At 47.6% G+C, this 71,009-nt stretch overlaps 1 protein-coding gene across 1 annotated transcript; it reads left to right on the top strand.

The window, feature by feature from the left end:
• Positions 1 to 20,107: 20,107 nt before the first annotated feature.
• Positions 20,108 to 40,635, top strand: LOC136138199 (myosin-3). Its single transcript, XM_065896816.1, has 39 exons — positions 20,108 to 20,311; positions 22,049 to 22,192; positions 22,633 to 22,789; positions 23,837 to 23,864; positions 24,223 to 24,331; positions 24,923 to 25,015; positions 25,737 to 25,800; positions 25,883 to 25,981; positions 26,827 to 26,930; positions 27,032 to 27,170; positions 27,817 to 27,935; positions 28,019 to 28,168; positions 28,883 to 29,053; positions 29,149 to 29,455; positions 29,573 to 29,643; positions 30,216 to 30,303; positions 30,388 to 30,505; positions 30,892 to 31,015; positions 31,104 to 31,240; positions 31,326 to 31,581; positions 31,776 to 32,018; positions 32,111 to 32,287; positions 32,397 to 32,542; positions 32,622 to 32,712; positions 33,104 to 33,493; positions 33,592 to 33,718; positions 34,792 to 34,910; positions 35,082 to 35,278; positions 35,649 to 35,832; positions 36,444 to 36,609; positions 36,897 to 37,021; positions 37,529 to 37,837; positions 37,953 to 38,156; positions 38,233 to 38,358; positions 39,231 to 39,401; positions 39,494 to 39,598; positions 39,763 to 39,858; positions 39,958 to 40,095; positions 40,609 to 40,635. The coding sequence occupies exons 1-39, from the start codon at positions 20,108 to 20,110 to the stop codon at positions 40,633 to 40,635; spliced, it is 5,823 nt and encodes a 1,940-aa protein (XP_065752888.1).
• Positions 40,636 to 71,009: the final 30,374 nt, after the last annotated feature.

The following is a 71,009-nucleotide window of genomic DNA, read 5'->3' as shown; positions in this document are numbered from 1 at the left end:
GTGCCACCAGGGAAGCCCTCTGCCTGTTTTTTGATTGGGTGGGTTGTTTGTGTGGTTTTTTATTTTTGGCTGTGTTGGGTCTTCGTTGCTCCACGCAGGCTTTCTCGAGTTGCAGGGAGTGGAGGCTGCTCTTCGTTGTGGTGCACGGGCTTCTCATTGCAGTGGCTTCTCTCATCGAGCAGCATGGGCTTTAGGCACGTGGGCTTAGTAGTTGTGGCACACGGGCTCAGTAGTTGTGGCTCACAGGCTCTAGAGCGCAGGCTCAGTAGTTGTGGCGCATGGGCTTAGTTGCTCCGCGGCATGTGGGATCTTCCCGGACCAGGGATCGAACTGGTGTCCCTTGCATTGGCAGGCAGATTCTTAACCACTGCCCTCCAAGGAAGTCCCCAGTTGTTTGTTTTCTTGATATTGAGCTGTATGAGCTGTTTGTATATTTTGGAAATTAAGCTCTTGTCAGTTGCATTGTTTGCAAATATTTTCTTCCATTCTGTAGGTTGTATTTTTGTTTATGGTTTCCTTTGCTGTGCAAAAGCTTATAAGTTTGATTAGGTCCCACTTCTTTATTTTTGCTTTTATTTCCTTTGCCTTGGGAGACTGACCTAAGAAAACATTGCTACAGTTTATGTCAGAATGTTTTGCCTATGTTCTCTTCTAGGAATTTTACAGTGTCATGTCTTATATTTAAGTCTTTAAGCCATTCTGAGTTTATTTTTGTATATGGTGTGAGGCAGTGTTCTAACTTCATTGATTTATATGTGGCTGTCCAGCTTTCCCAGTATCACTTGCTGAAGAGACTGTCTTTTCTCCATTATGTATTCTTGCATCCTTTGTCGAAGATTAATCGACTCTAGGTATGTGGGTTTATTTCTGGGCTCTCTGTTCTGTTCTATTGATCCAAATATCTGTTTTTGTGCCAATATCACACTACTTTGATTACTGTAGCTTTGTAGTATTGTCTGAAGTCTGAGAGGGTTATGCCTCTAGCTTTGTTTTTTTTTTTCCTCAGGATTTCCTTGGCAATTCTGGATCTTTTGTGGTTCCATATAAACTAGGATTATTTGTTCTACTTCTGTGAAAAATGTCATGGGTAATTAGATAGGGATCACAATAAATCCATAGATTGCTTTGGGTAGTATGGCCATTTTAACAATGTTAATTCTTCCAATCCAAGAGCATGGGGTAGCTTTCCATTTCTTTGAATCATCTTTAGTTTCCTTTATTTATTTTATTTTATTTTTTTGGCGGTATGCGGGCCTCTCACTGTTGTGGCCTCTCCCACTGTGGAGCACAGGCTCCAGACGCGCAGCCTCACGGGCCATGGCTCACGGGCCTTGCCGCTCTGCGGCACATGGAATCTTCCCAGACCAGGGCACGAACCCGTGTCCCCTGCATCGGCAGGCAGACCCTCAACCACTGCGCCACCAGGGAAGCCCTCGTTTCCTTTATTAATGCTTTATAGTTCTCAGCGTATAAGTCTTTCACCTCCTTGGTCAGGTTTATTCCCAGGTATTTTTTTTTTGGATGAAATTTTAAAAGGGATACTTTTTTCACATTGTCTTTTTTTTTTTTTAACATCTTTATTGGGGTATAATTGCTTTACAATGGTGTGTTAGTTTCTGCTTTGTAACAAAGTGAATCAGTTATACATACACATATGTTCCCATATCTCTTCCCTCTTGCATCTCCCTCCCTCCCACCCTCCCCATCCCACCCCTCCAGGCGGTCACAAAGCACCGAGCTGATCTCCCTGTGCTATGTGGCTGCTTCCCACTAGATATCTACCTTACGTTTGGTAGTGTATATATGTCCGTGCCTCTTTCTTGTTTTGTCACAGCTCACCCTTCCCCCTCCCCATATCCTCAAGTCCATTCTCTAGTAGGTATGTGTCTTTATTCCTGTCTTACCCCTAGGTTCTTCATAACATTTTTTTTCTTAAATTCCATATATATGTGTTAGCATACGGTATTGGTCTTTCTCATTCTGACTTACTTCACTCTGTATGACAGACTCTAGGTATACCCACCTCATTACAAATAACTCAATTTCGTTTCTTTTTATGGCTGAGTAATATTCCATTGTATATATGTGCCACATCTTCTTTATCCATTCATCCGATGATGGGCACTTAGGTTGTTTCCATCTCCGGGCTATCGTAAATAGAGCTGCAATGAACATTTTGGTACATGAATCTCTTTGAATTATGGTTTTCTCAGGGTATATGCCCAGGAGTGGGATTGCTGGCTCATATGGTAGTTCTATTTGTAGATTTTTAAGGAATCTCCATACTGTTCTCCATAGTGGCTGTACCAATTCACATTCCCACCAGCAGTGCAAGAGTGTTCCCTTTTCTCCACACCCTCTCCAGCATTTATTGTTTCTATATTTTTTGCTGATGGCCATTCTGACTGGTGTGAGATGATATCTCATTGTAGTTTTGGTTTGCATTTCTCTAATGATTAACGATGTTGAGCATTCTTTCATGTGTTTGTTGGCAGTCTGTATATCTTCCTTGGAGATATGTCTATTTAGGTCTTCTGCCCATTTTTGGATTGGGTTGTTTGTTTTTTTGTTATTGAGCTCCATGAGCTGCTTGTAAATTTTGGAGATTAATCCTTTGTCAGTTGCTTCATTTGCAAATATCTTCTCCCATTCTGAGGGTTGTCTTTTGGTCTTATTTATGGTTTCCTTTGCTGTGCAAAAGCTCTGAAGTTTCATTAGGTTCCATTTGTTTATCTTTGTTTTTATTTCCATTTCTCTAGGAGGTGGGTCAAAAAGTATCTTGCTGTGATTTATGTCATAGAGTGTTCTGCCTATGTTTTCCTCTAAGAGTTTGATAGTTTCTGGCCTTACGTTTAGGTCTTTAATCCATTTTGAGCTTATTTTTGTGTATGGTGTTAGGGAGTGATCTAATCTCATACTTTTACATGTACCTGTCCAGTTTTCCCAGCACCATTTATTGAAGAGGCTGTCCTTTCTCCACTGTACATTCCTGCCTCCTTTATCAAAGATAAGGTGTCCATATGTGCGTGGGTTTATCTCTGGGCTTTCTATCCTGTTCCACTGATCTATCTTTCTGTTTTTGTGCCAGTACCATACTGTCTTGATTACTGTTGCTTTGTAATATAGTCTGAAGTCAGGGAGCCTGATTCCTCCAGCTCCTTTTTTCGTTCTCAAGATTGCTTTGGCTATTCGGGGTCTTTTGTGTTTCCATACAAATTGCGAAATTTTTTGTTCTAGTTCTGTGAAAAATGCCAGTGGTAGTTTGATACGGATTGCATTGAATCTGTAGATTGCTTTGGGTAGTAGAGTCATTTTCACAATGTTGATTCTTCCCATCCAAGAACATGGTATATCTCTCCATCTATTTGTATCATCTTTAATTTCTTTCATCAGTGTCTTATAATTTTCTGCATACAGGTCTTTCGTCTCCTTAGGTAGGTTTATTCCTAGATATTTTATTCTTTTTGTTGCAATGGTAAATGGGAGTGCTTTCTTGATTTCACTTTCAGATTTTTCATCATTAGTATATAGGAATGCCAGAGATTTCTGTGCATTAATTTTGTATCCTGCTACTTTACCAAATTCATTGATTAGCTCTAGTAGTTTTCTGTTAGCATCTTTAGGATTCTCTATGTATAGTATCATGTCATCTGCAAACAGTGACAGCTTTACTTCTTCTTTTCCGATTTGGATTCCTTTTATTTCCTTTTCTTCTCTGATTGCTGTGGCTAAAACTTCCAAAACTATGTTGAATAATAGTAGTGAGAGTGGACAGCCTTGTCTTGTTCCTGATCTTAGTGGAAATGCTTTCAGTTTTTCACCATTGAGGATGATGTTGGCTGTGGGCTTGTCATATATGGCCCTTATTATGTTGAGGAAAGTTCCCTCTGTGCCTACTTTCTGGAGGGTTTTTATCATAAATGGGTGTTGAATTTTGTCGAAAGCTTTCTCTGCATCTATTGAGATGATCATATGGTTTTTCTCCTTCAATTTGTTAATATGGTTTATCACATTGATAGATTTGCGTATATTGAAGAATCCTTGCATTCCTGGAATAAACCCCACTTGATCACGGTGTATGATCCTTTTAATGTGCTGTTGGATTCTGTTTGCTAGTACTTTGTTGAGGATTTTTGCATCTATGTTCATCAGTGATATTGGCCTGTAGTTTTCTTTCTTTGTGACATCCTTGTCTGGTTTTGGTATCAAGGTGATCGTGGCCTCGTAGAAGGAATTTGGGAGTGTTCCTCCCTCTGCTATATTTTGGAAGAGTTTGAGAAGGATAGGTGTTAGCTCTTCTCTAAACGTTTGATAGAATTCACCTGTGAAGCCATATGGTCCTGGGCTTTTGTTTGTTGGAAGATTTTTAATCACAGTTTCAATTTCAGTGCTTGTGATTGGTCTGTTCATATTTTCTATTTCTTCCTGATTCAGTCTTGGCAGGTTGTGCATTTCTAAGAATTTGTCCATTTCTTCCAGATTGTCCATTTTATTGGCATAGAGTTGCTTGTAGTAATCTCTCATGATTTTTTTTATTTCTGCAGTGTCAGTTGTTACTTCTCCTTTTTCATTTCTAATTCTATTGATTTGAGTCTTCTCCCTTTTTTTCTTGATGAGTCTGGCTAGTAGTTTATCTATTTTGTTTATCTTCTCAAAGAACCAGCTTTTAGTTTTATTGATCTTTGCTATCGTTTCCTTCGTTTCTTTTTCATTTATTTCTGATCTGATTTTTATGATTTCTTTCCTTCTGCTAGCTTTGGGGTTTTTTTGTTCTTCTTTCTCTAATTGCTTGAGGTGCAAGGTTAGGCTGTTTATTCGAGATGTTTCCTGCTTCTTAAGGTGGGCTTGTATTGCTATAAACTTCCCCCTTAGAACTACTTTTGCTGCATCCCATAGGTTTTGGGTCGTTGTGTCTCCATTGTCATTTGTTTCTAGGTATTTTTTTATTTCCTCTTTGATTTCTTCAGTGATCACTTCATTATTAAGTAGTGTATTGTTTAGCCTCCATGTGTTTGTATTTTTTACAGATCTTTTCCTGTAATTGATATCTAGTCTTATGGCGTTGTGGTCAGAAAAGATACTTGATACAATTTCAGTTTTCTTAAATTTACCAAGGCTTGATTTGTGACCCAAGATATGATCTATCCTGGAGAATGTTCCATGAGCACTTGAGAAAAATGTGTATTCTGTTGTTTTTGGATGGAGTGTCCTATAAATATCAATTAAGTCCATCTTGTTTAATGTATCGTTTAAAGCTTGTGTTTCCTTATTTATTTTCATTTTGGATGATCTGTCCATGGGTGAAAGTGGGGTGTTAAAGTCCCCTACTATGAATGTGTTACTGTTGATCTCCCCTTTTATGGTTGTTAGTATTTGCCTTATGTATTGAGGTGCTCCTATGTTGGGTGCATAAATATTTACAATTGTTATATCTTCTTCTTGGATCGATCCCTTGATCATTATGTAGTGTCCTTCTTTGTCCCTTTTAATAGTCCTTATTTTAAAGTCTATTTTGTCTGATATGAGAATTGCTACTCCAGCTTTCTTTTGGTTTCCATTTGCATGGAATATCTTTTTCCATCCTCTTACTTTCAGTCTGTATGTGTCTCTAGGTCTGAAGTGGGTCTCTTGTAGACAGCATATATATGGGTCTTGTTTTTGTATCCATTCAGCCAATCTGTGTCTTTTGGTGGGAGCATTTAATCCATTTACATTTAAGGTAATTATCGATATGTATGTTCCTATTCCCAGTTTCTATATTGTTTTGGGTTCGTTACTATAGGTCGTTTCCTTCTCTTGTGTTTCTTGTCTAGAGAAGTTCCTTTAGCATTTGTTGTAAAGCTGGTTTGGTGGTGCTGAACTCTCTCAGCTTTTGCTTGTCTGTAAAGGTTTTAATTTCTCCATCAAATCTGAATGAGATCCTTGCTGGGTAGAGTAGTCTTGGCTGCAGGTTTTTCTCCTTCATCACTTTCAGTATGTCCTGCCACTCCCTTCTGGCTTGTAGGGTTTCTGCTGCGAGATCAGCTGTTAACCTTATGGGGATTCCCTTGTGTGTTATTTGTTGTTTTTCCCTTGCTGCTTCTAATATGCATTCTTTGTATTTAATTTTTGACAGTTTGATTAATATGTGTCTTGGCGTATTTCTCCTTGGATTTATCCTGTATGGGACTCTCTGTGCTTCCTGGACTTGATTAACTATTTCCTTTCCCATATTAGGGAAGTTTTCAACTCTAATCTCTTCAAATATTTTCTCAGTCCCTTTCTTTCTTTCTTCTTCTTCTGGAACCCCTATAATTCGAATGTTGGTGCGTTTCATGTTGTCCCAGAGGTCTCTGAGACTGTCCTCAGTTCTTTTCATTCTTTTTTCTTTATTCTGCTCTGCAGTAGTTATTTCCACTACTTTATCTTCCAGGTCACTTATCCGTTCTTCTGCCTCAGTTATTCTGCTACTGATCCTATCTAGAGTACTTTTAATTTCATTTATTGCGTTGTTCATCGTTGCTTGTTTCATCTTTAGTTCTTGTAGGTCCTTGTTAACTGTTTCTTGCATTTTGTCCATTCTACTTCCAAGATTTCGGATTATCCTTACTATCATTATTCTGAATTCTTTTTCAGGTAGACTGCCTATTTCCTCTTCATTTGTTAGGTCTGGTGGGATTTTATCTTGATCCTTCATCTGCTGTGTGTTTTTCTGTCTTCTCATTTTGCTTATCTTACTGTGTTTGGGGTCTCCTTTTGCAGGCTGCACGTTCGTAGTTCCCGTTGTTTTTGATGTCTGTCTCCAGTGGCTAAGGTTGTTTCAGTGGGTTGTGTAGGCTTCCTGGTGGAGGGGACTAGTGCCTGTGTTGTGGTGGATGAGGCTGGATCTTGTCTCTCTAGTGGGCAGGTTCACGTCTGGTGGTGTGTTTTGGGGTGTCTGTGGCCTTATTATGATTTTAAGCAGCCTCTCTGCTAATGGGTAGGGTTGTGTTCCTGTTTTGCTAGTTGTTTGGCATAGGTTGTCCAGCACTGTGGCTTGCTGGTCGTTGAGTGAAGCTGGGTGCTGGTGTTAAGATGGAGGTCTCTGGGAGATTTTCACCGTTTAATATTATGTGGAGCTGGGAGGTCTCTTGTTGACCAGTGTCCTGAAGTTGGCTCTCCTACCTCAGAGGCAGAGCCCTGACTCCTGGGCTGGAGCACCAAGAGCCTTTCATCCACACGGCTCAGAATAAAAGGGAGAAAAAGTAGAGAGAATTGGTAGAAGTATGAGGAAAGAAAGAGGGAAAGGAGGAAAGGAAGGAAGGAAGAAAGAAGCAAAGAAGGAAAGAAAGGAGGGAGGGAGGGAGGAAGGAAGGAAGGAGGGAAAGAAGGAAAAAAGACAGAAAGAAAGAAGATACAGTAAAAATAAAATAAAGTATAATATAGTTATTGAATTAAAAAATATTTAGAAAAAAAAAAGGGACGGATAGAACCTTAGGACAAATGTTGGAAGCAAAGCTATACAGAGAAAATCTTACACAGAAGCATACACATACACCTTCACAAAAAGAGGTAAAGGGGGAAAAATCATAAATCTTGCTCTCAGAAACCACCTCCTCAATTTGGGGTGATTCGTTGTCTAAAGGAGGGAAGGAAGGAAGGAAAGAAAGAAAGAAAGAACGAAGGTAAAGTATAATAAATTTATTACAATTAAAATTAATTATTAAGAAAAAAAATTTTTTTAAAAAACCATGGACGGATAGAGCCCTAGGACAAATGGTGGAAGCAAGAGTATACAGACAAGATCTCACACAGAAGCATACACGTACACATTCACAAAAAGAGGAAAAGGGAAAAAAATCATAGATCTTGCTCCTAAATTCCCCCTCTTCAATTTGGGATCATTCCTTGTCTATTCAGGTATTCCACAGATGCAGGGTACATCAAGTTGATTGTGGAGCTTTAATCCGCTGCTTCTGTGGCTGCTGGGAGAGATTTCCCTTTCTCTTCTTTGTTCTCACAGCTCACAGGAGCTCAGCTTTGGATTTGGCCCTGCCTCTGCGTGTAGGTCGCTGGAGGGCGTCTGTTTTTTGCTCAGACAGGACGGGGTAAAGGAGCCGCTGATTCGGGGGCTCCGGCTCACTCAGGCCGGGGGTTGGGGGATGGGGGAAGGAGGGGCACTGCGTGCGGGGCGGGCCTGCGGCGGCAGAGGCGGTGTGACATTGCGGCAGAGGCCGGCGTGACGTTGCACCAGCCTGAGGCCCGCCGTGCGTTGTCCCGGGGTAGTTGTCCCTGGATCCCGGGAACCTGGCAGTGGCGGGCTGCACAGGCTCCGCGAAAGAGGGGTGTGGAGAGTGACCTGTGCTCGCACACAGGCCCCTTGGTGGCGGCAGCAGCAGCCTTAGCGTCTCCCGCCCGTCTCTGGGGTCCATGCTTTTAGCTGCGGCTCACACCCGACTCTGGGGTCCGTGTTTTTAGCCGCGGCTCGCGCCCGTCTCTGGGGTTCGCGCTTTTAGCCGCGGCTCGCGCCCGTCTCTGGAGTTCCTTTAAGCAGTGCTCTTAATCCCCTCTCCTCGCGCACCAGGAAACAAAGAGGGAAGAAAAAGTCTCTTGCCTCTTCGGCAGGTGCAGGCTTTTCCCCGAACTCCCTCCCGGCTAGTCGTGGTGCACTAACCCCTTCAGGCTATGTTCAAGCCGCCAACCCCAGTCCTCTCCCTGCGGTCCGTCCGAAACCGAAACCCGAGCCTCAGCTCGCAGTCCCGCCCGCCCCACCCGCAGACAAGCCTCTCGGGTTGGTGAGTGCCGGTCGGCACCGATCGTCTGTGCAGGAATCTCCCCGCTTTGCCCTCCGCACCCGTCGCTGTGCACTACTCCGCGGTCCCGAAGCTCCCCCCTCCGCCTCCCGCAGTCTCCGCCCGTGGAGGGGCTTCCTAGTGTGTGGAAACGTTTCCTCCTTCACAGCTCCCTCCCACTGGTGCAGGTGCCGTCCTTATTCTTTTGTCTCTGTTTTTTCTTTTGCCCTACCCAGGTACGTGGGGAGTTTCTTGCCTTTTGGGAGGTCTGAGGTCTTCTGCCAGCCTTCAGTAGGTGTTCTGTAGGAGTTGTTCCACGTGTGGATGTATTTCTGGTGTATCCGTGGGGAGGAAGGCGATCTCCGCGTCTTACTCTTCCGCCATCTTCAAGGTCCCCCCTTGTTGGAAGATTTTTAATCAGAGTTTCAATTTCAGTGCTTGTGATTGGTCTGTTCATATTTTCTATTTCTTCCTGATTCAGTCTTGGCACGTGTGCATTTCTCCCAGGTTGTCCATTTTATTGGCATAGAGTTGCTTGTAGTAATCTCTCATGATCTTTTGTATTTCTGCAGTGTCAGTTGTTACTTCTCCTTTTTCATTTCTAATTCTATTGATTTGAGTCTTCTCCCTTTTTTTCTTGATGAGTCTGGCTAATGGTTTATCAATTTTGTTTATCTTGTCAAAGAACCAGCTTATAGTTTTATTGATCTTTGCTGTCGTTTCCTTCATTTCTTTTTCATTTATTTCTGATCTGATCTCTATGATTTCTTTCCTTCGCTAACTTTGGATTTTTTTTGTTCTTCTTTCTCTAATTGCTTTAGGTACGAGGTTAGGTTGTTTATTCGAGATGTTTCCTGTTTCTTAAGGTAAGATTGTATTGTTATAAACTTCCCTCTTAGAACTGCTTTTGCTGCATCCCATAGGTTTTGGGTCGTCGTGTCTCCATTGTCATTTGTTTCTAGGTATTTTTTGATTTCCTCAGGTATTTTTTGATTTCTTCAGTGATCACTTCGTTATTAAGTAGTGTATTTTTTAGCCCCCATGTGTTTGTATTTTTTACAGATCTTTTCCTGTAATTGATATCTAGTCTCATAGTGTTGTGGTCAGAAAGGATACTTGATACAGTTTCAATTTTCTTAAATTTACCAAGGCTTGATTTGTGTCCCAAGATATGATCTATCCTGGAGAATGTTCCATGAGCACTTGAGAAAAATGTGTATTCTGTTGTTTTTGGATGGAGTTTCCTATAAATATCAATTAAGTCCATCTTGTTTAATGTATCATTTAAAGCTTGTGTTTCCTTATTTATTTTCATTTTGGATGATCTGTCCATGGGTGAAAGTGGGGTGTTAAAGTCCCCTACTATGAATGTGTTACTGTCGATTTCCCCTTTTATGGCTGTTAGTATTTGCTTTATGTATTGAGGTGCTCCTATGTTGGGTGCATAAATATTCACAGTTGTTATATCTTCTTCTTGGATTGATCCCTTGATCATTGTGTAGTGTCCTTCTTTGTCTCTTCTAATAGTCTTTATTTTAAAGTCTATTTTGTCTGATATGGGAATTGCTACTCCAGCTTTCTTTTGGTTTCCATTTGCATGGAATATCTTTTTCCATCCCCTTACTTTCAATCTGTATGTGTCTCTGGGTCTGAAGTGGGTCTCTTGTAGACAGCATATATATGGGTCTTGTTTTTGTATCCATTCAGCCAATCTGTGTCTTTTGATGAGAGCATTTAGTCCATTTACATTTAAGGTAATTATCGATATGTATGTTCCTATTCCCATTTTCTAAATTGTTTTTGGTTCATTATTGTAGGTCTTTTCCTTCTCTTGTGTTTCTTGCCTAGCATTTGTTGCCTAGCATTTGTTGCCTTTAGCATTTGTTGTAAAACTGGTTTGGTGGTGCTGAATTCTCTCAGCTTTTGCTTGTCTGTAAAGGTTTTAATTTCCCCATCAAATCTGAATGAGATCCTTGCTGGGTAGAGTAATCTTGGTTGCAGGTTTTTCTCCTTCATCCTTTTCAGTATGTCCTGCCACTCCCTTCTGGCTTGCAGAGTTTCTGCTGAGAGATCAGCTGTTAACCTTATGGGGATTCCCTTGTGTGTTATTTTTTGTTTTTCCCTTGCTGCTTTTAATATGCTTTCTTTGTATTTAATTTTTGACAGTTTGATTAATATATGTCTTGTCGTATTTCTCCTTGGATTTATCCTGTATGGGACTCTCTGTGCTTCCTGGACTTGATTAACTATTTCCTTTCCCATATTTGGGAAGTTTTCAACTATAATCTCTTCAAATATTTTCTCAGTCCATTTCTTTTTCTCTTCTTCTTCTGGAACCCCTATAATTCGAATGTTGGTGCATTTAATTTTATCCCAGAGGTCTCTGAGACTGTCCTTGGTTCTTTTCATTCTTTTTTCTTTATTCTGCTCTGCAGTAGTTATTTCCACTGTTTTATCTTCCAGGTCACTTATCTGTTCTTCTGCCTCAGTTATTCTGCTATTGATCCCATCTAGAGTATTTTTCATTTCATTTTTTGTGTTGTTTATCGTTGTTTGTTTCATCTTTAGTTCTTCTAGGTCCTTGTTAAACGTTTCTTGCATTTTCTCTATTCTGTCTCCAAGATTTTGGATCATCTTTACTATCATTACTCTGAATTCTTTTTCAGGTAGACTGCCTATTTCCTCTTCATTTGTTAGGTCTGGTGGGTTTTTATCTTGCTCCTTCATCTGCTGTGTGTTTTTCTGTCTTCTCATTTTGCTTATCTTACTGTGTTTGGGGTCTCCTTTTTTCAGGCTGTAGGTTCGTAGTTTCCGTTGTTTTTAGTGTCTGTCCCCAGTGGCTAAGGTTGGTTCAGTGGGTTGTGTAGGCTTCCTGGTGGAGGGGACTAGTGCCTGTGTTGTGGTGGATGAGGCTGGATCTTGTCTCTCTAGTGGGCAGGTCCACGTCTAGTGGTGTGTTTTGGGGTGTCTGTGGACTTATGATTTTAGGCAGCCTCTCTGCTAATGGGTGGGGTAGTGTTCCTGTTTTGCTAGTTGTTTGGCAAAGGGTGTCCAGCACTGTAGCTTGCTGGTCGTTGAGTGAAGCTGGGTGCTGGTGTTGAGATGGAGATCTCTGGGAGATTTTCGCTGTTTGATATTATGTGGAGCTGGGAGGTCTCTTGTTGCCCAGTGTCGTGAAGTTTGCTCTCCCACCTCAGAGGCACAGCACTGACTCCTGGCTGAAGCACCAACAGCCTGTCATCCACACGGCTCAGAATAAAAGGGAGAATAAAAGGGAGAAAAAGTAGAGAGAAAGAATTAGTAGAAGTAGGAAGTAGGAAGAAAGAATTAGTAGAAGTAGGAAGAAAGAAAGAGAAAGAAAGAAAGAAAAAAGGAGATAAAGTAAAACAGTTATTAAAATTATTAAGAAAAAAAATTTTTTTTAAATAAAAATGGACGGATAGAACTCTAGGACAAATGGTGGAAGCAAAGCTATACAGACAAAATCTCACACAGAAGCATACACATACACATAAAAAGAGGAAAAGGGGAAAAAATCCTAAATCTTGCTCCCAAAGCCTACTGCCTCAATTTGGGATGATTCGTTGTCCATTCAGGTATTCCACAGATGCAGGTACATCAAGTTGATTGTGGAGATTTAATCCGCTGCTCCTGAGGCTGCTGGGAGAGATTTCCCTTCCTCTTCTTTGTTCTCACAGCTCCCGGGTCTCAGCTTTGGATTTGGCCCCGCCTCTGCATGTAGGTCGCCAGAGGGGGTCTGTTTTTCTCTCAGACAGCACAGGGTTAAAGGAGCCGCTGATTCAGGGGCTCTGGCTCACTCAGGCCGGGGGGGAGGGAGGGGCACGGAGTGCGGGGTGGGCCTGTGGCGGCAGAGGCCGGCGTGACGTTGCACCAGCCTGAGGCGCGCCGTGCATTCTCCCGGGGAAGTTGTCCCTGGATCCCGGGAACCTGGCAGTGGCGGGCTGCATAGGCTCCCCGGAAGGGAGGTGTGGATGGTGACCTGTGCTTGCACACAGGCTTCTTGGTGGTGGCAGCAGCAGCCTTAGCGTCTCCTGCCCGTCTCTGGGGTCCGTGCTTTTAGCAGCAGCTCGCGCCCGTCTCTGGAGCTCCTTTAAGCAGCGCTCTTAATCCCCTCTCCTCGCGCACCAGGAAACAAAGAGGGAAGAAAAAGTCTCTTGCCTCTTCGGCAGCTCCAGACTTTTCCCCAGATTCCCTCCCGGCCAGCCGTGGCACACTAACCCCCTTCTGGCTGTGTTCACGCCGCCAACCCCTGTCCTCTACTGGCGCTCCGACCGAAGCCCGAGCCTCAGCTCGCAGCCCCGTCCGCCCCGGCGGGTGAGCAGACAAGCCTCTCGGGCTGGTGAGTGCCGGTCGGCACTGATCCTGGGCACCGATCGTCTGTGCGGGAATCTCCCCGCTTTGCCCTCTGCACCCCTGTGGCTGCACTCTCCTCCGCGGCTCCGAAGCTCCCCCCCTCTGACACCCGCAGTCTCTGCCCGCTAAGGGGCTTCCTAGTGTTTGGAAATCTTTCCTCCTTCACAGCTCCCTCCCACTGGTGCAGGTCCCATCCCTATTCTTTTGTCTCTGTTTTTTCTTTTTTTCTTTTGCCCTACCCAGGTACTTGGGGAGTTTCTTGCCTTTTGGGAGGTCTGAGGTCTGCCAGCATTCAGTAGGTGTTCTGTAGGAGTTGTTCCACGTGTAGATGTATTTCTGGTGTATCTGTGGGGAGGAAGGTGATCTCCATGTCTTACTCTTCTGCCATCTTCCACCAGAGCTTTCACGTTCTCTTTCTGATATTTCATTGTTAGTGTAAAGAAATGCAACAGATTTCTGTAAATCTTGTATTCTGCTACCTTGCTGAATTCGTTTATCAGTTCTAATAGTTTTGTGTGGAGTCTTTAGGGTTTTCTATGTAGAGTTACCATGTCATCTCCATGTTTTACCTCTTCCCTTCCAATTTGGATACCTTTTATTTCTTTTTCTTGTCTAATTGCTGTAGCTAGGACTTCCAATACTATGTTAAATAGAAGGGGTCAGAGTGGGCATCCTTGTCTTGTTCCAGATTTTAGCAGGAAGGCTTTCAGCTTTTCACTATTGAGTATCATGTTGGCTGTGGGTTTGTCCTAAATAGTTTTTATTATGTTGAGATTTGTTCCCTGTGTAACCACTTTGGTGAGAGTTTTTACCATGAATGGATGTTGAATTTTATCAAATGCTTTTTCTGCATCTGTTGAGATGGTCATGTGGCTTTTGTCTTTTTTTTTGGTTGACATGGTGTATCACATTGATTTGTGTATATTGAGCCATCCTTGCGACCCTAGGATGAATCCAACTTTATCATGGTGCGTGATCACTTTTATGTGTTGTTGGATTCAGTTTGCTAATATTTTGTTGAGGATTTTTGCGTCTATTTTCATCAAAGAATTGTCCTGTAATTTTCTTTTTTGGTAGTGTCTTTGTCTGGTTTTGTATCAGGGTGATGGCGGCTTCATAAAATGACTTTGGGAGTGTTCCCTCCTCTTCAATCTTCTGGAAGAGTTTGAGAAGGATCGATATAAGTTCTTCCTTGTATGTTTGGTAGAATTCCCCAGTGAAGCCGTACAGTCCTAGACTTTTGTTTGCAGGGAGTTTTTTAAATGACAGATTCTATTTCACTTCTGGTGGTTGGTCTGTTCAATTTCTTCTTGATTCAGTTTTGACAGCCTGTATGTTTCTAGAAACTTACCCATTTCTAGGTTGTCCAATCTGTTGGCATATAATTGTTCATAGTATTCTCTTTTTTTTTTTTTTTTTTTTGTATTTCTGCCGTATTAGTCGTTATTTCTCCTCTTATTTTATTTGGGTCATTTCTCTCGAAAAGCACGTCTTTAAATGAAAATTCAGTGTTATCCTTCAATTTAAAGGTTATGGCTTAAATATTAATCAACTACCACACCTCAAATTGGCCACCTTTCTTCCAAGTTCTCTATTATTATGGAGCCATTTGTTCTCTACTTCCTCCCAGTGGTGACCTCCTGGTGATCTTTGATCTTTACCTTCCACATCCACACGCACCTGGTGGACTAGTTTGCTTGCCTCCTTCTCCATGGCATTGTTCAGATGCATGCGTTATTCTTCCTTCCTGTCCTCAAATACCCTGGCAAAGCCCTGGGTCATGCCTGCTGTTTATAAACTCCTTTCCTTGGAACGCCCGTCTTCTCCTGTCCCTCTCAAAGCATTCTTCCCTGCTTCAATCATGTTGCTCCAAGCTCCCAACCACACGGGCCCATCAATCTTCTGAACCATCTGCAGACTTCGGACAGCAGCCGCAGCTGCCCCATCTGAGGTATGGGACTCGTCTCTTCTTTGCCAGCGACTGTCTCTCAAACCTTCTCTCACTCTCATCTTTAGTCTTCTCCTCTGACTCTCTGTGTGTGGCATCCTCCCTTTTCCTGGTCACCTTTTAGCACCAGCTCTCCCTTTCACTCACAGATTGGGGTTTGACCTTTTAAAACGTTTGCTCTGATCGACTTCACAACTTCTGGCTCATGTCATAATTCTGGAAACATCCATTCCCTAAGCCCTCTCATATAATTAGTGCGGTGGTCGGTAGCGTGGCTCTGGCATCAACTCCAACTGCATTTTAACCCTGGATGTGCACAACTGTGCTTTGTGCTTACCTACAGATTTGACTTTGTTCCTAATAGAAAGGTGGGGAAAGTAGGTGTTTGTTGAATTGAATTAAAGGAGGGTTATGGGCCCTCTCGGCTTTATTTATTACCTGGGGCTCTGGACACCGGTTCAGGACCTCCACCTTCACCTCACTGGCAGAGAATGGTCTTCGCTCAGAATAACCAAGTTCCCTGCTTCCACTGACACCAAATCCCCCTCAAGCGGGACATGGAGAAGGCACTTGATCCCAGAGGCATCTGCTCCTGCGGCTGACGTCATGCTCTGACAGAGTGCTGTCCTAGGGGCTCCATGTCCACATGTGGATCAGACATCAAACAGAAGTAGAGGAAAATAGCTCAAGAGGAAGCTGCCGGCTCTGACGAGGGGACTCAGCTACTCTCCAAATAGCGCCTCCGGAACTGCCTGCATTCTTGGGACAATACATTTTCTTCCAGCGCACCCAGGAATAAACGCAGCTCTGTGTCCAGGCTGTGGGGATTAGTTCTCGCTGGGTGATGGCTGAAAGAACAAGGGCTCCTCCTTTTCCCATAAAGCTGGCTAATAATACACTGGTAAGTCATCTGTCCCCCAGCTGATCAGAGGAGGAATTCCACACCAGCCGAGGGTCCAGTTAGCCCTGAAAGCTGCCTATTTAAGCACCAAGTGGTCTTCTTCTTTAAGATTTCTCTCTCTTTGGATGGAAATCTTTTAAAAACACACACATATATATATGTCCCTTCTGCCTCCTCATATCGATAAAACAAATATCCAATATGATCTACTCAATGTCATCAAGATAACCAGTCGTACTGTGTGTAACACATGGAAACCTTCAGACAGGGAAGAAAACTTCAAATCTACAATGTGCTGTAAACACAGCACTGGGCAGGGCATGTCTGACATTTTAATATCCTGTCAAATGCACATAACTAGTCTGTGAGGCAGCTGTATCATCCCCATTTTACAGATGAGAAAACAGGCTCAGAGAAGTTAGGCACAATGCCGGCCATCACACAGTAAATGAGAGGCGAGTGGTGGGACTCGCACCCAGGCCCGTCTGACTCCCAAGCCCCACAGCCCGCAGCTGCTGCACGTGCTACTCTTCCCTCCTACAGATAATTTCCCGACGGCCGTACTTTTTGATTCCTGGTATCTAGTTTTAAAACTCTTCTCTGTGGCAGTTATTGTTGTCATTTCTGTCCTCAGAGTTTCTTCTGGAGAGTGGAGCTCTCTGCCTAACCCTGACCCTCCTTCTCTGGCCTTGGGCAAGCTTCCTACCCCTCCTGCCTTCCAGCTCCTCCTATGCAAAAGCAGCCTGACCAGCAAACGACCTCTGAGATCCCCCAGCTGAACACTCTATACCTGCAGGAGGACGAAGCGTGATGGAAAGGAAGACGACAGGCTGCGTGATTTGGAAAAGCTGGGGTGGAAGGCCGTCGGCACTTCAGAGCTGGGGCTGGGCTCAGTAATGTGAGCTGGGGCTGTTTTACAACGAACTCAGGGAAGACCTGTATGGAAAACATCCTTTCGGCTTCCTGGAGGTGGGCATGGATATGGTTATACAGAGAGACGGGTAAACTGGTGACAACACAAGGCAAAGAGCAAACTGACCCTTTTCCCGTTGCCCACAAAGCCCCTCCCAGCTGTAACTCTAAGTGTTTAAGAAGGAGCCGCCAGCACCTCTCCCTGTCCCGTGGCCACCCTGCTGCGTCACTGCCCAAGGTGTGGTCAGGGCCCCTCGCACTCTCCCTCAGCCCCGTGGGGCTTGCTAACACCTGCTCCCACAGGTGACATGCACCTGTCCTGACCAGGCCTCCAAGGAGATGCCTGGCCAATGGCACAGAGACTTGGACTGATGTCACTGGGCAGGCAGGACAGGACCTCAGGCAGACCGCTCCCCTTCAGAGCACGGATGCACCCTTTAGGAGGGTCGGGCTCTCTTCTTGGATGAGGAGGGGCTCTAGGGACGGGGGTTTCAGTCCCAGCTGGAGCAAGGAGGTGGCGTGGGGTGTGTGTGACAGGGAGCAAGCCCACAGCAGGCTGCTGGGGCAAGCGAGCGGGTTCCGTACTTCCTGACTCCCCCGCTGGTGGCCACTCACCTTTCTGGCCTTCACAGAGCAGGCACTTCATAAATGTGCGCTTTGATCTAAAATCCCCTAAATGTCAAAAACGATTGAGCCACCGTTTATCCTAGAAACCATTAAGCGTAAAGGCTGCATCTTCCGTTTCTTGTGTACCTTCTTGAAGTGCTCTGCATTGGGGCCAGCATACAGTGGGTGCTTAATTAATGTCCCTGCACCTTGGGGACCACAGTCCTGCTCCCCCTGCCCTACCCACACCTCTTCGAGTGGCCTCCGTATCCACGCCTGGTGTGGATGCGTTGGGAGGGGCAGCTCTTATTCTCAAGTGGGAACTGCTGACACTCTTTAAAATTAACGACCAATTAATGAGGATGCCCGCTGGCCACCCTCCCCAAGATTTGTCAGGAAAAATAGGGAAAAAACAGACAGACATAAAGTAGAAGGGAAAGAAGGTTCATTCTTCTCCAGAAGCTTCATTTTTCCAGCCCTGACTTAGAAACGACCAGACTTGTTAGACAGCACCCCCCAATCACCCCTCGTTTCTCTGCAGGCCATGCCTTCCCCCTACCCCCCACCCAGGCCAGCAGCTGGTCTTTCCTAATCCGTAGTTATCTCAATAACAACAGGTCCTTAAAGCAGCTGTTGCTGTGGATACTGTCTGGCCGGGTAGCTCCCCCATCATTAATTTACTTGTTGGTCTTACTGGCACTTAAGAAAGGATTCAGTTAATAATGATACTAATGAGATAGAAAGTTACACAGTGAAAGGAGGAGGAGGAAGAGGGTCGTTGTTGTTGTTTCTGGCCGAGTTTTACAATCACACCACCCTGTGTTGTGACAAAAGTCTTGCTCAAAACTCCAAGAGGATTTTAATAGTTTTGTCCTTGGCTTCCTCCCTTTTCCCACAGGACAAGATTTCTAAGTACCTGCTGCCCAGGGCTGCACACTGATGTCTGAGCCCGTGGCGCCTGCAGGATGGAGTTAGGCAGGAGCCCCAGCGAGGCTGTCCCATCACACTGAGTGAGGACACCCCGGGCCCAAGTTCAAAGGAAGGCATCTCAAACCTCCAGCTTTCCCCAATGGGAAAATGGTTATGGATCCTGCTCATTTCTATATATACCTCTCCCTTGGCAACGACAAAAAAAAAGTGAGGAAGGAGCTGGTCCTCAGCTTGTGGTGTCGGTCATTCTCTTTCCAAATATAGAGAAGGAATGAGCGGTGACGTTAGCAGGGGGTATAAAAGTCAGCGGGCAGCAGCCCCTCTGTAGCTGCTCTGTGGGTGGAGGAGAATCGCAGTGCCCCTCGCTGGCTCTTTTCCGAGTGCGGCTTGGAGGACGCCACCTGGTGCGGGCCTGTCTGGTTTTGGTAAGGTTAGTTAGAGGCAGAGCTGGGCCTCGGGCCCAAAGGCCCACCCCGCTGCCTGCAGCACCCACATCCTCCGGCCTGCTCTCCCCTCAACGCTCCGTGGGCCACGGCCTGCCCTTGGCCTCTCCGATCTGTGCAGAGGCCAGTGGGGTCGCCGCCTACCCTGCCCTCACCTTCCCCACCTGCGCTGCATGCCTGGCGGGTGTCTGTCGGCCAATCTGAGATTTCTCCCTGTTCACCGAAGACAGGGGGCCTGATCCCCTGGCCTTTTTAACAGGGATTCTGTCCTTCCTGCCCAGTTCTGAATGGGAGGCACTGCAGACTGAGGAGGGTGCCGTACTGAGCTGGTAGGAGCCAGGTTTGGGGCGGTTGGGGGCTTTTCCTACCTTCGTGGCTCACCTGTGGGTCACGTCCCATCTGCTCCTCCAGCTTGTCTCTGGGGTAAGGCTCTTTCTAAGTTACTAGTCCTTTATCCTTATTTGGTTAGTTCATCAGGACCCGATTCAGAACCGACCCAGACACTCCCGTGTCCTGAGCTTGCTTTCTGCGTATTTATTGCAGGTCTGATTTCCCACGACTGCTGTTGTCCGCTGTCCTCCCGTGGGTGTGACCCTCAGGTGAGGAAGCCGGTCGGGTCCCTTGGCTCAGAGGTCTCTAGGGTACCAGTTCCTCCCACCTCCGATGGCCTGGAGGGTGAGAGCCCTGTAGAGCTTAGACCAGGACAGGTTAGGCTGGAGCGGAGCGGAGAGGAGGCAGCACCTGGGGAGATGCTCTGAGTAGATGCTGATGTCAGATGCTGCTTCTGTTCTCAAAACAGCACCGAAGGAAGCAAACGCCGGTGTCCTCCTGTGAGGAGGTAGCCACCCTGAGCCAGAAAGGTCCCAAATTCCTCAGCTATCTGCCGCTTAGCGCACTCTCTTTGAAGAATGCCGTTTATTTCTGATGGTGTTTATTTTTAAATTTTCCCTCAGCAACACCTGGGTTTTTGCAGAAGAGGAAAGTGAGTCCTGAGAACTGCACCCGCCTCTAGGGTCCCTTCGCCCGTCCGAGCCCCGGCTAATGGGGGAGCTTGGATTGCATACGCTCTGTGCCCTTTGCACAGAGTAGCTGCTCAATAAATACATGTACATTTGATTTTCCTGGGGGTCGATGGAGGGTAGCCTTGCTCCCGGGGCTCCACCTTGAAGGGCTCCCTCGGGGGCAGGGCTGGAGCCTGGGGGCAGCAGGGCTCACCTGGTGGGTTCGCCTTCCAGCCGACACCATGAGCAGCGGCACCGAAATGGAAGTGTTTGGCATAGCCGCTCCCTTCCTCCGGAAGTCAGAAAAGGAGAGGATCGAGGCTCAGAACCAGCCTTTTGATGCCAAAACCTACTGCTTTGTGGTCGACTCAAAGGAAGAATACGCCAAGGGGAAAATTAAGAGTACCCAGGATGGGAAGGTCACGGTGGAAACCGAAGACAACAGGGTAAGCCCCGTCCACACCCTCTGCAGGCCGGCCAGGCCTCTGTCTGCTCCCCATGGCTGCCCAGTCTGTGCGTCCGGTCCATACCCAGCCATCTCCAGACGTGGTTCTGGCACCGGAATGCCTCACCTGGCATCACCGCCTTAGCATGCCAGGTGTCCTCGGAGGAAGCAGAGTGAATACTGGCCTCAGGTTGCACGGTGGGAGAACCACCTGGTTGTGGTTGGCCAAAACAATCCACGTTCGGGTGCTTTTGTTAATGTTCGTGTCACTCTAGGTCAGAGGGGACCAGCCCTGTGCATCCCAGGGGTGTGCAGTTGGGAGTCCAACAGTAGGAGGACCTCTGTTAGAACACTCTCCTTTGGTAGCCTAGGTTTCCCCCTAATTCTTCTAGCAATAGCCATCTAACTAAGGAAGTAAGGAAAGCGAGTAAAGGATCCTAGTGGACCACAAGCTCGATGTGACATAGCAGCCTTCCCATATCATGAAGGCAATGAGCAGTGTAGCCCACTACATTCTGGCCCAGGTACTGTGGGCATGCTGGGAGGAATTCTGGACTTCACTACTCTCTGGAATCTAGAGCAGAAGAATCTGGAAATGTTCTAAGAAAAGTTAAAAAAAAGAAAAAAAAAAGGCAGGGGGGTGGTATCCAAAAGAGAAGTGTAAAGGAAATAGCGTCATTGGGTTGGATGTGAAGGAAAAAGGCACTGAAATTGTCCTGTGATGCTTGCAAGCACTGCAGCTCCAGAGGGCAGCTCTCAGTGCATTTCAGATGATGGAGTTAAGAACGGGCTTATGAAGCCACAGGGAAACCCGGAAGGTAGACCTGCTGAATGACAGACAATCTAAGAGGTCTAGACCTCACAGGGAGGGCTGATGGCAGGGTGGTTTAAGTGCGTCTCTACTTAAAGGCAGGTTTTCCACGGCCTTGCCCAGAGGCGGGGTGGGGAAAACGACCATCTTCAAAGGAGGTCTCAGGAAGGAGGTGAGGGCAGAGCAGGGGAGAGGAAGCTGAGCTCCACGCCCACTACGCCAGGGTCCTCCAGCCCCGCCGGGCACTGGGGCAGGGGGCTTCTCTCCAGGGGAGCACAAAGGCGCCTGCCAGTGCCTGGAACCACCGCTCTGCCTCGTGGTTCCTTCTCCTGGCTTGTGACACTCCCGCCCCAGAAAGGGAGCGGGGCTGGTTCTCTTTCACAAGCAAGGGCCAGAGGGGGTGAACGGGCAAGATGCAGGGTGGGGGCTTGGCAGCTGCTTTCAGAGAGCTCAGAATGCCGGCTAACTCTGGGCACCGGCCTGGTGACCCAAGGCCACCAGACTCCTCTTCGGTACCTGCCTCAGGAACACCAGTGGACCTGCCGTGTTCCCTGAGTAGACAGCAGAAACCCATGAGCTGCTGGAGCTGGGTTTCGGCCCAGCCGGCATCACGGAGCTGAGAGGTTTCCGCCGGCACCCGCGCCTGCATCATCCACGCACCCACCCACAGAGACCCTCTTCTCATTTCTGTCATCTTTTCCTCACCTCAGGCCCATTGGAGATGGAAAAAAACAAAAGCCCAAGTAACAGAAACAAATCCCATTCCGTCACCACCACTGCAAGCCGCCCCCAGCCCTGTCTCCCTCCCTGTCAAACGGGCGTTTTCTGCAGCACCTGCTTCTTCTGATCTGGGCGTGGGAGACAGATAGCTGCAGGGGCAAAACGCACAGAGAAGCCCAGGTGCGCACTGCACCCCTTCCCTTTCAGACCCTGGTGGTGAAGCCAGAGGACGTGTACGCGATGAACCCGCCCAAGTTCGACCGGATCGAGGACATGGCCATGCTGACGCACCTGAACGAACCGGCCGTGCTGTACAACCTCAAGGACCGCTACACCTCCTGGATGATCTACGTCAGTGCCCGCGTTTGCTGGGTTCCCGGGACCTCTGACGGGGTGGGGTGGGGCTGAGCTGCTTGTGGTGGGATGGGCTCTAGAAGGACTGGTGCTGACAGCTGCTCACCAAAAGAGGGGGGGTGAAAAGGAGAAAGGGCGACAAGAGTGATGCAGCATCAGAAGGTGAGAGATGAGCGGGGCGGGAGGAGAGCAGCTGGAAGGAGGGGCGGGGCAGGCGAGGTGGGTCCGAGGCTGGGGTCCTGGCGCCGGCACCCACCAGCGGCGGGAGGTCCGTCACAACCCTCTTGAGTCTCAGCTGCCTCATCTGTAAAGAGAAGTCGTATCTTGCCTCCTTTACAAGTTTCTCGTAAAGAGAAGTGAAATAACAAAAAGAAGGTTTTATGTGTACAGGCACACACCCATGTATACATACATATGTATTTTTTACACTCCCCCAGACCTACTCGGGCCTCTTCTGTGTCACTGTCAACCCTTACAAGTGGCTGCCGGTGTACAACCCCGAGGTGGTGGAGGGCTACCGGGGCAAAAAGCGCCAGGAGGCCCCGCCCCACATCTTCTCCATCTCTGACAATGCGTATCAGTTCATGCTCACAGGTAGGTTTCCAAGGAGGAAGCCTGGAGGCGGGGGGAGGGCTCAGGGAAGCTGCCATGCGATCCTGCACCCGCCCTGTCCAGTGTGCAGCCTCCATACACAGGACAGGAGGGTAGAGGTGCCTAAAAAAGACGAAAGAGGCCACATCTCTTAGGGGCTTGCAGGCCCTGGTGAGAAGTGCAAGCATGGGTTACCTCATACGAAACTGACATTTCTGTGGGCCCAAAACAAAGACTGACAATTTCACATGGTTCAGCCTAATACAGTGAGAAGCCCGTGGCTGGTTGTAAGTGGGGGGCTTAACCTCTCTGGGCCTCATTCTCAAAGAGGAGTCTCTTCCAGCTCCCACCTAGGACTAAACAGGATAGTAGTGGGAAAGGGAACTGTGCAGTGAACTCTGACTGCTGGAGACATGGCGGAAAACTGGGAAGCTCTTTTTATTTTTATTAAAAATTTTTTCTTGGACTATAGTTGATTTACAGTGTTGTGTTAGTTTCTGGTGTACAGCAAAGTGATTCAGTTATATATATATTCTTTTTCAGATTCTTTTCCACTATGGTTTATTATAGGATACTGAACATAGCTCCCTGTGCTATACAGTAGGACCTTGTTGTTTATTTTATATACAGTCGTTTGCATCTGCTAATCCCAAACTCCTAATTTATCCCTCCCCCACCCCCTTTCCCCTTTGGTAACCATAGGTTTGTTTTCTACCTATGTGAGTCTGTTTCTGTTTTGTACATAAGTTCACTTGTATCACATAATCACACACAGGTGGCATCGTATGGCATTTGTCTTTCTCTGACTTCTCACGTAGAGTGATCATCTCTAGGTCCATCCATGTGGCTGCAAATTACACTACTTCATTCCTTTTTATGGCTGAGTAGTATTCCAGTGTGTGTGTGTGTGTGTGTGCGCGCGTGTATATATACACACGCGTACACACACACACCACAGCTTCTTTACCCATTCCTCTGTCAATGGACGTTTAGGTTGAGGAAGCTCTTTTTATATTGCTATCAACTCTATTTTATCTTTCCCTTTGGCAGATCGTGAAAACCAGTCTATTCTGATCACGTAAGTATCCAAGGTGTAGAGTGTTTTCATAGCTGTGGCCCTTTGTCCCCAGTGCAGAAGGGGAAGATGCCACTTGCTCTGTTTTGTTAATGAGAAAGTACTGAGAATGAAGTCTGTGATGCAAAGATGTGGGGCTGGGCGTTGGGGAGAGACGGGCAGGAAGGCCTGTGAGGCCTCAGGAAGCTGGAGCTCCCCATCCAGCCCGCTCAGCCGTGCCGTTCTCCCCCGGGGCCCCTGCCTCTCCGAGTGGTCTCACATTTGTTGGGAGGTGTGCGTCTGCTGTGGCTCGGGTGACATCTTAGGGGGCCAATTTACACTCACAGGACTTGTTTCTCTCTCTTTCAACTGCCCTGAATAGCGGAGAATCCGGGGCAGGAAAGACTGTGAACACCAAAAGGGTCATCCAGTACTTTGCAACAATTGCAGCGACTGGAGACCTCGCCAAGAAGAAGGACTCCAAAATGAGGGTATGGAGAGGAGAAAGGCTTGTTCTGCTTCCACTGCCAACCTTTGTCTTAACTTCAGAACGAGGGGGCACGGGGAGGCGACACCCCACCTCCACAAGGAAGGGAGAGCAGGCCAGGATTTAAAGTCTCGCAGGACAGCCAGTTCTCCTAGACGACCCAGCATGTGGTTGATGTTACAGGACCAGATCCTGTGATTGCCTAGAAAACAAGCTTCTAAGGCTCCACTAAGAAAAGTCACTTTGGGAGCAGCTCACATACACCAGAATCACACATACCAATTGGAGAGAACTGTAGTGTCTACTTGCCTTTCAAAACGAATATATTATAACAGTATGAAATGAACACCAATGACCTAGCTACTTGGAGAATCAAGGAGCTGAAGGGTTAAGTGAGGAGGTTTAGGTCAAGACACCCAGCTTGAGCCAAATCTAAGAATGGCAAGCGTGAGGCGGGCTGATGGTTTGGCTGGGCCCCAGGTTGGAAAGCAGGGCAGGGAGGGTCCGGCGACCCGGGGCTGCAGGAGCGAAGGCAGCAGGTGCTGCGGAGCTCACTGTCGCGTGCGGCTCTTCCTGCCCCAACCCCCTGCTCCAGGGGACTCTGGAAGACCAGATCATCAGCGCCAACCCGCTGCTGGAGGCCTTCGGGAACGCCAAGACCGTGAGGAACGACAACTCGTCCCGCTTTGTGAGTTTGCACCGGCTCAAGCTGGGAGCTCCTCTGAGGCCCGCAAGTAGGCGAGGGCCCTGCTTCCAGGAGGCTGCAGTCCTGGGGGTGGACCGCGAAAGAAGGAAACAAATCAACAAGACAGTCTGGGACAAGGATTCCTTGGTAGACAGTGCAGTAAAGAGGGCGTGTGGTGGTGTAACTGTGAGCCGGGTCTCCTTTAGACGGGGCTGGCAGGGAAGCCCTCTTTGTGGGGGGCGCGGGGCTGGCCTGTGAACCCCAAGATCCACAGGATGAGGACAGGGGACTGGCGGGGTCAAGGGACCTCAGAGGGTCCGAGGGGCTGCAGCGAGGCAGGCAGCATGAGGGGAGGTGGGGAGGGGTGGTAGGGAGGGACCTGGAGCCTCAGAGTCCGTAGGCCAGGAGAAGGAGTTTGGGTTTCATTCAGGAAGCTACTGAGGGATCCTTTAAGAGGGAAGTGATATGGTGTGATTTGCATCTTGAACACAATCTCTCTTACTTTGTTGACAGTCTTGGGGGTGGGAGGGTAGGGGAGTGGCGTTTGGAGGCAGTGTGGAACAAGGGGATGGAGAAGGGAGACACAGCCAACCGGAAAGAGGAGAGGGAGAGGAGGACATGCTTCACTTCAAATTACTGGGGAATAAGGTTCCCGTTCACATTCCCCAGGAGATGGGTAGGAACACCTGGAGTCACGGTACACCTGGTCTCCCTTCCCCCACAGGGCAAGTTCATCCGAATCCATTTTGGTACCACGGGCAAGCTGGCCTCTGCAGATATTGAAACGTGTAAGTAGATCCCTGGGATCAGGTGATGTCTCGGGACATCAGGGGAGCAGTTTGGAAAACAGTCCTGTGTTTGTGTTCCTAGATCTGCTGGAAAAATCGAGAGTAACCTTCCAGCTGAAGGCTGAGAGGAGCTACCACATCTTCTACCAGATTCTTTCCAACAAGAAGCCCGAGCTCATAGGTGAGGACGTCCCCAGAGGGGTTGGTCTGAGGCATTTCGGCTTTTGAGTGAGTGGACCAAAGAGAGCTGTGTGTATGCACAGGTGACTCGGCAGCCAGCAGAGGAAGCTTGCTTTAGAAATGGGATGCGGCTGTTTTGACAGTGACATGCCAATTTGAAAAACGCAATCCAATGGACAGTAAAAGGCTGAGACACAATTGGTTTATTCAGCTTGGGTTTATAGAAACTGGCCGAATGACCAAGCAGTTAGTGGTCCTCTAGCGCCCCCTTGTGTTCTGGCACAGAAACCAACATTTCACCAAATGCTGTGAGGCCAACGCAAAATCGGATGAACCACCAGCTGGTGGATGTCCACCCTGCCCTTTGTCCCGCACCTAACAGGGGCCTCGTGCCCTTCTTTGCTCCCTGGCTGTGTCTGCTCAGCCTTCTGGGCCCAAGCCTGGAAATAGGCTGCAGCTTTTCAACAGCTTTTGGAAAAGACTGATTCTACCAAATGATCTGTGCTTCCCTCCCCGTGGCTCTGTCCTGGCCCACACTCGGCCAGTTTTCCCGATTAACCTTTCCCAACCGACATGGATCTGCGCCCTTTGCACGCAAAGCAAGAGAATTTAAATATTCTCTCTGTGGTTCTTACCCTACATGGCCTGGGTGGGCTGCAGAGTCTTCCCTGGACTTTATATTCAGCCACAGCCTGAGTATCGAGAGACTGTTTAAGAGATTTCTAACTCTACCCTCAGCCTGGGCCCCAGCAGCAAAAGTCTCAGCTGAGGACACAGAAGCTGAAAGCCCCTAGTGGATGTTTTCTTTGCATCCATGTGACCTCCTCTAAATGGTCATCGTTGCAGAGCTGCTGCTTATTACAACCAACCCTTATGACTACCCGTTCATCAGCCAGGGTGAGATCCTGGTGGGCAGCATTGACGATGCAGAGGAGCTGCTGGCTACGGATGTAAGCAGACGGGGGGGGGTGGGGTGGGGGGAAGGGGTGGGCGCGGGGCTGCTCCTCCATCACTGGGGTCAGCCGGCTGACGTGCTGTCTTCCGATGCCAGAGCGCCATTGACATCCTGGGCTTCACCCCAGAGGAGAAATGTGGACTTTACAAGCTGACAGGCGCCGTGATGCACTACGGGAACATGAAGTTCAAGCAGAAGCAGCGGGAGGAGCAGGCGGAGCCAGACGGCACCGAAGGTACCACGTCACCGCGGCGGCCGCGCGCCAGGGCCAGGGGGCGTCCGTCCAGCTGAGGTTGCTCGGGGCTTTTTTTTTTTCTTTTTTCGGTACGCGGGCCTCTCACTGTTGTGGCCTCTCCCGTTGCGGAGCACAGGCTCCGGACGCACAGGCTCAGTGGCCATGGCTCACGGGCCCAGCCGCTCCGCGGCATGTGGGATCTTTCTGGACCGGGGCATGAACCCGAGTCCCCTGCATCGGCAGACGGACTCTCAACCACTGCGCCACCAGGGAAGCCCCTCAGGGCCTCTTTTGAAAGCACTTACTCCTCCTCCTGCCTAGAGAGGCGAACCTCTGCAGGGCTCAGATGCCTACAGGCACGGTTACTGCCCCGTCTGCTGAATCACTAGAATGGCCCTGCTTCAGATACAGTAAGGAGTGACCAGGGGTTTCTGGAACCCAGTGCCGCCTTTTCATAAAATCTATCATATTCTCTGAGTGACTCAGCTCCCACCGGCCACAAGTAAGCAGTTTAGAGACACGGAATGTAAACACATGAAGATGGGCTGAGCCGAGCGTGGAAACATCCGGGTGACTTTCAGAGTGGTTCGTCCGCTTTGCCAAGCATCAGGGGTTTCCCTTGTAATCAGCCTTCTTTTCCTGCCAGTGGCTGACAAGACAGCCTATCTGATGGGCCTGAACTCTTCGGACCTCCTGAAAGCTTTGTGCTTCCCCAGAGTGAAAGTAGGGAACGAGTATGTTACCAAGGGCCAGACCGTGGACCAGGTAAGTGGCTGCCGCAGGCTGGGAAAGGACGCAGCACCCAACGGCCGCTGCCTCCAGACTCACCGGCTGGCCCCTCCGCACAGGTGCACCATGCCGTGAACGCCCTCTCCAAATCCGTCTACGAGAAGCTGTTCCTGTGGATGGTCACCCGCATCAACCAGCAGCTGGACACCAAACTGCCAAGACAGCACTTCATTGGCGTCCTGGATATCGCGGGCTTTGAGATCTTTGAGGTTTGTGTTATACTCGTTTGGCTTTGTGTTGGGGGCTGGTTTTCGTGATCCTATAGGCAAGATGTCAAGGCAGCCCACACGTCATCCAGCATCACATCTTGGAGGAAAACAAGATGGAGGGTGGATCAGGTAGAAGAGAACATGGAAGGGTTTGCATTATTTTAAGAGGGAGGAAGGCTTGTGTCAAGTGGAATTTTAAAGACATCCTCAAATGGATAAAAGAAAACAAAAAATCAAATGCAATTACTGACAATAGGGAGAGCCAGAAACAGAGAAGAAGTTGACAATAAGCCACCCGTGTGATGTTTTACACAAATATCCTACTGGCTCTGGGTTAGAAGCACATAGCCATTCATCAAAGCATATGTTTGATGTCTGCCAGGTATAAGACTTGCAGGTGAGAAAAAGATGAGCTTGTAGTTTGTAGAGGACAACAAGAAGTACGTAAGGCACACAGAAGACCAACTACAGATAAGGCAGGCCGTGGCCAGGGCCCAGGAGAGGCCCAGACCGTGGACTCAGGAGAAGCATCTTCCAGCTGGAAATCAGAGAAGACTCCAAGGATGTGTGGTCTCCGCTGAGCCCAAGAATGTGCCCATTCCTGAAAGCATAAATGAGCTGGCGAGAGCCCGAGACCATGAGGAGGAAGGCTGATGCGTGTTTGGTTTTGAACGAAGTCTAACTTTTCATGTGAACCTTATGTTTTGGTGTCAGTACAACAGCCTGGAGCAGCTGTGCATCAACTTCACCAACGAGAAGCTGCAGCAGTTCTTCAACCACCACATGTTCGTGCTGGAGCAGGAGGAGTACAAGAAGGAGGGCATCGAGTGGGAGTTCATCGACTTCGGGATGGACCTGGCCGCCTGCATTGAGCTCATCGAGAAGGTACCTGCTGTGTGCACTCAGCAGCCGCCCCTCGCCGACCTGCTGCTTGACACTGCAGCTCATACCTGCCCCGTATGCACCCTGCCTTGGTCCAGCCGATGGGCATCTTCTCCATCCTGGAAGAGGAGTGCATGTTCCCCAAGGCCACAGACACCTCCTTCAAGAACAAGCTGTATGACCAGCACCTGGGCAAGTCCAGCAACTTCCAGAAGCCCAAGGCGGTCAAGGGCAGGGCCGAGGCCCACTTCTCGCTGATCCACTACGCGGGCACCGTGGACTACAGCGTCTCGGGCTGGCTGGAGAAGAACAAGGACCCCCTGAACGAGACGGTGGTCGGCCTGTACCAGAAGTCCTCCAACAGGCTCCTGGCACACCTCTATGCCACCTTCGCCATGGCAGACGGTAACAGACTCCGCGGGGTGCCTTGGACCCGCACTTTTTCACTCCACTCAGCCCACGGGACTGGAACGGCTCTGTAGGTCTGCTAACAGCACATGCCATCTTTTTTCTTTCTTTCAGCTGACAGTGGAAAGAAGAAAGTTGCCAAGAAAAAGGGTTCTTCCTTCCAAACCGTCTCTGCCCTTTTCAGGGTAAGAAAGATACAGATTTATTTGCTTGTAATTGGTTTAAGTCATCTCCAAATGAGCAACGCAGAGATGCTAAACTTGATTCACTCAGGAACAGTGATGCAGTCTTAATCTGGTCACTGTCACTTAGGGAGGGTGAGTGGCAGTATGGTGATACACAGAGGAGGTCTAATAAATGGAGGACCAGAACTGAGCCATCACTTTAAACGGCATCTGCTGCGTGTGCCGGCTGGCCAGGGAGGCGAGTCCTCAGTACAGACCTTCCGACTTGCCTGAAGGACACAGGCAGTAGCATGTCCGGTGCCCAGTGGAGCTGGATACTCCTCTTGAGTTGATTTCAGAGGCATTTTGTACTTGGTTAGTCTCTGGTGGTTCACTGTGAACCAAAAGTCTGTTATATCAGTTATTTGCCTACACTTCTAGCCAAAAGATTATTAAAAGAAAAAGTTAAATAATACCTTTATTCCTTAGAATTTATGATAAATTTAAAATACATACCTTACTTTTTTGTTACATCTCCGTGTCTGTAAAAGCCTATAGTAGGCTCACTATCAAATTTAATCTTTTTCTTTTAGGAAAACCTGAACAAGCTGATGTCAAATTTAAGAACAACCCACCCTCACTTTGTGCGCTGTATAATTCCCAACGAAACCAAAACCCCAGGTAAGACACCCGCTGGCTCTGCAGGCGGCACTCAGGCTTTAGGAGGTTGTGTGTGAAGCTGACGTTTGCGGCTTCTCTTCCCAGGCGCCATGGAGCACAGCCTTGTCCTGCACCAGCTGCGCTGCAACGGTGTGCTGGAGGGTATCCGCATCTGCAGGAAGGGCTTCCCGAGCAGGATCCTCTACGGGGATTTTAAACAAAGGTGTGTGAGAAAATGCTCTGTCTGCTTCTCGAGAAGATGTGCAAACGCTGGGACTTGAGAGGGAGGAATCCTGGTATGAAAAGACCCGTTTCAAAAGAACAGCTGTGGACTCCATGTAGAATGATTAACCTACCACTCGGCCAAGGTATACAGTTTTCTCCCACATTTCTCAGGAGCTTATCTGACATACAACACGTCAGAAAAACACCTGGCCTAAGAGTCAGTAGGCCTAGGTTCTAGGCCACTATCTGGCCTGTGACCAAGAGCAAGATTCCTTCCCTCTCTGGACCTTGGCCTTCTTGCCTCTTGGAAGAGAGACCTGAACTGGTTTCCAAAGTTCATGTCTTTGCTAATGGTCTACGATGTTTCTGTGTCCACAATGGCAGATACCGAGTGCTGAATGCCAGCGCCATCCCTGAGGGGCAGTTCATCGACAGCAAGAAGGCGTGTGAAAAGCTGCTGGCATCCATCGACATTGATCACACTCAGTACAAGTTTGGACACACCAAGGTACTGCATCAGCTCTGACAGATGTTGGTGTGTGGTCCCCGTTAGACTTCTCCAGAAAACTGACTCAAGTCATCCTTCTCCCCTCAAGGTGTTCTTCAAGGCTGGCTTGCTGGGAACCCTGGAGGAAATGCGGGATGACCGCCTGGCCAAGCTGATCACCCGGACGCAAGCTGTGTGCAGAGGGTTCCTCATGCGTGTGGAATTCCAGAAGATGGTGCAGAGAAGGTCGAGCGGGGTCTGTGCTCAGACCTGAGCTCTTCGGGAGAAGTGGGGAGTCTCTCTTAGAAGAACACTGATGTTTTGTTTTTAGGGAGTCCATCTTCTGCATCCAGTACAACATCCGAGCCTTCATGAACGTCAAGCACTGGCCCTGGATGAAACTCTTCTTCAAGATCAAGCCCCTCCTCAAGAGTGCAGAAACCGAGAAGGAGATGGCCACCATGAAGGAAGACTTCCAGAAAACCAAAGATGAACTCGCCAAGTCAGAGGCCAAAAGGAAGGAATTGGAGGAAAAATTGGTGACGCTCGTAAAAGAGAAGAATGACCTGCAGCTCCAAGTACAAGCTGTAGGTGTTTAGGAATTTTTTTAAAACTTTCCTTCTAGATTTGATTATTTAAGAAAATGACTTTTGGTGGGAGTTTTGCTTTTTAGTTGCGATGCTTCGTAAAGGACTTCATGTATAACAAAATACTGGAATGTCACAAATCTTATCTTTTAACCATTAAAGGAAATCATGATATATTTTTTTCTTTTTTTAAGGAAAGTGAAAACTTGTTAGATGCAGAGGAAAGATGTGATCAACTGATCAAAGCCAAGTTCCAGCTGGAGGCAAAGATCAAGGAGGTGACTGAGAGAGCTGAGGATGAGGAAGAGATCAATGCTGAGCTGACGGCCAAGAAGAGGAAACTGGAGGACGAATGTTCAGAACTGAAGAAAGACATAGATGACCTTGAGCTGACACTGGCCAAGGTTGAGAAGGAGAAACATGCCACAGAGAACAAGGTGGTACACTCTTTGTGGGCCCTTCCAGCTTGATGTGGTCAATGCAAACCCGACTTGATCTCTTCTTATAATTGCCTATGGCTTCTTCTTAGGTTAAAAACCTTACTGAGGAACTCGCTGGTTTGGATGAAACCATTGCAAAGTTAACCAGGGAGAAGAAAGCCCTCCAAGAGGCCCACCAGCAGACCCTGGATGACCTCCAGGCTGAAGAGGACAAAGTCAATTCCTTGAGCAAAATCAAGAGTAAATTGGAACAGCAGGTGGATGATGTGAGTAAAGGATGCTAGTCGGGAGGCCTGGGCCTCAGGGTGGGAAGAGCCCCCAAGAACCCTCTGGTGCAAAGCATTTGTTCTCAAAAGGAAACGGTGACTTTTGCAGCTGGAAAGCTCCCTAGAACAAGAAAAGAAGCTTCGTGTAGACCTGGAAAGGAACAAAAGGAAGCTTGAGGGAGACCTGAAGCTTGCCCACGAGTCCATATTGGATCTGGAGAATGACAAGCAACAGCTGGATGAAAGGCTCAAGAAGTGCGCCCCGAAACCACCAAGTTCAGCTTTCCAATTCCCAGGTATTTGGTCTTCACACGTTCTGCATTTCCCTTCACAGGAAGGATTTCGAGTACAGTCAGCTGCAAAGCAAAGTGGAAGATGAGCAGACTCTGGGCCTGCAGTTTCAGAAGAAAATCAAAGAGCTACAAGTAGGAGGCGTTTGGGACTTTTCTTTCACACGTGGTCACGTACAGTGGGTGGGGGGTGTCTATTACACGTCATTAGAGCAAAGCGGGCAGGACCATGGGTCTCCTTTCTGCTAGGCTGACACAGTAGTGATGAACAGTTTTTCCGTAACTGTTGACAAAGCACATAATTGAAGTATTTCAAGTCCACATGCAGTTGGAATGGACTATATCCTGGGTGGCCGCTGCAGGGGTAATGCCTGTGTCGAGGCAGGAAAAACTCGTGTCAGAGAAAATTGGCAGCATTGGTATCGTTCGGGGAACAGTCCGCGAGTGGTTTGTCTAATGGGAGGGGAAGCTGGCCTGGTGTTGACACTGGAAGTCAGGAGTGTCGTGGGGCGGCCTGCCCTCACAGGCCCGCATCGAGGAGCTGGAGGAGGAGATCGAGGCAGAGCGGGCCTCCCGCGCCAAAGCAGAGAAGCAGCGCTCGGACCTCTCCCGGGAGCTGGAGGAGATCAGCGAGCGGCTGGAGGAGGCGGGCGGCGTCACATCCACGCAGATAGAGCTCAACAAGAAGCGGGAGGCCGAGTTCCTGAAGCTGCGCCGGGACCTGGAGGAGGCCACCCTGCAGCACGAGGCCACGGCGGCCACGCTGAGGAAGAAGCACGCGGACAGTGTGGCCGAGCTGGGGGAGCAGATTGACAACCTGCAGAGGGTCAAGCAGAAGCTGGAGAAGGAGAAGAGTGAGTTCAAGCTGGAGCTCGACGACCTCGGCAGCAATGTGGAGAGCGTGTCCAAGTCCAAGGTGCGGGGTGGGGGGCGCCTCATCCTCAGGTGAGGGGGACCCTGCCTCCTTCCCACCTGATCGCTGACTCAGCTTCCTCCCCCTTCTCAACCCTGCAGGCGAATCTGGAGAAAATCTGCCGCACTCTGGAGGATCAGTTAAGCGAGGCCAGGGGCAAGAACGAGGAATGTCAGAGGAGCCTGAGCGAACTGACCGCACAGAAGGCACGTCTGCAGACGGAGGCCGGTGAGCGCCGGGAAACGGTGGGGGCAGTGCCTCCTGGACACCCACAGAGGGCAACTGATCAGAACGAAAGGCAGGGTTTGTTTGGGGGAGGATTTCTAGGGAAGCAGATTTTCAGGAGAGAGGCAATCAGAATAACCCACGAAAGCGCCATTTAGAATGTCCCAAAGGAGGAGAGCACTGAAAGTTCAGTAAGAAGGAGAGAGACATGGACTGGAATGAGGAGGGACCCAGAACACCACCTGCTTCAAGCGCTTTCAAAATTAATGTAACCCTGCCTCAAAAAGAACCTAGAGGGCAGAAGTGGGACTAGGAACCAAGTCCCATGGCTTTTCTACTTCTCGCTGCACGTTAATGCAGATTCGTTGTCTGCAATGGGGGCGTTTTAAACAGTAAAGAAAGAAACACGGCCAATTTGTATAGGCTCTTGGTGTGTGATAAAAATACAGGGGAACATTATCCGGGACTTCCACCTAGAAAGGACTGGTTCACCCAGCGCTGGTCCTCCAGCCCATCATCACGGGTGAACCAGTCCTTTGTAGCAGCTCGACCGAGACAGTGACAAAAAGAAGTTCAGGGGCCACTTCTCCCATGATCTTGGGAGTTCACCCCTGGAGTCCGAAGGCCTCTCCCCCACCTTCTTTTTCTCTTGCCTCTACGTAAGCATATAAACCAGAACCACCGTAGCCACCCAAAAATCCAGCTTCAAACTACTGAAACTAGAAGTCCTAAGGAACGCAGCTAAGAGATGCAGTATTTCCCCCAGTGACAAACAAGCAAACAGCTGGAAGCACCAGCCACTGAAAGGTCTGATGGGAGTGTTTAGGTGGTGAGGTTTTGGTTTACAATTATTCTTAAGTTTTACTGACAAAAGTTACTCCACGCTTCTGGAAGTTTACAACAGTATCTTACCAGGGTGTGCTTTCAGTTTCCTCTTCACGGACACATCCCTTCACCCCCAAGAAAGGACCACACCTTGTAATTTACTCTCCCCAGATCTCAGCACAGTGCCTTACATACAGTAGGAACCTGGTGAGTGAATGAATGAAGTGAAAATATTTCCCTTCTGGACACAGGTGAGCTGAGCCGTCAACTGGAAGAAAAGGAGAGCATAGTATCGCAGCTTTCCAGAAGCAAGCAAGCATTTACCCAGCAAGTAGAAGAGCTCAAGAGGCAGTTAGAGGAAGAGAGCAAGGTACGTCCGCAGAGGGAGCGCTCCCCGACCTAGCCTTCCAGTACCACCTGCAGAAACAAAAGGCAGCTCTACTCACAGGTGATGACAGCGGGAGCACACTTGGATTGCATCATGCACACGGCACTAAAATGGTCATCCGCTGGGGCCTCTCCTCTGTCCTGACTTTTGCAGGCCAAGAGCGCCCTGGCCCACGCCCTGCAGTCCTCCCGCCACGACTGTGACCTGCTGCGGGAACAGTATGAGGAGGAGCAGGAAGCCAAGGCCGAGATGCAGAGGGCGCTGTCCAAGGCCAACAGCGAGGTGGCCCAGTGGAGGACCAAATACGAGACGGACGCCATCCAGCGCACGGAGGAGCTGGAGGAGGCCAAGTACACAACCCTATCTGTCTTCAGAAGAAATAGAACTCCTAGATGATCAAGTGACAGAAGGCACTGACTTTAGAACTACTCGCGAGTGAATGTGTTACGATGTTTCCCCATCTTCTATGTCTTTTAAGGCAGTTCTGTGCCAGTAGAGGGAGCCGGTGTTAGCACATTTCATTGAGACAAACGACTTTGACCTTGGTTAGAGAAAAGGCAGGCTGTTGGTCACTGGTTTTTAGCAGACAGGAAGTTCTCCTGGGCTTATGAAAGGAAATCGGCGTTTGAATCACATAAATTAGTGATTCCAACTTGGTGAATAGTGATGTTCAGGAGGATTGAAACTTAAAGCATCTGCTTCTCTTTCACATTCTTCAAGGAAAAAGCTCGCTCAGCGCCTTCAGGATTCCGAGGAACAGGTTGAGGCGGTGAACGCTAAGTGCGCTTCCCTGGAGAAGACCAGGCAGAGGCTGCAAGCAGAGGTGGAGGACCTGATGGGCGATGTGGACAGAGCCAACTCCCTGGCTGCCGCTCTGGACAAGAAACAGAGGAACTTTGACAAGGTGTGGGGTGAGCTCCCTGCCGGCTGAGCACCGTGACACAGGGGTACCTGGTGGTCCCTGACTCTGCCCCAGTAGCAGTGTGACCTCAGGCAAGCCCCTGAAACAATGGGAGTGGGATGCGGGGGGAGGTCCCTTTCAAACACTGTCAGTGGAAACAAGCCACCGCCTCCAATGTTGTCCAGTCCCGAGCGTTTCTGTACCCCCACATGGCTGGTCTGTCTGGGGGGCTGATGTGGGAATCCAACTCGGGTCCCACTGCGAGGCTTTGTGGCAGCTTCCCCTTCAGTATGACAGGTAAGGTTGCTTTGAAACAAAGTTTTAATGAAATATTTAGAAGTACAGGGCCGTTTTCATATTGGGAAGAGGGCAGTTCGGCACAGCTAATTCCTTCTCAAAGGATCCACTTGCTTTTCATAGAGGGCAGTTGTTACTGACCAGTGACTGATCTGGAAATCTTGGTTAGCCAACAGTCAGGAACAAGGGGCTAGGCAAGCGACACGGCAGAGGCGGCCCCAGCTCCCAGACTGCTCACCCTCGCGGGCGTACTTAGATAGAAACTAGCCGAGAGGCGCTCGTCAACAGAGGTGCCGCCTTCCTCCCCGGTGCTGCAGGTGCTCGCTGAATGGAAAACCAAGTGTGAGGAGAGCCAGGCAGAGCTGGAGGCATCTCTGAAGGAATCCCGCTCCCTGAGTACTGAGCTCTTCAAACTGAAAAATGCCTATGAAGAAGCCTTAGATCAACTTGAAACTGTGAAACGGGAAAATAAGAATTTAGAGCGTAAGCAGTTTGTCTGAAATCCTGCTTCATGCTATTGCCAGAGCGTGGGGCTGGAGGGCCGTGACTGCAGGACCCAAACCCCTACACGAGAGTCCGTTACCGCACACACAGGAAGCGTTCAGATCCGAGGGGTTGTTTCTGAGTCTCTCTGTACACAGTATCTTACCTCTAGGAAACAGCATCCGTAGAACTATGATAAACTAGTTAAAAGCATTTGGTTGGTGCTTGCTCTGCCTGGAAAACTGCACGGAGAACGTTCCGAGGCAACCCAACCTCTTTCTTTGCAGAGGAGATAGCCGATCTCACAGAACAAATTGCCGAAAACGGTAAAACCATCCATGAACTGGAGAAATCAAGAAAGCAGATCGAGCTGGAAAAGGCTGATATCCAGCTGGCCCTTGAGGAAGCAGAGGTGAGCAGAACGCCGGCGAGGCATTGGCCTGGAACAGCTGCTATGATGGTGGGGCTCCAGCTCGGGAGGCCAGGCGGCCCCGATCTGGGTCTGTAAAGTCACAGTCCTAACGCCGGCTTCCTTCCTATCAGCTTGCATGGACTAACACCTGTGAATACCTGTGAATTATCTTGAACTTACTGGAGAAAATCATTACGTTAAAATAGGTCTAAAAATGAGATTTTACAAAAACCTTAGATGAATTCAAAATATCTATAAAGTGCCTTAAGCGCCTAAGAAATGTGATGATTTAAATGTTATTGTTTGATAGTATAATAAAAACAAAGTGCAATGAAACATCTTATTTCTGCACTGAAGGTAAGTTAGGGATTTTTTAAAAAAGAGTTTTGAATATTGCAGAGTTAGAATTACAAACATTCTATTGGAGGGTTTTTTGCCCCAAAGAGTAGCGTAGCAGGCTCTCTCCCATCACTGGTATTATTTCTGTCTTGTTCTTGTTCTTCAAAGGCCGCTCTTGAGCATGAAGAGGCCAAGATCCTCCGAATCCAGCTGGAACTCTCACAAGTGAAATCAGAAATCGATAGAAAGGTGGCCGAGAAAGACGAAGAGATCGAGCAGCTGAAGAGGAACTACCAGAGAGCAGTAGAGACGATGCAGAGCGCCCTGGACGCCGAGGTGCGGAGCCGGAACGAGGCCATCAGGATCAAGAAGAAGATGGAGGGGGACCTGAACGAAATCGAGATCCAGCTGAGCCACGCCAACCGCCAGGCCGCAGAGACCCTCAAACACCTCCGGAGCGTCCAGGGGCAGCTGAAGGTTTGCGCACTCCCGGTGGGAAACCTCTCCCAGCCTCAAACACGCCAGCTGTCGGCTGGGCTCATGGTCCTCAGGCCTCAACTTCAGCCGGACGTTTCTGTTACTGTCTGGCCAGGATACCCAGCTCCACCTGGATGATGCTCTCCGGGGCCAGGAGGACCTGAAGGAGCAGCTGGCGATCGTGGAGCGCAGAGCCAACCTGCTGCAGGCCGAGATCGAGGAGCTGCGGGCCACTCTGGAGCAGACGGAGAGAAGCAGGAAGACGGCGGAGCAGGAGCTCCTGGACGCCAGCGAGCGCGTCCAGCTCCTGCACACCCAGGTGGGGGAGGGGAGGGGGGCGGGGCGGGGCCCCTGCTCTGGGGCGCGCCTGGCTAACACCCCTCCTCCCGTCCCAGAACACCAGTCTCATCCACACCAAGAAGAAGCTGGAGACAGACCTCCTGCAGCTCCAGAGCGAGGTGGAGGATGCCAGCAGGGACGCGAGGAGCGCTGAAGAGAAAGCGAAGAAGGCCATCACGGACGTGAGGCTCCTCCCTGCCCTGCGTGGCTGCCAGGATTGCATTTCATCCAAGCCCCCTTCCTCTCCAACTCATTAGATAGGGTGGGGCCTTCCCAGGGCACATGTGGTGTGAGTTCTGCTCCAGAAGCGCTCCCCACCTCCCCAGTCAGCATGTCTCCTCCCGCACGTTTAAATAGTGGACAAGAGAAATAAGGGAGTGTGGATAAAAAAAAGACCAAAAGGAATTATATTCCTTTCTTATGCCCTTGGAGAGGTATGCTCTTCTTTCCTTCAACGTATGACTGATTCCAAATATAAAAATGAGACCCTCAGACGTCAGGATCCCACCAAATGTCACCTCACAGGAAGCCGGCTTCCCTCCCGCCGGCACCCAGCCTTCCTGCTCCAGAGGCCTTGGTTCTGGGCTCGTAGCCCCCACAGCGCCACCTGCTGCTCGATGGAGGGCACAACCTCGTGACGATTCCTCCCTGCTTGCTCAGGCACCCCCAGTTCCCTAGAGGCCTTCCCTTAGCCCCATTACCCCACACCCGTGATGCCAGGTTATGAACTCAGAATTCTCTAAGTCACGGGCTGGTGATAATGGTGATAAGGAAAGAAGGAATCTCCTTGGCGCTAGGGAGGTCCCAAGGAGGCCAGTTTAAGAAAGGGAAGAAACTATTTCCCATCCAGCCCTTGAAGGTTTCACTTCTTAGCTTATGCTACATGCCTGGTGCAGCTCTTCTCAGGTCCCATGGTGGAACGGTGGGGCTCAGTCATCCCGTTACCTATTGTCCTTTGTCATCAGCATGGCTCTGGTCCTCCGGGTACCCAGATTCCGACAGCTCCAAGCACTTGACCTTGGTCTGCATCTGAGTGGGATGACTTGCTTTTCAGGCGGCCATGATGGCCGAGGAGCTGAAGAAGGAGCAGGACACCAGCGCCCACCTGGAGCGGATGAAGAAGAACCTGGAGCAGACGGTGAAGGACCTGCAGCACCGCCTGGACGAGGCTGAACAGCTGGCCCTGAAGGGCGGGAAGAAGCAGATCCAGAAGCTGGAGGCGCGGGTACTTGCAGGACAGGCCCCAGCCTACGCAGAGCTTTCTGGCCTCTCCCGTTCGTGCTCCAGCCCCAGACTAATTTACACACGTTCCCCCAGATCCGAGAGCTCGAGTTTGAGCTTGAAGGGGAGCAGAAGAAGAATACCGAGTCTGTCAAGGGCCTGAGGAAGTATGAGCGGCGGGTCAAGGAGTTAACTTACCAGGCAAGTGGAAAGAAACCCCACGGGCATCCTCTGTGAAGTGCGAACACCCTCCCGGGTCCTCTCTCCAGAAAACAGGGAGAAATCCTTTAGCCCCAGAGAGAACTGGGACCTCTTGCATCCCTGCCGGCCCCTGGCTAAGTACTGTCCCATGTTCTCTCTTTCAGTGCGAAGAGGACAGGAAGAACGTGGTGAGATTACAGGATCTGGTGGACAAACTTCAAGTGAAGGTCAAGTCCTACAAGAGGCAGGCCGAGGAGGCTGTAAGTCCGCAGGACCCCAGCGCGGCGCCTGGCCTGTTTCTCTTGCGAGCCCCAGAGAGGCGCTCGCTGATCGTACCCGCCCCGGCTCTTTGCTTTTAGGATGAACAAGCCAACGCGCATCTCACCAAGTTCCGGAAAGCTCAGCATGAGCTGGAGGAGGCTGAAGAACGGGCCGATATTGCCGAATCTCAAGTCAATAAGCTGCGCGCGAAGACCAGAGACTTCACCTCCAGCCGGGTAGGTGGCCCCGCGGCACTGGGTGGGGAGGGCGATGCGGCGGGAGGTGTGACTCCCGGGGAGGAACCCGCCGTGATGGACGGGACCTTGGAGAACCTTCGACTTTAGAACCGGTCAGTCTCGGGCTCAGGAAGGGAAAGGATTTGCTTAAAGCCACGTAGCTGCGTAGAGCCCGGCTAAACCCCGGTCTGTGCGTCCCAGTAGAACACCGTCCTGAAAAGCGGCGAGCGGTTCCTGCGTGGGCTCGGGCGCCCTCTGCCGGCCGGCCGCCGTCTCTGCGCCCACTGTAGGTGTAGGTTCCTAGATCCCTGGGCTGTTCTGAGGACCAGGCTCTCAGGCTGTGGGGTGACCGCCGCCACGTCTGCACTCGTGTATCCGCCTGCGATCCAAGGAATATCCCGTGTCCCGCTGAAACAGACAAGCAAGCAACCCCAGATGCTCGCTGGGAGGGGGCGTGGCCGGAAATGCGGCTCTGCCATCTGACAGAACTCAAAATGCCCACTTTCTCCCCAGATGGTGGTCCATGAGAGTGAAGAGTGAGTGATCCTACGCTGGAACAGGACAGAAAATATGCGAAATATGTATTTTCATGGTTCCTGACGCTTAATTTCCATGTGATTGCTTTTCACATGCAATAAATTTTGCTTTGTTTTCAATTTGGGGCTGTGTCATTGTATTTGTTTTCTCTTCCCAGTGTGGAAATGGTTCATTGGTGGTATTTATGCCCAATGTTGAAATCTCGGTATGCAGATGTCTTGATAAAGTCATTTGGCCTATTTTCAGGTGTATGTATGTGGGGACAGGGAGAGACTGCTTTTGGTTTAAATTTGAGATTAGGGCAGAAATAAAAAGTACTCCTAGGTTAACCACTGCTTTGGTGGGAGGAGGGGGAGATTGTCCAAAGAGTCATCTCCCAACTATGACAAGGGGGACACACGAAGGTTTGGTTCAGGAAAGCCCCGTCTCAAGCTGAATAGGGTTTTAAGGCAGAGGCCAGAGTCCCCCTACATCTTCTCAGAGAACCACCCTGGAATCTAAACAAAAGCTTCTCAGGCAGCTCCACACAGCGCCGTGCTAACTAACTACTAGGAATACACAAATGAGCAAAACAGCGTCTGGTCCCTCCAAGAACTCACGGTGAATCTACCACTGAGGTGCTGGGAGAGCTGGACAGCTACATGTAAAAGAGTGAGATTAGAACACTCCTTAACACCATACACACAAATAATAAAATAAACGGATTACAGACCTACTATAAAACTCTTAGAGGAAAACATAGGCAGAACACTCTATGACCTAAATCACAGCAAGATCCTTTTTGACCCACCTCCTAGAGAAATGGAAATAAAAACAAAAATAAACAAATGGGACCTAATGAAACTTCAAAGCTTTTGCACAGCAAAGGAAACCATAAGCAAGACGAAAAGACAACCCTCAGAATGGGAGAAAATATTTGCAAATGAAGCAACTGACAAGGAGTAATCTCCAAAATATACAAGCAGCTCATGCAGCTCAGTATTAAAAAAAAACAACCCGGGCTCCCCGGGTGGCACAGTGGTTGAGAGTCCGCCTGCCGATGCAGGGGACACGGGTTCGTGCCCCGGTCCGGGAAGATCCCACATGCCGCGGAGCGGCTGGGCCCGTAAGCCATGGCTGCTGAGCCTGCGCGTCCGGAGCCTGGGCTCCGCAATGGGAGAGGCCACGACAGTGAGAGGCCCGTGTATCGCAAAAAACAAAACAAAAAAACAACCCAATCCAAAAACGGGCAGAAGCTCTAAAGAGACGTTTCTCCAAAGATATACAGATTGCCAACAAACACATGAAAGGATGCTCAACATCACTAATCATTAGAGAAATGCAGATCAAAACTACAATGAGGTATCACCTCACACTGGTCAGAATAGCCATCATCAAAAAATCTACGAACAATAAATGCTGGAGAGGGTGTGGAGAAAAGAGAACCTTCTTGCACTGTTGGTGGGAGTGTAAATTCATACAGCCACTATGGAGAACAGTATGGAGGTTCCTTAAAAAACTAAAAGCTACCATATAACCTAGCAATCCCAATCCTGGGCATATACCCTGAGAAAACCATAATTCAAAAAGAGTCACATACCACAATGTTCATTGCAGCTCTATTTACAATAGCCAGGACATGGAAGCAACCTAAGTGTACATCGACAGATGAATGGATAAAGAAGATGTGGCACATATATATAATGGAATATTAGTCAGCCATATAAAGAAACTAAATTGAGTTATTTGTAGTAGGTGGATGGACCTAGAGTCTGTCATATAGAGTGAAGTAAGTCAGAAAGAGAAAAACAAATACCATAGGCTAACACATATATGTGGAATGTAAAAAAAACGGTTCTGAAGAACCTAGGGGCAGGACAGGAATAAAGATGCAGAAGTAGAGAATGGACTTGAGGACACGGGGAGGGAGCAGGGTAATCTGGGACGAAGTGAGAGAGTGGCATGGGCATATATATACACTACCAAATGTAAAACAGATAGTGGGAAGGAGCCGCATAGCACAGGGAGATCAGCTCGGTGCTTTGTGACCACCTAGAGGGGTGGGATAGGGAGGGTGGGAGGGAGATGCAAGAGGGAGGGGATATGGGGATATACGTATATGTATAACTGATTCACTTTGTTATACAGCGGAAACTAACATACTATTGTAAAGCAATTATACTCCAATAAAGATGTTAAAAAAATTTTTTTAAAAACCACTGAGTTCTTGGCTCAGTCTCCACTGTTTCAAAGCCACGCAACAGAAAATCTCACCCTTTATCCAGGGTAAAACTGTCTTTAGCATAAGGGAAAATACAGCAGAAGTCAGAAAACTACCTGGACGACCTACGACCGGAAACAGCATCTTCAAACGCAGACTCATTTGTTTGTCGTTATCAGAAGTAGTTGTCAAATTCCCTTCTTTACCTGATTCTAGGTGACTAGATGACCCAGCTTGACTCAGGAGGAGTTAAAGGCCCAGGGGAGTTCAGCACCTCCTGAGATTTGTCATTCTACAGAAAGAAGGTCACTATGGATGTCAGATTTGGCCTATCAGTGATTTCAGATAATTTTACCTCAAAGACCACATCTCTTTGATGTGCTTTCAATGCTTTCTGGCAACAATGTGACTAGAAAGTGGCGTGGCCTCCTGGTGGTGGCTGTTACTGAGAGGAAATCACAGCAATGAGAACAGGTCTGGTCCCGACCCTGGCCTGAGGCTGGGCCCAAAGGGCTGAGGTTGCTCTGAGCCTCTCAGTCTGTACAAGGACAGCTATAAGCTGCCTTCTGGGGAAAGTGGGGAATAGAAAAAGAAAATGAAGCTTCTCATTACAGAGGTATTCAAACTGGTAGATGAAGAATGAAAATGAAAGACCTGGTATGTCACCACTGTAATATGAATTATGAACCCCTGATGAATTATGGCTACTAGCGTCACAAAAATAAGACAACCGGACGTGACATGCCTCCTGACAGAAGTATACACACCACCGCCCAGGAAGAATTCCTGCCAGCAATCTAACAGGGGTCTGATCAAGACCCTAAATGTGTCCACCAACTTACAGGAAAAGCAGAAACAGACCCAAGATACAACCAATAAACTCCAGAATACGAGGAACTCAACTGAACACAACATCTAGTTTTTTCAATACATAAATGGCAAGGAGAAATACATTAAAGAAATGGAAGGGGGACACTATAGATTAAAGGAGACTTAGACCTACCCCCCAACTGCTCTGCCTGGACCTTGTTAGGACACACACATGCATATCCCATCTGGTAAAATTCGAATACTGATGGGATATTCGATGATGATATGGGATTATTGTTCATTTTCAAGGTAATATTGTGATTATGATTTCTAAAATAGCCCTTATCTTTAAAAAATACATAATAAAATACAGGTAAGAGGGACTTCCCTGGTGGCGCAATGGTTAAGACTCCGAGCTCCCAATGCGGGGGCCCAGGATTCAATCCCTGCTCAGGGAACTAGATCCCACATGCATGCCACAACTAAGGAGCCCACCTGCCACAACTAATGAGCATAAGTGCCGCAACTAAGGAGCCCACCTGCCACAACTAATGAGCATAAGTGCCGCAACTAAGGAGCTGGTGCTGCCTGCAACTAAGGAACCCGCTTCCCACAACTAAGGAGCCTGCCTGCTGCAACTAAGACCTGGCGCAACCAAATAAATAAATATTAAAAAAAAATACAGGTAAGAAAGGAGAAAGAAAGAAAAAAAGAAGGCAGGTAAGCAGGAATGGCCACCTTTGCAGTGAATTTGTTTCACAGAATTTCAGACAAAGGATTGAAAAAAAGAGGTCCCTGATGCATTTTATGCAGAACTGGGCTACAAACTTGAAAACCTCTGAGACTGTAGGACCTGACACGTCCACACACTGGCAAAGTGCAGTATTTCCCATGAAGAAGATGAGGAGATGGGTTCTGGAAGCGATCCGTAACTATCTCTTTTAGGCTCTGATTTTGTGAAGGATAAAATGGAAAAATTCATTTTCTGTGAGTTAATATTGTGACCAACTGTGCCAGTGTCCATTTATTCCATGAAGCAAAGGATGCCCGTGACGATAGAAAATACAAGCCCTGTTACTGTGGAGAGAAAGCACGAATTTCATTCCAAATAAGGCCCTGCCGTGCCCCATGTGGGAACAGGTGTGTCTGGGAACGGAGAGGAGGAGGATGGACTCAGGCCCTGTCCCTGAACTCCTTCCCCGGGCTCTCAGCACCGCATATTGACTCAGTGATGACAAGACAGGACTATCGCCCTGCCCCTGCTTTACAGATGAAGAAACGGAACCACAGAGTAGCTTGCTCGAGGTCAAGATGGCAGAGCTGGGATTCTCTCTAGATCCCAAGACTCCTTTACACTACAAAGTGCTGCCTACCTAAGCAGCTGGGAAACAGATGCAAGAAATATAACAGCTTGAGGAGGTGGGCTCAGGGGCGAGGGTCCATCAGAACTGGATGGATAAACTCACAGTGTAATGTTTTTCCTTTTGACTGTTGACTATTTCCGTTAACTTCCTCCAGGCCTCCACTATAGCCCTTCTCTCGACCACCAACCCAGCCCACCCCGTCTTCGGACAGTCTCCCCTCAGACAGACCAAGTTCAGTAGGAACTTGGGTGACTTAGCTCATTTGCAATATCTCCTGGTCCTTTTGCACGTGAACCCCAAAACAGGATGGCAAAAAAGGGTGAAGGTGCCCCCTTCCAGATAAGCTCTCTGGGTGGAATCCCACTACCTCCAGATTAAGGGCCAGTTCAAGTTACTTTTCCTTTTTCTAAATAGACTCACTTTTCTCTTCTATTATATTTTTCCTGGTAGTTGGACATAGAATTAATTTTTTCCCCTGTAATTCTTATACTATCCAGAAAATTCTTCCTGGATTCTTTACTGAGCCTCGAATCTCTTGGCAGTAGATTTCTATTTTTTATTACTTTTATAATTTTTTAATTATACAAAAAATACGTGCTCAACACAGGATTTAAAAAACATATCTGTCAACTCTAAAGAGACCGCGGGCTAGGACTCCTTTATTTGGAAGTGATGAGATCTTGATTTACGATTTGCAGAGGGCCCCCTTCTTAACAACATGCAAGGGATTCAGCTTCTAATAAGAGCAACGTGTCCTCATGGGGAGCAAATGGCTGCAGCCTGCAGCCTCCTCCTGCTGGGGAGGGCAGCCTTCTCTGTCTTCACGCCTGGTCCCCGCGACAGCTGAGAGCTTTAATAAAGCAAAATGTGCCTGGGAATGTGGGCTGAGGAAGCTGCCCAGAACACAGAGGCCTATTTCCACCCCTCCCAATAATCCCACTGCTAAAAACATCTGAGGCTGAGAGGTCCCAAGGCTGCTTGCTGGGGCTGAGCCGTGATCCGGTTACACTGAGCAAGGCCGAGACATTCCGGAGGCCCCTGTGCCCACAGGTGCAGCAGCTGCGGCCCAGGAGGGCACGGATTATTTTTAGCTAACATGTTTCATGTTTTCCACGGCAGTGAGCAGAAAGAAGCCTGGGCATTTGGCGGCCTTCTCCATGTTCTATCAACTTAGAGGTGGCCCTGAGGAGCCCTGAGGAGGTCCAGGGAGCAGACGAGAGTCACCCTTAGGCCACCTTCATCAGAACCTGACACCAGCTTGTGGAGAGAAGGAGCATCTCAGATAAAGAAAATGGACCATTGTCATCAGCAGAGGGTTACTCAGTGACCCAGAGATACACAAATAAATGAGACGGAACCTTGAACCGCAAGGACAGTCAAGGAGATATAAATATTCAAATCATGATGATGGAAAACCAATCAAAACCAAACACAGAGGCATGGGAGACTGAGGAAGGTGAGCGGGTGACACGCTTTTATAATCAGAGACCAAAAGAGTCAATCCCCTTAGCAGTGAGTACAGTGTTCTGTACACAGCAGGTGTTCAACGCATGTGCTGAACTGAATTCCTAGTAAGAAGGGAAAAGAGGTGGGGGACTCTGTGTGCCTGGGGAAAACCAGTTCTTCTGATTTTCTGCTTCTCCTGTCACTAATAAAGACACAATAATAACCCAGAAGCTGGTCTTTACCAATCTGTCAGCAATCCTAACCATACACTTGAATTTCTTGGCTTCCTGAAACGACGGTTGTGGGCATGGCTATCTGTAGCTCACACTGGCTCAGAAGCCTGGAGAGAGAGTCAAGTACACCCGAGGAGGCCCAGGGGGGCGAGGTGCTGCCGTGTGAAGACCGTGCCTGGTGTGGAGCCGGCATCGCCCCACGCTTTGCCGCCACCCGTCTCAGGTCTGCGGTCTCACACACTGACTCATTCACCTGTCGTTTACCAGCTGCCCACTATGTGCCCAGGAACAGGAAAGGGGCGGACAGAAGTCTCCAAGAAAGCCAGACCAGGAAAAGGGAGAGAGGCCTCCTGCTCTGAGGTCCCAAGTCTGGCGGCACGAACATTCCCAAATACAGCGCAGCCTCAGCACGGGGCGGGATTAGCATCGCGGCAGCTGCACCTATTTTGGGCCTGGGGGTCTCTGTCCCCTGGGCAACAGGTGTGGAGACATGAGGAAGAAGCCATTTACGTGGGCTTATTTTCGGGGCTTCCTGGCCTCATGCCCAGGGGTCAGAGCCAGCCTTTCACGTAAGGGTCCACAGCTAGAAACCCAACACCTCCTTCTGTCTCCCTAGGGGCCCACTGGCCTGTCTCCCCTCCACCCCCAGGCTGGCTTGAGATGCCCACCAAGTGGAGTCAAGTCAGGGAGGCAGAGAGAAGTCGGACCTTTCTCGCCAGCCACCCCAGTGGTCACGTCCCGGTGCCCAGCGGTGGGGATGAGGGGAACGTGCCTGGGACTGGACACCATTTAGGCTCTGTTCTAAAAGGTGCTCTCCAGGTCATTCCCACAGCAGCCCAGAGGCAGCGAAGGCGGGGTGGTCCCTTTCGGAAAGGAGAATAAAGGACACGAGTTCTTCTCTGTTTAAGTGACTTGCCTCCAGTCCCACGGTAAACCCAGACCACAGAGGGTCTCAGGTGTAGTGTCACGAGTGACCAACAGACATACACTGAGTCAGTGTGACGTGGCCACAATCAACCTCCCACGGCCGAGAGCATGCAGCCCACAGGGCCCATCCTCGCCTTCCGAGTGGTTCTGAGGGACACAGCAGCACAGGCGCTGGGAGGCCCCCCGGGAGGATCAGCTGGTCCTGGTGCAATCGGAGGGGCCGTGAATAGTGTCTTCTGCCACCTGCCTCTCCCCCTTCGTCCGTATCACCCTAGGGAGGGGGCAGAGTGGCAGCACCCACGGGGCTGCCCCCAAGCCTACCATCAGTCCTGTCAGCCGTGAGGGACCCCCAAACCTCCGGACCCCAGACAGCTCTACAGCTGGGATTCGAATTCCCAGCTCTGGTCCCAGGGACATTTCTGCTGCCTGAGTGGCTCGGTGCTGACACTCAGTTCACGCTCGCTCGACCTGTCCTGCCTTGTAAGCCTGAGCAGTCTACTACCGTCATTTCATCCTCTGAAATACGGGGTTGAAGATGAACACGGGCCGTTTTTGTGGCCCGAGCCATCTCTGAAAGGAAATATTAATAGTAGTTCCATGTTTTAAATCATCCTGAGCTCCTGAGATAAAAAGACAGTTTGAATATTAATCATTACAGCAAAGGAAGAAGCACTTTTGTCTCTTCCTGCCTTTCATGGTTGCATGGAAACCCCTCCTGAGTTTTGAAGGCTGGTGAGGTGAAGATGTGGGATCTGAGGTTCACTCAGGTCACAAGTCATCTGGCCGATAGGGCTCAAGGCAACCAAAGGCACAGCCAAGTCCACGCAAATTACTCGATAGGGCTTCGTCCTCCCGAGTCCTCCTACCTGAAACACAACTCCAGTCTGTCACTGCTCTGCCCAGACACCATCAGTGTTCCCCTCTGCCTACCAGCTGAGCACACACGCCCTGCCTATGCCCCACATGCCCACAAACGTGCTCCTCCCACCCGGCCAACTCCCCCAGGGCCACCTCCACGTGTTGAAACCCTAACCTATCTCGGGGCCTCTTGGTCCTCTGCACCCACCAGCAGTCATGACCTGAGACCTGGCACACGTTTCCGGGGGTACGTTTTTACTCCCTCTGCTCTCCCTAAGGAGGAGTTGCGACTTCCTGTCTTCCTCATCTTTGTATCACAGTTCCTATCCCCATACCTTGTATTTCAAACACACACGCACATGTGCACGCACACACACACACACACACACACACACACACACACACACACGAGCTTAGTCACTGGAAGTACTAGGGTGAGAACTAGGAGTAAGAAAATTCCAGTTCGTCTTTTTTTTCTTTTAACATCTCTATTGGAGTAGAATTGCTTCACATGGTGTGTTAGTCGCTGCTGTGTAACAAAGTGAATCAGCTATACGTATACACATATCCCCATATCTCCTCCCTGTTGCGTCTCCCTCCCGCCCTCCCTATCCCAACCCTCTAGGTAGTCACAAAGCACCGAGCTGATCTCCCTGTGCTATGCAGCTGCTTCCCACTAGCTATCTATTTTACGTTTGGTAGTGTATATATGTCCATGCCACTCTCTCACTTCGTCCCAGCTTACCCTTCCCCCTCCCCATATCCTCAAGTCCATTCTCTATGGCTGTGTCTTTATTCCTGTCCTGCCCCTAGGTTCTTCAGAACCTTTTTTTTTTTTTTTTAGATTCTATATATATGTGTTAGCATACGGTATTTGTTTTTCTCTTCCTGACTCACTTCACTCTGTATGACAGACTCTAGGTCCATCCACCTCACTACAAATAACTCAATTTCGTTTCTTTTTATGGCTGAGTAACATTCCATTGTATATATGTGCCACATCTTCTTTATCCATTCATCTGTTGATGGACACTTAGGTTGCTTCCATGTCTTGGCTATTGTAAACAGAGCTGCAGTGAACATCGCGGTACATGATTCTTTTTAAGTTATGGTTTTCTCAGGGTATATGCCCAGTAGTGGGATTGCTGGGTCATATGTTAGTTCTGTTTTTAGTTTTTTAAGGAATCTCCATAGTGGCTGTATCAATTTACACTCCCACCAACAGTGCAAGAAGGTTCCCTCTTCTCCACACCCTCTCCAGCATTTACTGTTGGTAGATTTTTTGATGATGGCCATTCTGACAGGTGTGAGGTGATACCTCACTGTAGTTTTGATTTTCATTTCTCTAATGATTAGTGATGTTGAGCATCCTTTCATGTGTTTGCTGGCAGTCTGTATGTCTTCTTTGGAGAAATGTCTATTTTAGGTCTTCTGCCCATTTTTGGATTGGGTTGTTTGTTTTTTTGACATTGAGCTGCATGAGCTGCTCATAGATTTTGGAGATTAATCCTTTGTAAGTTGCTTCGTTTGCAAATATTTTCTCCCATTCTGAGGGTTGTCATTTCATCTTGTTTATGGTTTCCTTTGCTGTGCAAAAGCTTTTAAGTTTCATTAGGTCCCATTTGTTTATTTTTGTTTTTATTTCCATTACTCTAGGAGGTGGGTCAAAAAGGATCTTGCTGTGATGTATGTCATAGAGTGTTCTGCCTATGTTATCCTCTAAGAGTTTGATGGTGTCTGACCTTACGTTTAGGTCTTTAATCCATTTTGAGTTTATCTTTGTGTATGGTGTTAGGGAGTGTTCTAATCTCATTCTTTTACATGTAGCTCTCCAGTTTTCCCAGCACCACTTATTGAAGAGGCTGTCTTGAAGAGGCTGTCTTTTCTCCATTGTATATTCCTGCCTCCTTTATCAAAGATAGGGTGGCCATATGTGCGTAGGTTTATCTCTGGGCTTGCTATACTGTTCCATTGACCTATATTTCTGTTTTTGTGCGAGTAACATACTGTCTTGGTTACTGTAGCTTTATAGTATAGTTTGATGTCAGGGAGACTGGTTCCTCCATCTCCGTTTTTCGTTCTCAAGAATGATTTGGGGTCTTTTGTGTTTCCATACAAATTGTGCAATTTTTTTGTCCTAGTTCCGTGAAAAATGCCATTGGTAGTTTGATAGGGATTGCACTGAATCTGTAGATTGCTTTGGGTAGTATGAGTTCCAGTCTTAACGTTGCTTCCAGTTTCTTTCATCATCTTGGTCAGCTCACTCTCCAGGTTTCGGGTCCTCACCCGGAAAACGAACGATCCACACGACCCCAAGGTTCCTAACCGAGCTGGACATCAGGCTGCCTGGTGTACTTTTTAAAACACACAGAATTTAGAGTTCTGCCTGGAGAGTCTGATTCGGTAGGTGGGCTAGAGCCTGGGGATCTGCATTTAAGCCTCCCCTGTTCATTCTAATGATCTCCCTAAAGGTAAACTCTTAAAGCAGCTATTTTAAAATTCAGATTCCTGGTGCTGTGTAATGGGAATACCCTCCCCTAGGGGTACCCAGCACGGAAGAACTAACAGCATCTCAGCAACACTGCTTCACACTTCCCCACCTCCTGGTCCATCTGTTCCCATGCCCCCGGCTGACCCGCTTCCACTGCCACCAGTGCCAGTCCCCAAGCCATGTCTTCCACATGCCTGACAAGCCCTCTTGTGGACAGCATCTGGGCATCTCTGGTGCTCTACCTGGAGTCCCCGCTAGGTGGCACCACTGCTCTGCCGGCCACAACAGTCCCCAGCAGGACTAAAGACCTAAAGTTCTCCAGGGGCCAAAGCTGATGGGTGGCTCTGGCAAAGTGCAGGTGGAAAGTGGGAGAAGACTCCGCCTCTGCCCTTTGCCTGCACTTCGGTAGAGAGCCCAGAGAAAAGCCGTGCCACAGTGGAACCAAGGCAAAAGAAGACCCACTAATCCCATCCTGTCTTAATTTAAAATGTTGCTATTTTGTTCATCATGCATTCTTTTGCATTAATTTTGATTTTTAAAATATTGCATTGAAATATTATTAATCTCATTAATGATCGAGTCCTTTGCTGCCTCCTTAAATTGTGCACTCACTCGCCTCACCGTAGTCCCAGGCTGGGCCAGAGCAGCGTGGTTTATGCCCCAGTACCCTGAGGCGCTATGGAGACAGCTGCGTCTGCTGCTGTGGACGGAGGGTGCCTTCTCGTGGATCCCGACGCCAGGCTGGGGCAGATCTTAGGGCAGATGCCGGGGTCAGTTCACCATCATGGCAGGAGCCCAGTTCCTCCCAGGCTAAGGTCTGCCTCAGGAGGCCCCTCAAACTCCTTGTGAATCCACTTCTGCCAAGTCCCCATAGAGTCCTGAATCCCAGAAATGCCACCGCCTGGCCACAAGCCAAAGCCCCTGCTACTGGAGGAGACCAGTCTCCAGCCCCCGACCTGCCTTCCAGAGGGTTCCCTGCCCTCTGCGTGGCCTGGCTGAATTCATTTCCTGAGGGAATCAAATGCCTATCACTCCCTCCTGTGCACTGTGTGGGCTCCTGTTTCCTCTCTCCCTCTTGTTTTGGGGGGGTCTTTTTATCTTCTCTCCCGTAATGAGCTCTATTTCTTATAGCTCTGGTGGCACCTCTTCTCATGGGCACCCAGGCACCCCTTGCAGAGTACAGTGAAAGCACAGAACGTGAAACAAACCAGCCATTGAACCCACAGAAATAGCAGAGTCAAAGCACTCAGTCACTCCCTCTAGAGCTACCTGGGAGCTCTAAAAATCCCCAGACCCAGGCCACACCCAAAAGCAATTAAATCACACTCTGTGGGTGCAGTCCTTCTCCCCTCTCCCACCTCTCACCCTCCAGGCATCAGGAGTTTGTAAGCCCTCTCAGGTGAGAAGATACCAGGCCAAGGGTGAGAACCCCTGCATGGAGCAGGCTGGGCCCCTACTGAGCCTAGGCTGCCATCTACAGGCAAGAGCGCGCACTGCTGCCCAGTGGTAAGAGGGCAGATGGGAGGGGCAGACAGACAGCAGAGGCTTTAGGACTGAGAGCCCACCTTCTAATGAGTCTCTCCTGCCCCACCAATGAGTCTCATGTATAAACTTCCCAGTGGCCTCCAGTCAAAGCCCTTGCAAAGGTGTCTCACCTCCAAGAGCCACCATTTTCACGCATGGGGCAGCCCCTACAGGTTAGCAACGTGCTTTGACATGCAGCTGAAACCTGCCTTGAGAACTCTGCTCCCCTGGCCCTGGGTCTGCACCCTGGAGACACACACAGAATAAACCTACCCCGCCACCCCGGCTCTTCAGGGGTCGTAAAACAGCTACCAAACTCCTTTGGATCTCTGCCTCTCAAGGTGAAAGAGCCCCATTACTTTTCCTGCCCCTCCTTCCTGGCTGTCCTCGTCTGGATTTGCTAGACTGGCAACATCCCTTCATCACGGGACACCCAGAATTCAGTCTAAATTTAAAATATATATAGAGAAGTAATACATACTCATTATAAAAATATGTTAGCTAAACGTAAAATACAAGTGCCCCCAGCCACTCCATTCCCCTCTCATTCCTGTGCCGGGGGCGTTGAGGGGGTGGGGCAGGGGTGTGTGTGGCTACCGTGGTTCAGAGGTTGGAAGCACCCAGAACTGAAGGTCGTATACCTGCAGCAAGAGCGAGCCCTCCTCTTTAGGCTCAGTTGATTCATCTGTAACACGTGAATGAGTAGCGCACCCTTCCCAGAGATTACAAACTAGTATGACACAAGTAAAGGGCTCAGCACAATGCCTGTAAACACATACTAAGTGTTTACTAAGTGGGAGCTCTTAAGGGCTACCTGAATTATCTCAGACCATTGGTGGAACCAGACAGGCATGAAGTACATTATTTTTCCTGATTATTATACTCACATCACAGCAGGACTGGGTTCACGTAGGTTAGTAAAATAAGTGCCAAAGCCCAAAATGCTGAGAGCATCCACTAAGAGGTTGTAAATAAAAGAGGCTCCCAAAGGAATCTTTTTAAGCCAGTGGGCGTTTGATGGCGTTTACTGCCAGAGGGCAGTGCTGGGTGACTTATGGAGGGATTGCTTCCTGGTCCGTCAAATGCTAACCCACCAAGCACAGCGGCCTGGGGAGTGCCTGAACTCTGCTTGTCTTGGGTTGAGCCACCGTGTCCTCTCTGTCCAGGTCTGAGATCCGCAGGGTACCCTGCTATCAGATTATCCAGAGCTGGATGCACCCAGACTCCGTTCTGGTGGCCACCCCGCAATTCAGGGTCTCCTCAGTGCTTTCAAGCTCGGATTCTGTTCTTCCCACACTAGGACTTAACAGGCACATTTACTTCTCTCCATTTGCTAGGACTTAACACGCACATTTACTTCTCTCCATTTGCTCACCTGCACCCCTGGCAGATCAGTCCTAAATTACAGCATTTCCCACCGAACCTAGCCTGAAGATCTTTCTCAGCATCTCATGTCAGAAAGTTGCTACCAACTGCTCAGACTTGACACCTGAGACTCGGTCATTCAGCAGATACTTCCTGAGTCTGCTCTGTGCCAGGCACTCTTCAACTTGTCATCCTTTCCCTGCCCAAGTCAGGCCCGATGAAAGGTTGGTTTCCCTGACATAGACTGAATTTTCTTGGGTCTCCAGATTCAATGTGACTCAGAACTGCTGTCAGCAAGGGTGCCCCAAAGTTCTGGGCTTATCCTGACAACGAGCAAAAGATAAGAAGCCACGAAATCTCAAATTCCTGTGACATACTCCTGGCCAGACTGTCATGGTCCTCTGGCTAAATTCAGAATGGTGACAACTCCCTCCCTGCCACCCTGACTCAAGCCCCAAACAGCCCTGTACGAGTCTGACCCAGACCAGAAACAGTGCCCCAAGTTAAACTCCCCCTCCTCACGCCATCCTACCGAAAGATAAAGAAAATACTTACAGAGACTCTACTGCCCAGGTCAGTTCAGATGTCAAATATCCTCTCTCCCTGTCAAACATGCAAATACTCTTGGACTTCCGCAGACAAGTGCCCCACTGGCTCAGGGGCCGCTCTGCCCCACCCTGCCTGGAGGTTTTCCTTCAAGAATGTTTTGATTACGCGTGCTCTTAAGGGAAATAAAGGAAGGTGTTCTTTTACAATTAGGTAATTTTAGAGAAAGGGAAGTGGATAAAGTTCTTGAAGTGAGGGCTACAGACTATTTGAAGAAAAGGGAGAGGAAACATACAAGGAATCAAAGGGTTTAACACCGCTGAAACCAGAGAGATCATAAAATACTTGTGGGGGATTTATTGCTAAGGTGGAATTCAGCTGACTGAATGATACAAGATGCTCACGATAGCAGTGAAAGAAGGGGAGGTGTCGGCCTGTTTAATCACTCCAGAAGGAGAGAAACACACGAAAGAGGTTCACACTCGAGTTATGTTATAAGCCTGGGTCAAGAGAAGGCATGAGACTGTGGGTCTCATCTAGTTTTAGGTACTAATGGTCCAACTTTGCAAAAATGGGAGAATCAGAAATGATGGTTAAAACAAGAGTTAAAAAGACAAGGTATTCAAGAAGTCGCCTAATGGCCTGGGCAACAGAGAGAGTCATGTACATCCTAATGGACCATGGAATGCAAAGGCAAGCAGCCTCCCTGCCTCGGTATTTCTTGAGGTCATCATAAGCATACTGTCAATAATAATAAGCCTAAATTCTCAGGAAAAGGTAAAATACTGTTAACTCTGCTCAGTTCAAGAGGACAGGAACAAAAGACCACATATTATATGATTTCATTTATGTGAAATGTCCAATAGGCAAATCCACAGAGACAGAACTAGATTAGCAGGGGCTTAGTGGGTATGGAGTTTCTTTCTGGAGTGTTGAAATGTTCTAAAATCAGACTGTGGTGATGGCTGCACATCTCTGAGAATATGCTAACTACCACTGAACCTTTAACGTTCAGTGAACGTTGTGGTACGTGAAATGTATCTCAGTAAATCTGTTTAAGAAGAGGACAGGAAGGTATGTAATACAACTTATAAAGATTCCATTAGTCATTGCTCCAAACTTCAACAATATAAAGGAATTAGAACCACTTACCAGGAGAATTCACAGTGTGCAAAATTTCGTTCTCAGGCAATGCTGGAAAAATAAGGTGTTTCTATATAGGCAACAGAATTGAATTTAATAAAGAGACTGGAGAAAGAAAGGACAAAATATACCCTCTAAGAGGATTAAGACTCTTAGCGGAGGGACTCAGGAGATCATATGATCATTCAGATATAATGTCTTATTTAATGAATAAAGAAGTCTAAAATAGTACAAAAGGTTAAAAATAAAAAATGATATCTCCTCCTACCCCAGTTCATCAGTACTCTTCCCTGAAGTAATCACTGCTTCCAGTTTCTTATATATCCTTCCGTAAATGTTCTATTCATGTGCAAGTACCTACACACACACACACCACACGCACACCCTATAGTGCAATTAGACTGTGAGTGCAGGAAGAAAAATGGAAATTTTAAGGAAGAGCTTCCTCAATACAAGAGCAAGTCCTTAAAGTTACTCTACCATTTCTGTACGGTGGAAGCACTAGCTTTCATTCAAGCACACCAACAAACAGGGGGGCCAGGGGTGGAGCCTGACAAACGTATGCCTGAAATCCAGGACTGGCACCTGACTGGCATGTGAGTGACTCTGAGCGACGCTCACACAGCTCATCAGATCGAAGCCTTCCGAGGGACAGACTCCCCCACGTCCCCCACCTCTTGTTTGCAGAAAAGCTTTAGCCTCCTAGGCCTTCCCTGAGTCCGAAAGAATAAATTTAATCAGAGAATGAATTTAATCAGAGAAGTGACAAGAGCAGAAACAAAGGAAAGTAGTCAAGCAAGATAAAACGATAATAGTTTAGCCATAAAACAAAGCCAAGGATCTTTAGTTCCTCCCCAAGGGCTGTAGATAACATCCTGAGCCGTGTCCCTGAGCAGTTCTGCAGATGCTGAAACCCCCACCAGGTGGAAGAAATTCACTGGGTGCGGACCACCAGCACCTAGACCCCAGACCGGTTGCAACCAGAAGACTGAGATTCCCACAACATCTTCCTGTTACCTCATCAGGACCAATCAGAGAATTACGCACAAGCCGGTCACACACCTGCAACCCTCTCCCTCACACTGTCTTTAAAAACCCTTCCCTGAAAGCCTTCGGGGAGCTCGGGTCTTTTGACCATGAGCTGCCCACTCTCCCTGCCCGGCACCCCGTACTTTCCTTCAGCACAGCCCAGTGGCAGGAGATTGGGTTTGCGGCACGTCAGGAGAGCTGACCCAAGTTCTTTCCAGTAACAGAATCAACAGCAAAGAAACGTGTGTAAACATACCCAGAGTTCAGTTTGGACCTGCACCAGCATGCTTCATACTTTCCTCTAGAAAATTCCAGCGCCTATGGACACAAATACATCTTTGTTCTTCTGGTCTTAGGTTCATCTGGAAGCCCCCAAATCATACTATTGGTGGTGGGAGAGGGAGGTGGCATGTAGGGGGCCATGGCTGACACACATGCATGGAAGCTCACATTTGTGTGAGAAAAGTGAAGCCTTGGCATGAGGCACAGGGGAGGTGGCCAATTCTGCATACGGAGGCCAAATGGTGGTACTACAGCAATCAAGAACATCACAGCAACATGACTACTGGGTACGTTTGTAGGGAAAAGCCGAAATGATCAGAAAGCTCAGTGTAAGGGCTGGCCTACAATCAGCTGCCACCTGAAATATTGCTCTAGCAGGTGATATGCTGCTTAGTACGGTAACAAGGCGATTGCCTTATAACGTGGCATCAAGACACAAGGAGGACAGGCCAGGCTGCAAAGTTCCCTTGAAGACTCTTCACCCTCAGCAGTATTTTTAGTCTTGGTAATTGTAGAAGGTGGATGAAGCACTGCAGTCCTCAAACTACGACAGCTCTCAAAACGTAAGGTCAGCACATGCCACCCCCGTAAGTCAAGGCTGCGAGAAGGATGGGATTAGCTGTCTCAGGACAGCTTTCCAGAAGTAACCTGTCTTGTAGAGTGATCTGAGCAACCATACTGAGGAGATTAAAGAGCCTGTCCGAAGGGTGTCATAAGCAAGCAGCCCAGCTCAACGCAAAACAATCCGACACTTAGGAGACGGTGTTGTGGTAACGAACGAGTGTAAACGGTGGGGTGGGGGGTCTGCGTGAGTATTCGAAAAGGGAAAATAGAAGAAGAAAACCCATCAGTGTGTCACCAGCAGGTCCAACAGGCACTCTGATTCTGGATGACTGATCCGGACCCTTTACACAAAGATAGCCTTAAAGAAATGGAGGCCGGGCCACTGGGTCATCAGAACTGGAGAGAAAAGGCACATAAGAAGGTCCAACTTTGGTTCTGTGCTCACCAAGTAACCTTCTGATCCCATTCACCAGGAAGAGACCACACCGGGACAAAGGCTGGTTCCACTTCTTGGATCCAGGAGAGGTCCCTTGAGAAACTGATGGACTGGAATTCTGGGACAAAAATCATCTCTTGTGAGTGTGGTTACTCATCTCTGACCATGTGACCAATCCTAGAGGCCCTGATAAAGTCGCATTCCTGAACTTCAGTTTCTCAGTCCTTCATACGACATCTATTAACCGTCTCCTCCACGCCAAGTGCTGTGGCAGGAACTGGTGAAACCCAGAGTAAGGAGAGAAGAGAAAGCAGCATTGCTCTGCTCTCAGGGACCTTCCAGCCCAGTGGTGACTGAGGCCTGGACAGTGGCTAAAAATCCCACTTGCTGTGGCTGAGCCTGAGGGGACAATGAGTGTCCTCTACTGTTACTGAATCAGCACTTACTTTGTATTTATTTTCTATCCGTGGGATCAGAAAATCAATTAATCCTAGACCTGGAGGAACCTCATACATCATCATATCTAGTGGGTCTCAGTCTTGCCTGCCTACAACTACCTGGAGAACCTCACAGACAGCACTGAGCTAGAGATGCTAACTGAGTGGGTCTGGAGAGGACGCCAGGATCAGTGCTCAAAAAATCTACCCAGGGGATTCAAAGGTAAAGACCAGGCTGAGAATCACAAATTAGTCCAACTCCCATATTTTTCTGCTGGGTAAAAAGAGACCCAAAGAACTGAAGAGACAGGCCCAAATCAACACGCACACAAATGTGATGCCCATGGAAAATCAGGGGCTTATAACCCTTACTCCAGACTATTATTTGGCCAGGCGATGTCTCTTGAATCTAGTTACCTATGTATGCTCTTCATAGTATTTGCGACAGACACATGCACTTTTATGTACTTAATATTTTTCTTTAAAACTAACGATTTTTAAATTTAAATGCTTATTTTAGCCTGTCCTCAGCAATAAAATTTGTGAAATATGCCTGGAAATTAATAATTATAATGCAACACATTTAGCCATAGGCCATCTGAGTCCACGCTGCAGCACACCTAGGGCATGTGGCACTCTTTGGGACCCAGAGGGCTGAGTTATTGGCAGCACTGGGAAGCCTTGGGAAGGTCTGGGACAGGTGCTGTACACCTTCACAGCAGGTGCTCACACGGGGGGCGGGGCTGAAGAAACCTCAGGTGAGCAAAGGTACCAGGCAGCAGCTGGTCCTCATGGGTCTGTCAGCCCTTGGTGCACTCAGATTGGGAGGCCTGATTCATGACAGGGTTGGTATGAGGCAGGAAGGGGGCAACGACCAGAGGATTTATTTTACCTCTCCTGGAAAGGCCACAGGTCACTTGGAACCAACAGGCTATTAAAATGAAGCTGCCTATCCATCACCTGGAATCTGATGATGCCCACACTCTGAAATTGATCTAGAAGGAGGGGAAAATACCATCATGGGATGCCCATCAAGTAACAGCACAGGGCCATCCTTCAGTCTGATTCATAACAACTCAGGATTTTAAGTTCATCATCCTACTTACCAAGACTTATCTTCTTTTTGCATAAGCTCATTGATCTTGGTGTCTTCTTTAATATATTCCAAATTGATGTGCAATATTCTGGGAGAAAAGAAAGAAAAAGCAACTTATTCACCAGTCTCCTCTTTAGTTCAGGTTCAGGATGAGTTAGTTATTTGAGGTTTTTGTTTTTTGGGGGTTTTTTTGGTCACATGGCTTGTGGGATCTTAGTTCCCTGACCAGGGATTGAACCCAGGCCCTCAGAAGTGAGACAGCATGGAGTCCTAACCACTGGACCACCAGGGAATTCCCAGTTCTTTGAGTTCTGACTGACATATTGTTCACAATCAGGACTTTGATTAAGAGGTTTCCCAGTTTTCAAATTTGGGAGAGAAGTGGTGAATGGGAGTGGAGAATTCATCCTCAGCTGAGAGGAGATGACCCAGAATCATTATTAAAACCAACCTTCCAGAAGAAAACCTAAGACTTTGCACATTTCTCTCTTTGTCTCTCCCTCTTAAATTCTGAAAGGTGTTTCAAGGACCCGTCGGTTCCACTGCTAGGACAACCCAGGGATGCACTCTGATTCAAGTGCACAAGAAGACACAGACAAGGATGTTCATTGCAGCATTTTTTACAATGGGAAAAATCAGAAATGTCTTGAATCAATAACAAAATGGATAAATAAATTGCAGTAGCCATACAATGGAATAGCTATACAGCAATGAAAGTGAAGGAACCATACATTAACTTGGACAAATCTGAAAAAACAAAGTTGACGAAAAACAGCAAAAAGTAATTATGTATACAGCACCAAAATATTTTGGTTTAATTTAAAAATATAAAATAATGGTGCATATTGTTTATGGATACACACATAAAAAGTTTAAAACACTGGACAGGAAGATACAGACCGACTTCAGGGAAATAGCTGCTGCTGAGGTGAAGGCAAAGGATAAATAATTGTAGTATTTTATTATTATTATTACTGTAATTTTTTTTTGGCTGCATTGGCTCTTCGTTGCTGTGCACGGGCTTTCTCTAATTGTGGCAAGCGGGGGCTACTCTTCGTTGCGGTGCACGGGCTTCTCATTGCGGTGGCTTCCCTTGCGGAGCATGGTCTCTAGGTGTGCGGGCTTCAGTAGCTGTGGCACATGGGCTAGTAGTTGTGGCACATGGGCTCAGTAGTCGTGGCTCGCAGGCTCTAGAGCGCAGGTTCAGTAGTTGTGGCACATGGGCTTAGCTGCTCTGCGGCATGTGGGACCTTCCCAGACCAGGGCTCTAACTCGTGTCCCCTGCACTGGCAGGCAGATTCCCTTCCCAACCACTACACCAGCAGGGAAGTCCCTACTGTAATTATTTTTAAGGATCTGAAGCAAATATGGAAAAACATTTGTTAAATCGAAATGATGGATCATGGATATTTGTTATTTTCCAGACTTTTCTGTCAGCTTGAAACTTCATAGTTGAAAAAAAGTTATTTAAGCTATTGAAGCTCTGAAGTAAATGCACACATATGAATTCATACACTGAACATTTGCTCATGACAGAAAGGCCTATATGGCCCATATAAGGGACAAATGCCAAACCCAACTTTTGTCAGAGGGGCTGACATATAAAATTGGCAGAAAGGGGCCTCCCTGGTGGTGCAGTGGTTAAGAATCCGCCTGCCAATGCAGGGGACACGAATTCGAGCCCTGGTCCGGGAAGATCCCACATGCCACAGAGCAACTAAGCCCGTGCACCACAACTACTGAACCTGTGCTCTAGAGCCCGAGAGCCACAACTGCTGAGCCTGCGTGCCACAACTACTGAAGCCCCCGCACCTAGATCCCATGTTCCGCAACGAGAAGCCACCGCAATGAGGAGCCCGCGCACCGCAACAAAGAGTAGCCCCTGCTTGCTGCAACTAAAGAAGGCCCGCGCACAGCAACGAACACCCAACGCAGCCAAAAATAAATAAATAAAATAAATAAATTTACAAAAAACAAATTGGCCAAAAGGATTTGCTAAATAGTTAAGAAAATACCATTTAATTAACAAAATGTTATACAATTAAACAGAGTGGGTGAATTAAAAGGTTTTACTTAATGAAGCAGGCTTTTAAAAAAAAACACATGGCAAAATTTTTTAAATTATTTTGAGTTTACTTTAAAAAAATGACAAAAGTAATATACGCTCATTTTAACAGGTCAAACAATATAGAGACAGTTTAAAAAGTTGGTAAGTCCCCTCTCTTTTTCCAATCCCACCTCTGTCTCACACATTAACCAAGGTGAAAATGTTGATTTATCGCCCCTCTCTCTATAAAATCTTACAAATTATCTTGTGAATTTTTTCAAACCAATTCAATGTTTATAATGGGAAATAATTAATTTTTATCACTGCCAATGCCACCCATAATCATTTTAGAAGAATACAGGAAGTGCAAAAGAGCAGAAATGAGGTAAAATAAAAACACTGAAATGGGTGTGCATTTTAACTCACTGTTTGAAAAAATCTTAATACATCTTTAAATACTGAATCAAAGGTTTAGGACAAACTCCACTTGCCAGCTCAAAGACGGCCAGCTTCGTTTACAACAGTCGCCTGCCATGAGGGGACCTTAATGATGACGGCCAGAGTGGTTTCCACTTCAGGCGTGATTTGGGTTGGTAAACCACCAATCATACCCTCAGGTTCAAGGCAGGGCACCACCCTTGTCCCCTGAAGTCCAGCAGGGGGTGTGGTAAGAGGATGTTTCATTCTCCTCCCCCAGGCTGCTTGACCGCCATGGCTCAGCCAGCCCTGCTTCCCTCCTTCCTCACTCCCACCCTCTTGTCACTGCCCTTCTTTCTCCTCTGTCCTCCTCTCCACCAGCTCCCTTGCCCTCCTCCTTCCCTTTCTCCAACTGCCCAAGTGTCCATGTCACTCACGTCTTGGGTAACTGGAGCCCTTCAGCTGTCTGGGTCCCTGTTTGGAAGGACATCTCAGCGTTGCCCGGGGCTCCGGGGGCAGCCAACTTCCCACAAAGTTTCATGTCAGTGCAGGAGGCTGACTTAGATTTCCTTATAAGAACTTTACAAGAGCAAGTAAAATAAGTTATCTTATGTGCTGAAAAAGACTGCAGAATTGCCCCCGTCCATTTCTGAGCCTTCTATTTCAAAATAAAACTTTCCCCTTTCACAGTTTGGGGCCCTCATCATGAAGCCCGGGAGGATGTGCAGGAAAAAGCTTCAAGGAAAAGATTCAAAGGTATAATTCTCTCTCCAGGAAGAGGAAGGCCCAGAGACACTGTGAGATGCTAGACACAGATTTAGGAAACAGGGGAAAAAGTATGGACATTTTAGGTAAGAACAATCATTAACCTCTGTTGGTGATGAGCTTCAGAGACTGGGGGTGGGACTTGCCTGGGTAAGTGGAAGGTCCTTTCTCTTCTCTCTCTTTCCTTCCTTCCATAATATCTTTCTTTCTTTTCTACTTCTACTCAATCTTAAACGTTCTTCTCCAAAACAGGTTATCTGAAAACAGATTGGCATCGCCAGCCTTGCCCCAAATGATTGGAATAGGCTTTCCTGGGACAATTTCTGGGGTAAAAAGTCAACAACTCCTATAGAAGGTATAACACCAAGAGTGAACCCTAAAGTAAACTATGGAATCTGGGTGATAATGACATGTCACTGTAGGTTCACTGACTGTCACAAAGGTACCCTCTAGTGGGGAGGCTGTGTGTGTTTGAGGGGTAGGGAGTATACGGGCATTCTCTGTGCTTTCTGCCCAATTTGCTATGAACATAAAAGTGTTCCAAAATAAAAGTCTATTAAAAAATTGTTTAAGGTAACAATCACTGCCAGGAAGCAGAAATGCATCCCGTACCCCACTGTACAACACAGCTAATTAAACAAACAAAGAAAAAAGGGGAGAGAAACACAGGTTTTCAAGAGAGTCCCCAGGGTCTAATATCAGCAGGCACCTAGTAATCGCGTAGGGTCAAGGAGCCTTGGAGGGAGGACACATGCCCTTGCTTGGCGCCAGGCACCCTTGGCATTATCATCTTACACAGGGAGCAGCAAGAATGTCTTCCTGATCCAAGGCTTGGGCGCCCCCTCCTTGATCCCCACAGGGAAAGAAACCTGAGCACAGAATGAGCCTGCTCAGTGTCCGCCTGACACTGCAAATCCGGCTGAGAGATGGGGCCGAAGCTGTAAATCCCCGTGGGGCTGTTCTCAAAAACCAAGTGGTGGGGTCATCTAACTTCAGTTGATCTACCCGACCCCAGGCTTCTGTGCTGACCCGAGCAGGGAAACGTTATCATCCAGCATATGTTACTTACCAGGTAGTATACTTGGATTATCACGAACTCAACATCTGCCGAGTACACACAGTACTCCAGTCAATGGCATTTGTTGACTGTGTTATATATTCTCCAACTTGCTCCTTATGTTCCTTGCTAAGGAGGTGCTTCTCTTACCCTCTTTTACAGATAATGAAACTGAGGGTCGGGTAGATCAACTGAAGTTAGATGACCCCACCACTTGGTTTTTGAGAACTGTTAACAGTTTTCTAAAACCACAGTTATAGTGAGTTTTGGAGCCAAGAAGAAAAAAAGCTTGTCTGACACACACCAAGGTCCATGCTCTTACCTCTTCAATCCTGCTCTCTGGGTCTCAGTAATATTATGGGCAAAAATGTGTGGGAGAGCCCTTCAGGTTTTACTAGCAGCTTACCTGTTTCATAGTGTCCAGAACTGGACTAAGTGAAGACCCTTTGTCTTTCACCTCTACATGGTAGATCCAGTGCTACCATGTTTCTGTCTAAGGTCAAACTGTATCCCAGGCATTGTCCTCTTAGATAGTGATTGTGAGGTGGTAAAAGGGACCCTGCCATTCTAACCTGTCTCTTCTTCCCACCCTCATCAGTTATATATTAGTATACATACAATATGAAACTCTGACCACTATACCAGGTCAGTGTCGGACCTGACATTTCAAATTGAATGGTGAAAACAACTAGGTTGTGGGCTGATAAATACTCAGCCCGGGTCATCTGTTGCTGTGCAAAAATAAAGCTGAGCCATGAGCTTAGCTTGGCTCATGAATCACAGGATAGGCCGTGAGACTAAAGATGGCCTCTGCACTTGGATTCAGGTCTGGCAGGCCATCGGCAGTGGTGATAGCAGCAGAATGCGTTTGCAAATAGGAGTGGGCTAAGAATTTCTTCTAAAAAATATCACTCCAAAGGTACCTACTTTTGCTGTTTAGAAAACATCTGACCCCTTGGTGGGGTGAACTGGTGTGTCTTGATATATTGGAAGAAGAGCATCAAAGCACTTCACCCACTTCCCTATTTGGACGAGTGGCTACGATCTCTACTATTTTATAATCCTATACAGTAATAGTGAAAAGTAGAACGCTGGAAGAATACATTGCACTTAGCATTTCAAAGACGTTTAGAGTAGTTTACACTCCTCACCCTTACACCGAACGCTGACGCAGGCCTATAGTTTCAAATGCTGTGGTTGCTACTGCTGTTTGAGAGAGAAGGTATCAGGGAGGCTCATTATTAACAAAGCTTTTGATTATGTTCTTTATCAGACCAGATGCTCTTGGAAACTGATCTTACTACAGTATTGCTCCTATGAATGGGAATGGGTGGTCTCCTCAATATGCTAAAAACCACCACTAGGGATTACTTTGAATGACTGTAGCAGAGGCTTCTCCTTGAGAGGATGCAAGACAAGGGACAGAAAGGAGCCTTGGAAGGACTACAACAATAAACTGAGCAGCACAGAAGGTAAGAGTGCCCTGCTAACACGATGGAATGCTTTACCCACACTGCAAAAGCTTAAAAGAGGGGCGAGTGCAGGGACTGGTCGCAGCACATTCCCGCTGCCGCTGGGGTAGAACTTCATATACGGTGACTTGCGGCTGCGCGCCGGCTAAGCCACACTGTAGGAATCGCCTGAATTTACCGAGCAGCTTCCAAAAGTCCCAAACATTCGGTAGATGGGATCTCACTCATGTGGACGATTTTCCTCTAGAAAGGAAGTAAGTGCCCTGTTCTTATTTCGTGGAGTGCACAGTGACACTAAACCACCCAGACAGAGAGCTAAAGGGAGATGGCTCAGCACGGGCCCACATTTAGGACTGAAGGAGATCTTTGGTCCATTCTGGCTTTGATGCAAAGTTGCCATCAGACCAGAGATAAGTCGTTCAGTTACTCAGTGAGCAGCCACCCATTCCTCCATCAGTCTCAGTGCCTGGCATGTGCCAGTCGCTGTCCTGGTCATGCAAAGTGAGACAGGTGTGGAACCTGCCCTCATGGAGATGACAGCGTAGCAGCCGATTGCCTTGCTATGTGCTAGATGCTGTAGGGAGATGCGGTCCTTTTATAAAAGTCCTTTTTTTTTAAAAGGAAACCTATGATCACCCACATGCTGAGCTCCTTCCTGCCTCAAGGCCTCAGCACCTACTGTTCCTTCAACCTAACACTCTTTCTCTGGTTCTTGCATAGCTGGTACCTTTGATCACGCAGACTTCAACTCAAATGCTCTCCCCTCGCAGAAACCCTCCCAAGCATCTTACCGAACGACACACATTTGTCAAGCAGCAGCTACAACACAACAAACATTCCACAGAGAAGTTCCCTTGTGAGTAGAAAAGAGGAAGTTTTGTAAACACTCAAAGGAGAATGAGAATGGTCATCTGGGTTCATCTGCAAACACTCTCTGAAAAACTTAGATTGGGATCTGGGTCACGATGCATAAAGAAAAGATAGACGTGTCTGGGGCCATATGAGGGAGGGTCAGAAAGGCATGAGCAAAGACTCAGAAGCAGGAAGGGGTTTTTTAAAGAGTGGCTGGCTGTGCTCTAGAGCCCACGAGCCACAACTACTGAAGCCCATGCTCCGCAACAAGAGAAGCCACCGCAACGAGAAGCCCGCGCACCGCAACGAAGCGTAGCCCTTGCTCACCTAACTAGAGAAAGCCCACGTGCAGCAACAAAGACCCAATGCAGCCAAAAATAAAGTAAATTTTAAAAAGAAAAAGAAACAAACAAACAAACTCACTCATATAAAAAGAGATCAGATTTGTGGTTCCCAGAGACAGAGGCTGGAGGAAGGGGCAATTGGATGAAGGCAGTCAAAAGGCACAAACTTCCAGGTATAAGATAAATAAGTACTAGAGATGTAAAGTACAACATGATAAATATACTTCGTGCTGCTGTATGTTATGTATGAAAGTTGTGAAGAGAGCAAATCCTAAGAGTTCTCCACAAGAAAAAGAGTTTTTTTCTGTTTATTTCATTTTGCATCTATATGAGATGATGTTCACTAAACTTATTGTGATAATCACTTCATGATGTATATGAATCAAATCATTATGCTGTACTCCTTAAACTTATACGGTGCTGTATGTCAATTATATCTCAATAAAAGTGGAAGAAAAAATAAAGTGAAAAAAAAAAAAGAGTGGCTGGACCCAAGAGTTCATGGAAGCAAGCAGGGAGCCTGAGAAGACAGGTCAGACCAGCCCATGGAGAGGCTTCAATGCCAGGTGCAGAAAGCATTGTCCAAGAGGAGAAGGGACTCAAGAATATTCAGCGGCACCCTACTGAATAAAGCCCACAGTGCATTGCTGTTGCTGTTGTTGTCATTTTAAAGGAGTGACCTTAAAAAGTCACATTTCGTAGAAAAGTCTACACAGTGTTTAGGCCTCTCGTTTCCTACTTAGAATGCAAGTAAATCAATGAGAAGCTAAGGAAAGGATGAATAAATCCAGCCACAGCCGGCTTCTCCAGGGCTCTCCCAAACCTGCCGTGGTGTGTGGAGCGGTAGGGATCTGCGCTGGGCAAAGAGAATGTTCGAAATGCTTCCCCAGAGAACCCATGTGGAAGGCATTCATGGCAAAGGCTTGCACAGCACATTTAGGGTCAGACTCAGTACTTAAGGACTCTAAACCTACCGGCAGCTCCTGGACTTAACAAGAAGTAGGCGACCAGGGAGCTTTCTTTTCTGAGAACCGACTCCGCCATTTAAAACAGCTTAAAGGACACTAAAAAAAAGGGCAAATAAAAACCTTCCTTCTGAGAGGAACCAACATGGCGGAGTAGAAGGATGTGCTCTCATGCCCTCTTGCAAGAACACCAGAATCACAACTAGCTGCTGGACAATCAATGACAGGAAGGCACTGGAACTCTCCAAAAAAGATACCCCACATCCAAAGACAAAGGAGAAGCCACAATGAGATGGTAGGAGGGGTGCAATCACAGTAAAATCAAATCCCATAACTGCTGGGTGGGTGACTCACAGACTGGAGAACACTTATACCACAGAAGTCCACCCACTGGAGTGAAGGTTCTGAGACCCACGTCAGGCTTCCCAACCTGGGGTTCCAGCAACGGGAGGAGGAATTCCTAGAGAATCAGACATTGAAGCCTAGTGGGAATTGATTGCAGGACTTCGACAGGACTGGGGGAAACAGAGACTCCACTCTTGGAGGGCACACACAAAGTAGTGTGCAAATCGGAACCCAGGGGAAGGAGCAGTGACCCCACAGGAGACTGAACCAGACATACCTGTTAATGTAGGAGGGTCTCCTGCAGAGGCGGGGGTGGGGGGTCTGTGCTCACCGTGGGGACAAGGACACTGACAACAAGTTCTGAGAAGTACTCCTTGGCATGAGCCCTCCCAGAGTCTGCCATTAGCCCCACCAAAGAGCCCAGGGAGGCTCCAGTGTTGGGTTGCCTCAGGCCAAAAAACCAACAGGGAGGGAACCCAGCCCCACCCATCAACAGTCAAGTGGATTAAAGTTTTACTGAGCTCTGCCCATCAGAGTAACCGTAAGATCTACCCACCACCAGTCCCGCCCATCAAGCCTCTTAGATAGCTTCATCCACCAGAGGGCAGAGAGCAGAAGCAAGAAGAACTACAATCCGGCAGCCTGTGGAACAAAAACCATAGTCACAGAAAGACAGACAAGATGAAAAGGCAGAGGGCTGTGTACCAGATGAAGGAACAAAATAAAACCCCAGAAAAATAACTAAATGAAATGGAGATGGGCAACCTTCCAGAAAAAGAATTCAGAATAATGATACTGAAGATGATCCAGGACCTCGGAAAAAGAATGAAGGCAAAGATCGAGAAGATGCAAGAAATGTTTAACAAAGACCTAGAAGAATTAAAGAACATAAAAACAGAGATGAACAACACAATAACGGAAATGAAAACTACACTAGAAGGAATCAATAGCAGAATAACTGAGGCAGAAGAACAGATAAGTGACCTGGAAGACGGAATGGTGGAATTCACTGCTGTGGAACAGAATAAAGAAAAAAGAACGAAAAGAAATGAAGACAGCCTAAGAGACCTCTGGGACATTAAACACAACAACATTCGCATTATAGGGTCCCAGAAGGAGAAGAGAGAGAGAAAGGACCAGAGAAAATATCTGAAGAGCTTATAGTCGAAAACTTCCCTAACATGGGAAAGGAAATAGCCACCCAAGTCCAGGAAGTGCAGTGAGTCCCATACAGGATAAATCCAAGGAGAAACAGGCAGAGACACATAGTAATCAAATTGGCAAAAATTAAAGACAAAGAAAAATTATTGAAAGCAGCAAGGGAAAAATGACAAATAACATACAAGGGAACTCCCATAAGGTTAACAGCTGATTTCTCAGCAGAAACTCTGCAAGCCAGAAGGGAGTGGCATGATATACTTAAAGTGATGAAAGGGAAGAACCTACAACCAAGATTACTCTACCTGGCAAGGATCTCATTCAGATTCCATGGAGAAATCAAAAGCTTTACAGACAAACAAAAGTTAAGAGAATTCAGCACCACCAAACCACCTCTACAACAAATGCTAAAGGAACGTCTCTAAGTGGGAAACACAAGAGAAGAAAAGGACCTACAAAAACAAACCCAAAATAATTGAGAAAATGGGCATAGGAACATACATATCAATAATTACCTTGAATGTGAATGGATTAAATGCTCCAACCAAAAGACACAGGCTTGCTGAATGGATACAAAAACAAGACCCATATATATGCTGTGTACAAGAGACCCGCTTCAGACCTAGGGACACATACAGACTGAAAGTGAGGGGATGGAAAAAGATATTCCATGCAAATGGAAATCAAAAGAAAGCTGGAGTAGCAATACTCATATCAGATAAAATAGACTTTAAAATAAAGAATGTTACAAGAGACAACGAAGGACACTACATAATGATCAAGGGATCAATCCAAGAAGAAGATATAACAATTGTAAATATATATGCACCCAACATAGGAGCAACTCAATACATAAGGCAACTGCTAACAGCTATAAAAGAGGAATTTGACAGCAACACGGTAATAGTGTGGGGGATTTTAACACCTCACTTACACCAATGGACAGATCATCCAAAATGAAAATAAATAAGATACAGAAGCTTTAAATGACACAATAGACCAGATAGATTTAATTGATATTTATAGGACATTCCATCCAAAAACAGCAGATTACACTTTCTTCTCAAGTGGGCATGGAACATTCTCCAGGATAGATCACATCATGGGTCACAAATCAAGCTTCAGTAAATTTAAGAAAATTGAAATCATATCAAGCATCTTTTCTGACCACAATGCTATGAGATTAGAAAGGAATTACAGGGAAAAAAACATAAAAAACACAAACACATGGAGGCTAAACAATATGTTACTAAATAACCAAGAGATCACTGAAGAAGTCAAAGAGGAAATCAAAAGACACCTAAAAACAAATGACAATGAAAACACAGCGATCCAAAACCTATGGGCTGCAGCGAAAGCAGTTCTAAGAGGGAAGTTTATAGCTATACAAGCCTACCTCAAGAAACAAGAAAAATCTCAAGTAAACAGTCTAACCTTACACACCTAAAGGAACTAGAGAAAGAAGAACAAACAAAACCCAAAGTTAGCAGCAGGAAAGAAATCATAAAGATCAGAGCAAAAATAAATGAAATGGAAACTAAGAAAACAATAGCAAAGATCAATAAAACTAAAAGCTGGTTCTTTGAGAAGATAAACAAAATTGATAAACCATTAGCCAGACTCATAAAGAAAAAGATGGAGAGGACTCAAATCAATAAAATTAGAAATGAAAAAGGAGAAGTTACAACACACACCGCAGAAATACAAAGCATCCTAAGAGACTACTACAAGCAACTCTATGCCAATAAAACGGAAAACCTGGAAGAAATGGACAAACCCACAGCAAACATCATTCGCAACGGTGAAAAACTGAAAGCATTTCCTCTAAGATCAGGAATGAGACAAGGATGTCCACTCTCACCACTATTATTCAACATAGTTTTGGAAGTCCTAGCCATGGCAATCAGGGAAGAAAAAGAAATTAAAGGAATACAGACTGGAAAAGAAGCAAAACTGTCACTGCTTGCAGATGACATGATACTATACATAGAAAATCCTAAAAATGCCACCAGAAAACTACTAGAGCTAATCAATGAATTTGGTAAAGTTGCAGGATACAAAATTAATGCACAGAAATCTCCTGCATTCCTATACACTAATGACGAAAAATCTGAAAGAGAAATTATGGAAACACTCCCATTTACCATTGCAACAAAAAGAATAAAACACCTAGGAATAAACCTACCTAGGGAAACAAAAGACCT

Source organism: Phocoena phocoena, chromosome 19 (assembly GCF_963924675.1).
Source record: "Phocoena phocoena chromosome 19, mPhoPho1.1, whole genome shotgun sequence".
Classification (NCBI taxonomy): domain Eukaryota; kingdom Metazoa; phylum Chordata; class Mammalia; order Artiodactyla; family Phocoenidae; genus Phocoena; species Phocoena phocoena.
This window is presented reverse-complemented; position numbering and strand designations above follow the sequence as displayed.

Bases quoted from the DNA above. Each gene is read 5' to 3' on its own strand.
- LOC136138199 (XM_065896816.1), top strand. From the start codon at position 20,108: ATGAGCAGCGGCACCGAAATGGAAGTGTTTGGCATAGCCGCTCCCTTC. The intron at 25,982-26,826 runs GTGAGGACGTCC...TCATCGTTGCAG, and splicing joins CAAGAAGCCCGAGCTCATAG to AGCTGCTGCTTATTACAACC. The intron at 33,494-33,591 runs GTGCGGGGTGGG...TCAACCCTGCAG, and splicing joins AGAGCGTGTCCAAGTCCAAG to GCGAATCTGGAGAAAATCTG.